Source organism: Podarcis pityusensis (assembly GCF_964106645.2).
Source record: "Podarcis pityusensis genome assembly, chromosome: 12".
Taxonomy (NCBI): domain Eukaryota; kingdom Metazoa; phylum Chordata; class Lepidosauria; order Squamata; family Lacertidae; genus Podarcis; species Podarcis pityusensis.
The window spans coordinates 56,242,718-56,313,944 of NC_138037.1; the positions used below are offsets into that span (position 1 = coordinate 56,242,718).

Below are 71,227 nucleotides of genomic sequence, written 5' to 3' on the forward strand. Positions count from 1 at the left end.
CCTCTCCCCACAATTGTAATGTGGAAAAGAGGCTTAGGGAAAATCCATAAGGATTGTTTCCATTTTCAGTAAACTGCTGAAGAAATTCCATTTTGGAGGCTCCACCCTAATATTAGAGATGGTTCCAAGAGCATAGTGAAAATGGGGAGGAGGAAGAACATTTTCATGTTTCAGAAGCCTTGTGCTAGTTTTTAATATGTAAAGAGAGGGTTTGTTTCAAACGGGATCAAGCATGCAGTTCCCAGCTGCAGTCTGCAAAGTGGTGGTTCTCATTCATACATACTCACCATTAGGGGATTCTGCAGTTATTGTGACAAATGGGTGATTATTTGAGTCTGCACACTGACCCTTAGGATGGAGAGTTTGACATACCAGGCCCGTTATTAGGAAGAAGATTCATCTGATAATCTGCATGTTTCTTCCCCCAGCCCACCCCAGTAAATTTCATATCCACTGAAGTTATGGTCAATTGTGTTTTTAGTATTTTGAAAAGCTAACCAATCATGTTTACCTCAAAAATATTCTGAAATACTAAGCATGCCAAGCCATATGTCTTCAGCTTCTCATCAGATGCTTGTGATCAGTTTTCAAATACATTTCACTTACTCTACTTTGATGGTATCATAACTCCATCATATCTTATTTTTTTAAGCTGGGATGATTCTAGACCTTTAACGTTTTTTATCATCTCAATAGTACACCAATACAGATAAAGGGTTTAGGATTGAGTTTTAAACTCTTTGATCACTATCATGCCTTGCAAGTCATCATACTCCTGCAGTTGTATGTTGCACATGCACTATAAAAGAAAGCTGAAGTGAACATTCCCAAGCCCCTAAATCATGAATGGTCCAGATTTAATCAGTGGGACTGTTGCTACAGTGGGATTAGTTTATGCTTTGCCATCTAACCATCCTATCTATAGAATCCTCTCTACAAGCTGATGTGAGAGCTTGAACACCTGGAAAGCTTTAAAAGGAGCATGTTTCTTCCTTATTTGTGATGCATGTCTCTTTTGCATCTCCCATCAAATCTTAGAAATTTCAAGAAAGTCTAGTTTGAGACACATTGCTCCACTGCTTTTTCTGCTTCTTATCTCCGCAATTCTTCATTCCTGTAGTAGGTCATTATAAAATGTCTAGGATAAGATACAAGACACCCATTTAAACAGTTTGTTAAAATATGTATCCAGTTTTAATTCTATTAATGTTTAATTGTATTTTAAGGATTGATTTTTCTATGGTTTTAGCAGTTCTTGTTTTTATCTATTAGCCGACTTGAGTCTCTTCAGGGGAAAAGGTGGGGTATAAATAAATGTATAACAACGACAATAACAACAATAGTAATAATAATATTAAGGATGGGATGGGATGTATGGGGTGTTAGGGGAGGAGTAGTACCTCTGGTGGGGGATGAGTCATGCTCCTTCTTGGATAGTTTGTCCACTTTTGGTCCCCACCCTGCCTTCAGCTTTCACCTGTGGCTCCTAGAAGTTGTCAGCATGCAACAGCGACCACATCCTGGGAAACGGCTTTGACTGGCTACTAATCCAGGTGAGGGGAGCCGATGGGTCTCCAACCCTCAATGAATTAGAGGCTTCCCCTGCATGCAAAGGCAGGTGGATGAGATCAATAGTGGGTCCAACAGTCAAGAAGGCAGTTCCTCCACATCTTGTAGAGGGAAGAGAGGGGCAGGTGGGGTTTGTCAGCCTAGGAAGGTAGCCCATCTAGGAGAAGCAAAACTCTGATCCTAAACCTCCACTGCCATGTGGGATATCTTTGAGAGAAGAAAGGGCTCAGGAGTAAACCCTACACAAATCTGGAGTGGAGTCCTTAAAACTGTTGGATTGCGCTTGCATGCCTCCTTCCGGCAACTCCTGCAGCCAAGCTGGTGCCAAACATACTGCTCTGCTTACGTTTGGACAACATCAGGTAGACTGAGAGGGGGGTCTTGTCATCTGGGCAGCCCAAGATCTCCATAAACACTGCCCAGCAGTTTGATTTCACCCCTAGAGGCACACTCCATTGTCCCTCAAGACAGACACTTGCCAACAGGGGATGGCCAAAAACAGAGCTAAATATCACCACCTGTGCAAAGCATCCTTTGGACTGAGTGTTGTTCACCACTTGACTTTGTGGCATAACCTCATAACCACATGCAGAAGGAAGTAGTGATGAGGCAGTGCCCCAGACTCACCCTCCTGACACAAACTGTGTCACTGCTGCTTATCTTTGTGGGCAGGGCAGGTCTGTAGCTTCATGATGCATTAAACCAGCCTTTCTCAACCTGTGGATCCCCAGGTGTTGTTGAACTACAACTCCCATCACCCCTAGCTAGCAAGGCCAGAGCTCAGGGATGATGGGAGTTGTAATCCAACAACATCTGGGGACCCACAGGCTGAGAACCGCTGCAAAGGGATCCATATAGTCATAGGGTCAAGGGGCTATGCTGATAGCCCTGTCCCAAAAGTCTCAGAGCTTTCTTGCCCTCCTACAGAAGTTGAGCGTGAACATCTGCAAGAAAGTCGACATGCATAGGTGCTCAGTGCATGGACATCTGTGGAGCAGGGCAAAAAAGTTTCAGAATTTCAGAGCCATGCAGACCCACATTAACCAGTTGTTTCCCTTCACATGGTCAACTCGTGAAAGCGTCTTAATTAGTGTACTACTATGAAAACCTGATCAGAATCAGGGCAATGCTTCCTGTCTGCACTCTGATTTGGCTTTGTGATGCTGTCCCATATAGCCAAATCTGATGAGCTGCCAGACAATGTGACATCCCAATGCCTATATGATTTCTAATTAATTTATGAACATCCCCCACCCCCACCCCTGGCCGGCACTTTTTAAAAGCTGGTGTCAAAGTTGCAGAGTGGCTGGGAAAACCCAGCCAGATGGGTGGGGTATAAATAAATTATTATTATTATTATTATTATTATTATTAATTTATTTTATTATTAACACAGAATGATTGCAAACAATAATATGTGTTTGTGGGAGGGATGTTACTAGTTTGCTTTTGTTTTATTATGTATTTTTTATTCTCAGATTATCTTGCTGCCCTTTGTACATCTGGACATACCAGCAACAGCTCCCAGGCACTTATTTGGACATCTGTGCTGCCAACCCTGACAGAATGTCAACTTGAATTTACCTACACTCTCCTCTTCCTCCTTCCAGCAATCCCTTTTAACTTGAGAGCAGTAGCTTGCTCCCCTTGTACCTTGACTGATAGTCTTTGTTATGTTCATATTGATGATGATGGTGATGATTAGCTGCTGGCACAACACCTTTGCACAGTGAGGCATTCAAAACCTCACTCACCCAGTCGACTGGGCCCCCTTTGGCTGGCTGAATCTGGCCATTTTAAAACTCTTGACTCACCTTGATGGCAAACAGCAATATGGTAGCAGTAAAAGGTAAAGGACCCCGGACGGTTAAGTCCAGTCAAAGACGACTATGGGGTTGTGGCACTCATCTCACTTTCGGGCCAAGGCAGCTGGTGTTTGTCCACAGACAGCTTTCCGGGTCATGCAGCCAGCATGACTAAACCACTTCTGGCATAACGGAACACCGTGCCGGAAACTAGAGCGCACGTAAATGCCGTTTACCTTCCCACTGCATCAGTACCTATTTATCTACTTACACTGGCATGCTTTTGAACTGCTAAGTTGGCAGGAGCTGGGATTGAGCAACAGGAGCTCACTCGGTCACGGGGATTCGAACCACCAACCTTCTGATCAGCAAGCCCAAGAGGCTCAGTAGTTTAGACCACAGGAAGAGGTTGAAGGGCAGAACTGGTAGTACAAATCCCAGTGGGAAGCATAGCAGAGGAGGGAGAGATCTTCTAGATGTGTGAAATCCCCATCAGGAAACACAAGTAGGGAGGCAAATTGCTCAAGAAACACCTGAAGGTTGGCTTTGCAACAGTACATACTTGAACAGAGGAAGTCTGCAAATACATTTACATACTAGAATTATAAATCAAATCCAGCTTTGATGTAATTGGGTGAGATTCCTATTGATGTCTGTCAGTGGTGCACCAATTTATATTGCAGCTTCTTTGGGTCCATAGCCTATTGAGACCTAGAATGTCCACCATTGTGAATGTTTTTGCATGTAAATATTAAAGAGACCGGTTTGACAATAGCAACTATTTTGAGCAGAGGAGCACAACAAGCGTCAGTCTGAGATGCATAATGCTTCCCATATCTAGGGATTCTTTATTCTGAATAGTTCCATACAAGCAGCATTCTTAATCTCTGCAGCACAGTTACTCTATAGATTCTGTATCTAAAGAAACGATGCACAGCTCTTCTCAATAGAGGCACCCTGTCTTCGCTTTTGAAAGAGCCAACCAAACACTGGAATAAGAGAGATTGAGGTCTGTCTTAGCATTTGCTTCTCTGGGATGTGATCTGTTGTGGTATAAGAATTTTTCTTTTTCTTTTTAAAAAAGAGGCATTTGGTTTTCATTTGTTTGAAACTGTTTCTTAGCCTGGCACACTTTATATACAAAAGTTAACTGGTTGTCTTTGGGCAATAGGAGGCTTTTTCAATTATTGCTGAGTTTTAAGGCAGCCTCATAAGCAGAAACATGGCACTGATTTCATTTTGATTTTTTCCATACCCTAAGCTGGCTTTTTAAAGGACAATGTTAACTATCAGTACAAAGGCACAAATTGCACAACCTTTCTTTTATCAGTGTTCCAATATGGAAGGAGAGAAATCTCCATAAACCATCAAGTTCTGTTCTCCACGGACAACCTTTTTAAGCATGTTTCGAGGGTCCACCATTTAAGCTGTCCATCCAGCTATCCATCTTCCTTAGTCCACCCTGTCCATTCAGTGTGAAGTTAGTCTGTCAATCTAATCTCACCTTTCAATTACGAGCAGAGTGCCCAGTTGTGAACTGATGAAAAGAAGGATTTGTATCACCAAAAACATGGACAGAAGAGCACACCAATTTACCTATGGCAATTTATACAAATAGATGCAAATTTAGAAATACGTAATTAAAAGGTAAAGGGACCCCTGACCGTTAGGTCCAGTTGCGAATGACTCTGGGGTTGCGGCGCTCATCTCGCTTTACTGGCCGAGGGAGCCAGCATACAGCTTCCGGGTCATGTGGCCAGCAGGACTAAGCCGCTTCTGGTGAAACCAGAGCAGCACACGGAAATGCCTTTTACCTTCCCGCCGGAGTGGTTTCTATTTATCTACTTGCACTTTGAGGTGCTTTTGAACTGCTAGGTTGGCAGGAGCAGAGACCGAGTAACGGGAGCTCACCCCATCGCGGGGATTCGAACCGCCAACCTTCTGATTGGCAAGTCCTAGGCTCTGTGGTTTAACCCACAGCGCTACCTGCATCCCTTAGAAATAATTACTACAATTTAAATATAAATAAAATGCATCTCATCATAGGGCAGAAGACACCAGGTGACTTGTGTGCCTGCTCTCTCTGTTGATGGGCAACTTCAAGGCTTCTGCTCTCCCTTCGTTTGGTTCCTTATTATTAGGTCAGGCTTCAAGCAGAGAAGACCTTCAAACAGAGGGCCCTCCCCTGACAGCCCTTCAAAATAGAGAACTGTTTTCTGTAAAGTAGGACACATGCCCCACCCCCAAGTGCTAAGCTGCAAGCACCAGGCAATTTGTCTGCCCAATCTCACATTTTAGGAAAGATTCAACAGAAATAGCAATAACAAGTCACCCACCCCTTTTTGTAGCATACCGTTCTCATTTTCAAAAGCTAGCCTTTTAATGTATCTAATCAACCAGATGATTAAATCACTCACAGAAATCGATGTGCAGATAATTATTGTAGGATCATCAGCTGCAGAAGATAAAATATTTTACATTTACAGCCATACCCATATACTTCCATGCCAGAGGTTTATAGTACTGCCCTATACTACAGGAACTAAGATCCTACCATAAAAATGTGAAATATGGGGAAAACAAAATGGTCAATTTACTCCACAATACACATAAGGAAAGCATTTTGAAAAGGTAATTTCCCAGCACCTCAGGAAAAGAGTCCAGTGCCTATTTCCCCAATATATAATGCTATCCATGGTGCCAAGCAATGTTTCCTTGTATAACACATGCCTAGGATATAAGTCATAAACTAGTAAGGCTTGACTGAGTCTTAATATACTGGTCCTCTAGTTCAGCTACCATAATCAAGGTAGGCCTAACATATTGAAACACTGAGAAGGAGCCAGGCTAGCTCAGACATTTGGTAGCCCTCCAAGAGAGAGCGGCTCCTTAGGGGCAGGAGCCATACCCTCCAAGTGCCCCAATTTTCCAGGGATAGTCCCAGAATTATGAAAGCCATCCTGGCTTCTGATTTGATCCTGGAATGTCCCTATTTCCACCGCCATCACTGCCACTGAGCTCAGGGAAGAGGATGAGCCGGCGCTTGTCCTGAGCGATGGCGGCAGCAGCAGATGCAAAGGAGCATCCTGTGGCCTCTCCATGGCTGCTGCTGCCGACCTCCTCCCTTGGGCAGTGACTAAAGGAGAGCAAGGAGGAGGAGGAGAGGCTGGCACTGCCCAGCGCAGCCCTGTGTGACACGTCCGCTCTGGGGGGCAGGCAGAGGGCAGGGCTGCCCTGGATGGGAAGAAACAGGGAGCAGAGCGGAGCTCAGGGAGTCTTGCTTTAAAAAAGTGTTTTGTGCTTCTGCATCTAATCTTGCCCCTTTCTGAAATTTCTTTATTGGTGTGCGTTTTTCTTTTTTTGTAAATGTAGCAAAGAAATTAAAATAAAATCAGGATTAAGGGGTTTTCTCAGGACGGTGGAGGGTGTGCATGCTGTGTCCTGTTGGTGTGCTGGTGGTGGCACTCTGCCTCCTTCTGACAGGAAATGCTTTGGGGGGGACAAAATGGGGTGGACAAGAAGGGTCAGTTGGAGGGAGTGAGAAATGTCCCTGTTTTCATCTGAGGAATGTTGGAGGCTGTGCAGCCTGGAGCAAGTATCTTCTGACGCCATGAATCTATCAACACAGGTGCCACTAAATGTGAGTCTTGGGGCCTTTCCCCACACACCCAGGGTTGCCATCCATCCCTAGAAAAAAGTGAATGGATTTTATTTTATTTTTTAGGAAGAGTGTCCCCTGTCCTGTTTGGACTTCAAATGGGATGCCTTTTTTCACATATTTGAGCTTCTCCTCCTCCTCCTCCAATCTGCACAGGCAGAAAGTAGGTCCGTGTGGAGGAGAGCAGAGAGTGAGAGTTACCACGGGATGTGGGCAGAAGGTGGAGTGGGGCTGGGAGGAGGAGTTTGAGAGGGAGGATTTTTGCACATGCAGGGGGGGAGAGCGAGGGGGGTTTGCAATGAACAAGGCTGGTGTGGTGGAGTCTCAGGTTTTGCATGAGCAGGGAGGGCGGTGGAGGGGTGGAAAGTGAAAGGGGGGGTTGCACGGGCCTGGTCTGGTGTGGGAGAGTTTTTGCATGGGCAGAGGCAGGTGGGTTGGAGACGGAGACTCATAGAGTGGGGGGGGTGTTGCACAGGCCTGGTTTTGTCATTGAATTTTAAACCCCGTGTGCCATTCTCATTTCTGCACCAGGTAATGTTTAGCCCCCCAATCTCCCCCACTGACCTGCCCCGTGTTTTGCCCAACCTGTCCTTTATTTTGCCTGACCAAAGGTGGCAGCCCTAGGCATACCATTGTAGAAAGTGAGAGTCCTGTCATCATGGCACAATTCCACATGGCTGTGGCAGGCCTAAGAATACCATAGCCGGCAGTTATGTGCAGCAGCCCTGAGCAAGGGGAGGCCTATCTATCTATCTATCTATCTATCTCTCTATCTATCTATCTATCTATTTATTTTGCAGCAACCTGCACAGGTTGCACAGTTGCGGATAAGGGGGGTGGGGGAGTGCCTGTACAACATGTGAAAAGGATCTCAGGGTTGTACTTGCACGTGAGTCCGCAGTGTGAAGTGGCTTCTCCCAAGCTCAGGGCTAGATAGAAAGGGCCGACTTTATAGGAGGGTGGCTTTCAGCTGAACATTAGGAGAACGGCCTTGATGGTGAGGGCAACTGAACAATGGAGCCAGTGGCCAGGCCAGGACTTGTGCAGGGATGCTCTCCCTCAGTGGAGCTCTTCAAGCAGAGACAAGGGACCCATCTTCCAGGAATCCTGTAACTCTGAATTTCTGGCCACAAGGAGTGGGTTCAGCTGGATGGCCTCTGGGCTCCCTCCAACTTTATGATTCCATGGGAATCTTGAAAGCATAAGCTGAGTACAGGTGATTACACCATCCCAAGAAGGAAATGAAAGCATTCACTCTCCTTTCTTTAAGATTCTAATTCTTCAGTACTATTTTGTGTCTGTGTGCTTTTGCAGTGCTGCTTGCGAATAGCAGTGAGTGGGAAAGGCCCTGCAGAGCCCAGGCAGACGCACCACTTCTCTTTCATTCTTTGTCCATCCCTTTGCTGTGGGAGCTCAAGCCGTTCACGTCTTCCCTGTGGCTGGAGGGGGCTGCCCTTCTGCCCACCAGCCAGGGCTTTCATCATCACAAAGCTGACTGTACCCACACTGGTGGTAGGAAAAGTCACAGAGGTGCTTTGGAAAAGATACAATAGCCATAAATGTTGTCTGGGCTTTGGCTTCTTGTTTCAAAGTGGCCTGGAACAGAACCCCCCTCGTGCAGATCTCAGCAGCCTGAATTTGCTGTTTTAAACATCACCCAATTTACACAACACAGACTTATGCCTTTGCTGCCCTTTGGCATTTGCAGCTTCCCCGGACATCCATGGGAGAGGAAGGAGCAGGGCAGTTCTTCGGTAAATTACCATGCAGCTTTCAGTCTGCCCAAACTGGCCTGGCTCCATTCATTCCTGGAGGGCAGGTTCCAGACTCGGGGCTCAGGAGCTCATGGCCTCGTGGCCATTGACTTCAGGGGTCCTACAGGGTTCCATCTTGGCCCCCTGCTCTTTAACACCAATATGGAATCTCTTGCATAAAGTCATCTGGAGATTTGACTAAAGTGTCATTTGTATGCCTATAAACTTCGGAGTGAAGAACATGAACGATTATGAATTTCAGACAATGACAAGTATGACTGTCTTGCTTTGAAGGAGGGCTCCCTCTTCAGGATTTTTATTTTTATTTCATTTGCTGGGTTGGGCGGAGTTTTTTAATGTGGGCTTAAGGAGACTTCCAAAACCGTTTTTCTTTCTGCGTTCCAGCACAAAATGTGGTGTTTTGTTCCCACCCCCGTGACAAGATTCATTGCAGGAAATACAATTCAGGCAATCTTACCACTTTTAAGTCTTGTTGAGCTCTCAGTGGAAGAGAGCTAAGCATGTGCTTAACTCTTCCACAGAAATCAATGGGACTTTAAACTGCTTAACTTTGGCTGAATTGATCCCTGGGTTTCTTGAAAGAGCTAGTATGCTTTCAATTCTTGTGAGCTTAGAAACCCAGATTTTTATTTTTTAATAAATACAACCTGCAGTGGCCCTGGTGGCTGGGATTGAGCTGCATTTTCCAATTTATGGTTGTTTTGAATGCTGAGAAAAATTTGTTGAATGAGCACAAACTCTTCCCCGTCCCAAACTGAGGCACGGAAGTGTGGTGGTGGTGAATTTATTTATACCCCATATTCTTTCCTGACAGGGACTCAGAGCAGCTTACAGATAAAAATGAGAACAGCTAAAAAGTGTTATCCTACCTTTGCATTTTCCTAATACTTCCTTACTGCAAAAAGTTTGATTATTTTTTGGAAGGAGGTTTCTTGCATAAGAACACCAAATCCAATTTAATTGCACAATCTGAATTTGCCAGTATTGCTGGCATGCAATTGAAATTCATGCACATGACTTTTGGCTTCTTATTCTCAAAGCTTGACTAAATGGAAAGAAATAATATTTTTTTATTGATTTAATACACTGATAAGGAAAAAACCCAATTCTCACACTCTGTTTCAAGTCTGATTTCCTCAGTGCCTCACAATTAAAATGCACACCAGTGAGTCAAAAGCTGGCTCAGCAACCACCAGCTGCAACCCCATCCCCTGCTGCAGATGGGATGGGTATATGTTTTATTGTTTAAAGTACTGCATAATTGTCAAAATGTGTTGTGTGCATTTAGAAACTCTTGATTTCTGAACAAGCCCACACTTAGGATGCATATGTATTAATTCACATTATTTGTTCTCAGAAGGGGAGTACAGCCAGTTTAGAGAGGGGAACATTTTTGGGCAGCATCACAGCACTCAGCCAATCAGTGCTTTTGCATTTGAACCCTTGGAGAAGCCTTTTTGTCCCAGGGCTGGGGAACCTTTTTGGTTTCATCTTCCCACCCCTGTGGGCCAACTTTGACAGCTGGATGCGATAACCCTCCTGTGGAAGTCCCTGGCCCAGCACTTCCCAGCTGGTTGTCTGGTGCTTGGGAACCAAAGCACATGGGGCTTTAACACCCCTGCACAAAGAACACGGGAAACACTGAGCCTGGGGCTTGCAAAGCACTTTGCACAATGCTTTCCACACGCCCAACAAGCAACTGGCTGTCAGGCATATGTGAAGTGCTGCACAAAGCGCCTTGCAAGCCCTGAGCTCAGCATTTCCCAAACACCAGGCACAGGGCCAGCAAAGCTGATTTCTGTAGGGATCAACTGCCGTCTGCACCATCAAGTTCCCCATAGGAACTCAGTCACACAGCCAATTCCAATTGAGCCCTGTCTCTACCTGCCCTACAGATGACATCAGGTAAGTGGGTACAGTTTGGTGAAAACTGCCCCCATGGGCCAGAGGTTTCACACAAGTAGTGTGTTGGTGCACAGTGCTCAAAAAGTTTCATTACACTATTCCCTTGCTCCTGCCACACTGCAGATGAAACAAGCCACAATCTGGCTTGCTGTTTTATCAGAACCTGGGCTCAAGGTCTGTTCTCCACCACAAGTAACCAAGAACAAACATCCCAGGTTGAGACAGCAGAACACTGGCTCTGGCTTGTTTCATCTGCTGCCTGAGTGGGGAAAGAGCAGCATGGGACTCTTTGAGCAGCAGGCACTAGTCTGCTCCTCATTCACATTAAAACGATAGGTTGTTTTGAACTGTGGTTCGGTGTGTCGTGCAAGCTGGGGCTCTCTTTGCCAATGAACAAAACACCAAGCTTAGAAAAATCTACCCAATGGATGAAGGAAACGGAAATGGAGTCAGAAGCCCCCAGGGAAGGCCGACTGGCTGTGCTGTGCTCCGTCTGCTATGCAGGAATATCTTGAAAAGGAAATTGCCTAATAGCAACTGAACAGTTCTGAAACTACTGGGCAAACCAGACCTACAAAGGAAAATAGCTTTTTACCTTATTCAAACAACATTTCTTTACTGTAGGGGAAGGGGTGGGAAATAACTGCTTGCTCTAAGGAGAGCAGTTAGGAATACTGTAATATACAAATATAATCTAAGATTCTAAAGTGGCCTGCTTTAGGGAGGTGCAGGCAGTTCCGCCCCCTCCCCACAGGGCACTGAGCTGAGGGGGTGCAAAATTGAGAAGATCCATTGGGGGGCACCAATTTTTGGCCTTGCGCAGGGTACCATTTTACAAAAGACTACCAAAGTCTGGCCCTGGTGGTCACTATTGCTTATTTCTAATTAGTGCCACAGCTAATTGCTTATAATTATTGCTTATAACAGTGGCTCAAAGTACCACTGATAGGAGAGGACTAATTCCTGCAGCACAAGAAAGAGTAACATCAATGGGAGACCTGTGCCTTGCCAGGCGCTGCTGGACTACAATCCCATCATCCCTGGCCATTGACCACACTGGCTGCAGCTGATGGGAGCTGGAGTTCTCCATCCCTGCTTTTCCCCTGCAGTTCCGCTTGTGGAGAGGGATCGTATTCACTGGCCCAGGCCCCAGCCTTCATGGACTCGCTGTTTACACAAAAGCGTAAGCTACACTGAGCTAGATGGAGCAATGGCACAAGGCAGCCTCTTATGTTCCAAGTAACTATTTTAGGATTGTTGTTTATGTTGTTTAATAATTAAGGGGAAGATGTAATGACAGAGTTTGTAACTTAGAGATATTCCCTCAGTATTAAGAAGGACTTGCCTTGAGATTCCATGATCAAAAAACTAGATATTGTTGCACAAGTTTGACTTAAAGGCTCCGAAGAATAAAGCTGTTTCAGGCCATTCCTCCTCTTTGTCTGTGGACCCATAACTATTATGCCAGGGGCTGCTGATTGCAAACCAGAGAAACTGTTGTGGTCCCCACACTAAACTGCAAACATGCACCTGCTGCAACCTGTTCTGTTGGCTGCCACAGATTGCTTCTTTCAAGTGTAATTTTGGCCAGAGGAGGGGTGGGGAAAGGCCCCTGTGCAGGCATGTGCATTTGTGGGCACCGTGTTGGTGGCCTCCGGCCCACACACAGTCACAATGAAAACTGTGCGTTGGGGTTGTTGTTATTAAACAAAAACAACCCAACAACTTCAGACTTACTTGCCTGAAAATAAAAGTGATTTTTTAAAATTTGCATTTTACAGTAAATGCAAGTAAAAATTGCCAGTTCTTAAAACAAAATATGGCCAATATTGGGTACTCCTTTACAGCACAATTTATATTAACTTGGCCCAGAATTTAGGTTTTTTACAGATACAGAGCACACACCTATTTTTTCTTCTTATTTATACTGCCCTTCATCCAAAGATCACAAGGCAGTTCACAACATAAAAATACAAAATGAGAACACAAAAGACATAAAGCACAGAAAAACCAATAGCCCCCCCCCTCCCCGCACAAACACATATAAAAGTCCACAGAATGTTATTCAGCCCAAGGCCTGGTTTTTCAGAGACGTTTTCACCTGGCGCCTAAAGATATCTAATGAAGGCGCCAGGCGAACCTCCCTGCAGTCCTACTCACAGCCCTATCTATGCATAGCTCTCTGCAGCCCACAAGATTTTTCCACCATTACAAACTTTGATTAGATTTGAAGCTATCTGGAAATGGATAGCATGGATGGATAAGGAGAGGTTTACAGAATACAGGTTTCACTATAGCTCATCTTTTAAAAATAATAATAGTAATAAGAATAGCTCCACCTAGACCTAGCCAACCAAAATCTGAAACTAGTTTATAAACTATCTGGGGAGTGTAATCCAACTCACCCTGGCTGAGCCACTTACCCCTGCAGCTTATGTTTTGGGCAGACAACTGTCCTTATCTGATAAGAAAGGAATGAGATGCTGTCATCACCTCTCTCACCTTTCCAGAAAAGCTGGGTTGTGCTGCTGCTGCTGCTGAGTGTCTTTGTTGCGCAACTTGCTCAAAGGAGAAACATTCTCTCAGTGAGTAGCCTCCAGTCTCTCTACCAGAAAGCTGAACTGACTCATCTGGGTTTCTTAAGTGAACTATTTGTTCCCCACTTTATAGAACAAATACCTGTATGGTAATCCCTGTAGGCTGATGTCAGATGGAAGTCATAATTCTCTTTCACACAGTGCCCTTTTCTACTCACAATAACAATTTCCCAAAATCATACTGTGCACTAGGAGGAACAGGCTGCTTCTTGACCAGTGGCTGTAACTTTAAGTTCATTTATGAGTAAGCCTCATTGGACACAGTGGGACTTACTTTTGAATAATCATGCATACAGTGCTTTTTTTCTTTAAAAATGTTTAGGGGTACTCTCATTTTGACTCAAGAAAATCACCATTTTATAGTTCAAATCAGGGAAAATAAATACAGTGAATGGAAAAAAGTTCACAAAATGTTTAGGGGTACAGTGGTACCTCAGGTTAAGTATTTAATTCATTCCGGAAGTCCGTTCTTAACCTGAAACTGTTCTTAACCTGAAGCACCACTTTAGCTAATGGGGCCTCCTGCTGCTTCTGTGCCGACGGAGCACGATTTCTGTTCTCAACCTGAAGCAAAGTTCTTAACCCGAGGTAATATTTCTGGGTTAGTGGAGTCTGTAACCTGAAGTGTATGAAACCCGAGGTACCACTGTATGCGTACCCCTGCATACCCCCAGAAAAAGGACTGCATGCATAGATTTGTACTGTAAATGCCTTAATGCTAAATATATATATAGTGGCTTCGTTCCAGTTGAATTTATGCCATTGGCTCCAAGTAAAACAGTAAGCACGCTTATTTGGGCATAAGCTAAGCTTACCAGATTCTTTTTCAGTGAATCTGGGGACACTTTTCAACTTCAATGGATTTTGTATGGGGACAGATTTGTAAATCTGGTGATTGTCCCCGGGAAACGGGGACGTCTGGTAACCTTAGCGTAAGCCCCATTTTGCTCAGTGGGATCTGCTTTGGAAGAAACACGCTTTGGATTGACCTGGAAATGGGTGGTTCAGGGGTGCAGCCCCCTGGCCTGATTTTGCAGACAGCTGTACTGGCATCCCCACCCCCCAGTGTGATGAAGCTGTGTCACAGAAGGGCATTTTTACAACACTAAGAGGAGCCCTACAGGATCAGACAAAAGGCCCATCTAGTCCAGCATTCTGGTCTCTATGGGAAGCTTGCAAGAAGGACCTGTACACAACAGCAACTGGCATTCAGAGAATCAGAAACAGAAGAATCTTTATTTGCACCAGCCACTGGCCATAGCAATAAAATAAAATACAATGTACTGAAGACAGAGGTGAAAATTTAACTATACAAAATACATTCTGGAGGTTTACATCACTAAGGCATTCAGAGGCCTACTGCCTCTAACAGTGGATGTCAAATTTTGCAACGGTGGCTATTAACCTTATCCTACATAAATCTGTCTAGTCCTTTCTTAAGCCCATCCAGGCTATGGCCATCACTATCTCTTGTGGGACACGGAAGCAGAATCAGGAAATGATTCCTCCCTCTGTGGCATCCTCTGACAGACACCCTCAACTAAATGGAATAAAATAAAAAGAGGCAATTGAAACCTTGCCTTTCATTACATTCATCAATATAATTGATGCCATATCTACTCAAGTTTGCATATCTGTTGTATTACGCTATAGCAGTTTTAAAAACAAAGCTTATGAATGAAAATTAGAATAATGGAATCATATAACTGTACAGTTGGAAGGGGCCACAAAGGTCATGTAATTCAACCCCTGCAATGCAGGAATCTTTTGCCCAACATAGGTCTCAAACTTACAACCCTGGGATTAAGAGTCTCATGCTCTACCAACTGAGCTATTGGAAGGAAATGAGAGTTGCCTTTACTGTCCTTCTAATCCAAGAAGTAAGAACCTGCAAGACTCCAGATCCCATCAGACCAGGACAGCATGGCCACTTGGTGGGGATGATGGGCATTGTAGTCCTGTGGTGTCTAGACAAATACAGATTCCCTACCCCTAACCTAAATGAGCTCATCATGCATTCTGTTTACAATAAAAAAATCCTTCCAGTAGCACCTTTAAGACCAACTAAGTTAGTTCTTGGTATGAGCTTTCGTGTGCAAGCACACTTCTTCAGATACAGTGTATCTGAAGAAGTGTGCTTGCACACGAAAGCTCATACCAAGAACTAACTTAGTTGGTCTTAAAGGTGCTACTGGAAGGATTTTTTTATTTTGACTATGGCAGACCAACACGGCTACCTATCTGTATCTGTTTACAATGTGATTCCTGAGTAGGTGGATAGGTAATAATTATTACTAATAGATAATAGATATATGTAACTAATCTAAGAGGGGAGAAGGAAAAAGTTGGCTGGGGGCAGGGGTGACACTGGTGAAATAGCACCTGAAGAACCAGTTTACAAACAAACAAACAAACAAACAAACAAACAAACAAACAAACAAACTATTATATTTGTAGTGCCTAAACATGAAATTTCCACTCCATCAAAGTAACTACTTTTGACCTGAAAATCAAAAGAAGCAAAGATTCAGCACAGCCCTGTCTAATTTCCTTTGGATCACAAACAAAGCATGAAAAGTGTGAAGATGGGATTCACTGAAGACATTTAAAGTATGTTAAAAAGAGAGCTTTGGGATAGCATGCCCATCCCAGCACAGTCATTTCCACTGATTCTTCACCTTCCACCAACTGCCCAGAGGCACTTTCAGTGAGTCAGTGGTCATTTTCCCCAGTATCCAACACACTGAGCCAGAGAGCATTGGGATAATTTGCCTTGAGAAATCAGCACTGCCAGAAGCAAATTCTTATGGGCCTTATCCTCTGTCAGTCTTTTCCATTGCTATACCCACCCCATCCCCCCAACAAACACCTGTAATTTTCCTTTGAGGTCATTGCATAAAGGTTATCTTTCTCTGAGATAGCAAAGTGGAATTTTACCAATGGGAATGGTGATTCCTGATTCTATTCTGAGTCTTGAGTATGTTAAAGGGTTTCATCTTGCAACTTCCGTTGAGGGTGGAGATAGATTTTGGAGTAGGTGGAGGCAAAGGATTTGCTTCAATAAATACAACCGAAAATCACTTCCCATGGGATACTTCAGCTTGTTTCTCAGTTGCTTGCCCATTACCAGGAGCTGATAGCCAACAATGTTGCCCAAAATTGCAATTCTCTCAGCATTAGCTCTTGTTCTGATCATACAAGGTAAGCAAAACACTTTACAAATGCATACTTTAAGGAATATTAGTGTTAGCGTTTTGTTAAATTCTTCTAATGCTAGATGGAAAAGTTAATCGTGCCTTAACATTCTGGGATGATGATTATGTCTGAGTACATTGCCATAGGAGTTTGGTGTATGTCAGTACCCAGGTTCTTGATATCTGGTAACAGCAGACACCTGGCATTTTATAAATGTTGCTGTTTTTAATTTTCCAGAGGCTTCTCTTGCGCCTGTGACCCAGGAACCAACCACAGGACCAAGCGAGGGGGCAACGCTTGAGTCAAGCAAAGAACCAGGTGGTGAAGAAAGCACAGAAGAGCCCACTGATGAAACAAGCTTACGGCCAAGTGCAGGGCCAAGTGAGGAGCCCAGCACACAGCCAGCCGAAGAGCCGAGTGGCGAAGCAAGCGGAGAAGCGAGCGGAGAAGCGAGCGGAGAAGCGAGCGGAGAAGCAAGCGGAGAAGCAAGCGGGGAAGGAAGTGGGGAAGGAAGTGGGGAAGGAAGCGGAGAAGGAGGTTCACATCTTATTCAACTAGGCACAGAGGCAAGCAAAGAGCCAACCAAGGAGCCAAGTACAGAGCCAACTTCAGAGGCCGCCCCAGAGATCAGCGTAGAATCAGGAGATTTTTCACTTATCCTGCCAACTGAAGAAACCCATGGAGATGCAAGCAAAGAGCCAAGCACAGAGCCAAAACCAACTGCAGCGTAAACAGACAAATCAAGTAAGTTATTTCTGCAATTACTGTGACCTTGTTAGCAACAGTTTCCCTTCTTAGAACTGGTTTGTATGTGACACTTTGCACAAGGACTGGCATCCTCCAAGAGAATACCCCACTTCCCAGCTCCAGTCGCCACATGATTTAATGATGGTGTTAACCAGTAGGATAGATTGACTCAGTGCCCTGTTCCCAACAGATACAGTAATTTGTAATAAAGTATAGGAGTGGAGATGAGAAACTCAGTGTGGCAATGTCACTCCAACAAGTCTAACAGAGAGACCATGGGGCCTTCCAGATATTGTTAGGTTGCAGCTCCCATTGTCCCTGCCCATTCAACATGCTGGGGGGGGGGGGGCTAGTGAAAATTGGAACCCAACATCGGGGAGGGGGGGCGGATCACATTGACTACCCCGATAAAAGCCACCTCTTGTACTTAATAGATATCAGGATTCCTGAATGCTGCAGAAGCAGGAAACCCCAGACCATGATGAGTTCCATGCTCATCAGTTCACTGTTAAGTGCCCCCCCTGCAACAATCACAGGGGTTGTCTTTTTACATGCAGCATGTGAGTTAGCAGTACACCTGGCCAACTTATCACTGGCTATTGTGCAGGAAAACAGCATGCACAATCCTTCCCCACCATAACCAAGTTGTGTAAGCTAGGATTAAGGAAATGAGTAGTATAAAGCTGAGACTTCCAGTCCCAGGATTCTACTTTTTTAAGACTGCTTTTGGCACAGACACAGTAGCTTACAGTCCAATGCTAAGCTTGTTTACTTTAGAGGCAAGTAGTCCCTCTTAAGTTAAATGGGACTTGTTCTCTGCTAAATGTGTTTAGGGTCATAATCTTACAGCAGAAGTAGATATATGTCTACTCAGAAGTAAGGCCCACTGAGTTCCATATGTGATTTGCAACTTAAATCTCTCTTTTCTACTGACTTGGTCCATAGGTCATGCTAAAATAGCATCACAGGAGCAACTTTAGCTAGAATTTTGGGTGTGAATTTGGAGGGGGAACTGAAAGCATAGAGGATTCCTCTCTCCTTCCTCCCCCCTCATCTGTCATCTCCCCTCTTCCTTGCAGCAAATTTTATGTGGGTGGGGAGGGTGAGATAACTGCAGTGGCGTAGCGTGGGTTGTCAGCACCCGGGGCAAGGCAAGTAATTTGCGCCCCCTAACCCATGGATTTTCGCAGGGGGCAGAGAGCTGCAAGTGCGAGCACGCCCCCCCCCCGATGTTGCGGCCGGCCCCCCCCCTGCACCCCCCACGCTACGCCACTGGATAACTGGACCACAAAGAAAAGGTGTCATGTCTGTCTTCTGCGTCAGGAGGTTTGGAGAATCATATTCTGTGCTCAGGGCGTGAGACAGCATCCCTAAATGAAACTTTGGTGCAAGAAATAAGCTCCATGCTAAACTTTTAACATAGACGGATGTCATGGAAGAGCCTAGTTTCTTTTAACCAGAACCAAGACAAGCAGAGGATAAGATCATGGGGACGCCACCTTTTCTCCTGTGTGATTAGGTTCAGGGGGAAATTATATGTATGCTAAGAAGTCAGTGCTTCTACCTATATTTTTAATAGGCAAATAATTTGACTAAATACTAACCCCACATATTGCCTGCATCACAGTGAGGAGTATAGAAATCCAGTCTGCTTTTCTGTGAGGCATCTGTAAATTTTTAACTTACTAGAGGCACTTAATGACTTCCTTCTTTCCTTTTGCCTTTACTTACTTACACTTGGGTGTGTGTTCTGCCATCTTTGCGCCAGCAATTATGGCCCAAGTTCTGTATCAGTATTGCCACTGTTTTCTGGCAGAGCTAAAGGCCCAAGAAAGTTTGGTAGCTGATAGCCTTACAGCTGATAAAGGCACAGGAGCCCTGGGGGTGGGGGGTTGGAGACACGCAAGACCAACCCCACTGGGCAATGAGACAATTATTTACTCACCAGAACACAGCTGTTAGCAGTGAAGAACATTCAGATCATGTGTTCCCATCGCCACCACAGGCTCTCTAGACAACATGGAAGTAATGTCAGAGAATAAAAATGCACTTTAAAAACTTAAATATCAAATTCATTTGCTGTTGCCTCTGAAATTTCCTTAGGAATCACATGTACAAACTTTTAGTCTAAGTGATAATAAATTGGGGATTGGTACTCCAGCTTTGTTAATCATGCCTAATTAAATGAATCTAGAATCTCTGTACAACTTCATTGCCACTGTAATGGCCCCCTGTGCAGCCTTGCTTTTCTCTGATCTTTGTCTTGTGTTTTTGTCTTCAGAATAAAAAGAAAATGAACCCAGAAAGAGAACCTGAATTGATGTCTTCCTGATAATGTTGTCTTGATTGAAGTTGCCCTCCAGTAAATGTAGGTTTAATGCCAACAAGCCTTAAACCTAATTGGTTGGGTTTCAGATAAATAAGTATCTGGTGGTTTATCCCACCCAGTCCACTACATTTTGTTTGTTATTTATTAAACTGTGACATGCCAGACAGCTCGCAGTGGACTTGTAGCAGTTATACTGTGTTAATGCTACTATCACTTTCCCTTCCAATCATCTCCCACACCGATGGGCTCTCTCTGTTGTATGTGCCCTCTGCTTTGCAAACTAAAATAAAAATGGAATGACATTATCACCGTTTGTACTGTGCTGTGTTACTGTTGTGATAGGAATTTTATGGTTTTAGATATATGGCAACGTTCATAACCACACGTACATAGATCAGCACAGGAAAGCCAACCTGGAACCATTTTGATTCCTAAACTGAGCAAATGTTTCTCTGCATGGTAAAAATGGGAAAGCCTCCCCATTGTCTCTTCCTTCACAAATCCTGTCTTAATCTGTGTTTGAATAAGGGTGTGAGCCTTATCATTACAAAAGACTGCCAAGGCTCCCCAAGAAATCCAATCAAGTAACCTGCCAGACAGGAAATAAACAAAGCGACAGGAGAAAACAACATGCAAATGTTCTGTTTTAGACCGCCTTATCTGAGGGGTGGTCTTAGGTTACACCCCTTCTGTGATGAATGCATAATGTTTCTGGGGGTGGTCTTGATCTAGAGGATGGGAATTTCAAAAGTCTTTATAAGGCCTTGCACGCCATTGTTCTGGGTTCCTCCTCCTTTCCTGCGTGTGAGGGGAGCACCCTGTTGCAACAGATCAATAAAGATCAAGCTTACTAGCTGCTTTGCTTCTCAATATTCTCTGGTTGGCCTCTGTTATTTTCTCCTACCAATAGGGAACCTATGTAAGGACTCTATATGGGCTCTTGGATACCCCATAAGGGAAAAGGGCATATTTTTATTTACGACACTGTTTCCAAGCCTTTCCCAGTTCGCCATTCCTTACAAGCCAGTCTTTACCCTATAGACTTGTAGCCTCATGTTGCAGGAATTTATGTATAGGTTTGGAGGGGTTGCCCCTCCAGCCGATATCATGCACATGCAGCCCACTACCAAAATCAGCCCAATCACTTTTGTGACTTTCCCCAAAAAAACACTTCATCACAGTTTCTTCCTATCTATTCAAAAGGCCTCTGCTGCACAGTATCAAATGTAACAATTAACTGATAAATGTATCTTTGTACTGGGTCACTGGGAAAACATCAGAAATTCATATAGATATGTGAGCTCAGCTACTCAGCAGCCCTTCTCCTGAGTGATAATCCCTGGCATCCTGATACCTGAGTGCCAGACAGGTAGCCGTTCCAGAAATAACAAACCCAGATGGAGACAAAAGGGTGTGATTAACTTGGCTGGGAAACAGGGAAATGTAAATATCTCTTTTGTTACACTTGATGGGTGTTTGGTGGAGGGCAAGGGGAACCACGGGGCAGGGTCCAGGATGCTCAGAGTACGGCCACCAGACCTCCCCTTTCATGATGTAACCATGATGTATTAGTGATGTAGTTTGGGGGGGGTGTAACATGGGGATTAGCAGCTAATAAAAGTTTGGGTTCTCTTTTGTTCGGGGTTTCCATCTTGTTCCACCTTGTGGCAGGTGGGAGTCCTGTCGCAACAATCTTCAATAAAGACCAAGCCTACTGGCTGCTGTTTTGCTCTGGTATTCCTGGCTGGTGTCCTTGTTTTTTGTCCAAGGGAGCCCTCAGATTTCTCCGTTAACACTCACAAATTCCATTTTAAAAGGGATGCGGATTACAGAGAGACAGAAGACCTCTTCAGGTGGGCACATTCAATATTATCTAAAACGTGGGGGGGGGAGGGTAGTGAGAAAGGATGTGCTAGCTCCAGCCCCTGTGCTCTTCTGCAAGTTGGAGGGCAAATTTGTGAACCCTGAAAAATCCAGAGATCTAAAAACATGCAGGGAGGCTTTTGAGTACAGGGGGCGCTTCTGACAGCCATCTTCCAACTTGTGGAGGACAAGAAGAGCAGCAGGTGGGTCCAGCGCACACCCCCACAGGCCCCTTCACATATTTCACTAAATTCAGATCTACACCTAAAAGGCTAGGGATATTTACATAGAAATACTTGCAACTCTTTACATCAAGAGTCTGATTCTCTCCAGTCCTTTTCTCCCTGATCCCCCAACCAATTTTGGCAGAAAAGGATTAGCCAGTTAAAGCAGACACAGCATTGGGGTGGGTAGAGCCAAGCTCCTTAGTAGGGATGCAAATTGCTCCCTCCCATTGTCATCAGATTGATCATTTTCTTGGCAGGGGAGTCAATAATATACCCCTCAAACAATTCACATTGGGCTGTCTACCTGCACATGCACAAAAGTGTGAAGTTTCCCCTCATTGATGTGTACCCCTCTCTCACACACAACACACTACTAACGGAGCTAGGTAGGACTGTTTATACTGTATTCAGAATATGGTAGTTTTTTGGGTTTTTTTACTTTTCAAAAGCTGATGCAAGGTAGTATCAAGCACAAAGGTTGCTGACTGCTTTGGTCTGAAAGCCACATGCACTCTTGGCCAAACCTCCCTCCCCTCCACATCCACACTCTTGCACATGCACAGGGCACAGCCCCCTTCTCAGCTGAGGTGAGGTTATCACCCCCTCCCTGGTCATCAAGTGATTATTTGATGACCAAGGAGGGAGTGATTTGCATCCCCATCAGGACAAGAGCAGAATAACTTGGGTGTTTGTGGGTTAGCCACCCGGATTTAGCAAGTGAGCGTCTCTCCGCGCCCCCATCATTATAACAGTGTGTTATTCTTCCCGTTCTCAAGAAATCAAATCTGACTACAGCAATGACATCACAACTTCCCTGCCTTAAACTTTCAGCTGCATGTAAAATACTAGAAGTTGGCTATTTATTTTGTATGAGGAAACCAGAACCCACCCCTTCTTAACAGGGCCATAATGTGGCACAAGTTGAAGGTGCAAACATCAGTGTTGCATGTGTGAGAGAGAACCTGTTCTGCCTAACAAGTCACCAAGTTTCAGGAGAAAGGGGCAAAAATTATTCAAACCTTTAGACCCATGTCCCCAGATATGCTTGCATGCACAGCTTTACAAAATGTCTGGGCTTGACGTGTTCATGGTATGGTACCAGTATTATAGACTTGAGGCCTAGTAGTGATCAAAGAGCCTCCAGACTGGCTCCCCTTTGAGAACATGCCATTTATGATTGTGCAGTAAAACTAGCAGAAAGAGGGCTACTTTACTCTTTTCTCAAAGTGAATGGGAAGTCAAGTTTCTATGAAAGAAACATGGAGTGGCTGAGTTTAAGAGCCCTCGACTTGAGTGGATAACAGTTGCACAAAAGAAGTGTCAAAAACTGGTTGCATTGAAAAGAACATTTGCATGTCCTTTGTGTGGTAACAAGCGCTTGGAATAAATCAGATAGCACTTTTCAGCGACAAGAAAAGAGGAGTGAGAATTAGGCATTTTCCCGGAAGACCTGGGATTCTCTTCCGTGTTCTAAACCCATCTTGATTCACTGTGAGCCTGACAATCTTAACAAATTTAAGCTGCTTAAAATTATGGGTTCTTTAGTAGGAATAAGAAGCCTATGCGCAAGAGAGTTTTCCTCTCTCCCATTTGTGAAAATTAAATACTGTTGGTTACCATCCTCCGCCCAGTCTTCAAAACTAGTATACTCAAACAAATGATTACTGTACCAGAGGAAGTTTTGTATGGCATTGATGAGAATGCACAATTTGATGTACTAAAAATGAACCCCAGCTCCACAAACACGCACATTAAACTTCTAGTCCTGATGGGTATCAAAAGCAGTGCTAACATGTAGGCAAAATCTACAGAAATTTTCCAACTGTGCTATCCTATGCATGTTTGTGTGTTCAACGGAGCTTACTCCAAGGTATGTATACAGAAGGGCATCTTGCACACCCATTTATTGTTTTCCATCCCCTTTTGCATCCAGTCTTCATGCTCTTCCATATTTTTCCTGTACTCCACCTGACAAACAAGGGCAAAGTATTGCAACATTTCCAGAGCACTGAGCCCTAGGTAGTGAAAGGAGCTTCATAAATACAGTGGACACTCGGGTTGCAAACGTGATCCGTGTGGGAGGCACGTTCGCAACCCGCAGCATTCGTAACCCGCAGCGCTGCGTCTGCGCACATGTGGGTCGCGATTCAGCGCTTCTGCGCATGAGCAAACGCCAAAACCCAGAAGTAACCCGTTCCAGTACTTCTGGTTTTCGGCGCGTCCGTAACCCAAAAACGTGCAACATGAAGCGTCTGTAACCCGAGGTATGACACTATCATTTTATTCTTACACAATCCGTGTCAAAGAAACAGCACACACTATAGTCAGAATGTTTAAGAACCCACAGTAGACACTGACTTGATGACCATGCTGAGTAAGTATAAACTCATTTCTGCGTCTGAATGGCACACAGAAGGAGACAGAATTCAACTCAACTTTTAACACCAACTTTTTGTATATTTATTTAATTTATGCATATGTAGAGCAGATGGGGGGGTTGAGAGAGCAGGTAGCAAGACACCGTTTAGGGGAAAGGTTCCTGCTTGCTCCTTTTCATAATGTGAACTAAATATCTGACCTAGAGCACTAGGAACAGGGCAGAACATCTATTATTATTATTATTATTATTATTATTATTATTATTATTAGAGCATAGATTTCAACTTCTCTAACACAGCTGGTAAAAGTAACAAGGGAGAGTTCAATAGTATAACTTCGCTACTTAATTATAATGCATCTGTATTTTGTCAGTTGCTGTCATATTATTCATATTGCACTATTCTGATCCCTAATATAAAGTTTTCCCACTCCCACAACCCCAAGCCATTTTAAGGATTTCAGCAGTAAAATCTGAAAAGTGATAAAAAGTCAGCCTTTGAGCACTAAGACTCCATAGACTGGTTCTGTTTGAATGGTAACATTATGATGATACACTGTACTCTGTTAACAACTTAATTATGCCTAATAAAATAAATTACTGTGGAACCATCAAAGAGAAAACCAGAAGGATTCTGCAAAAATACCATTTACAATCTAGCTGCATAGCGCTTTCTAAAAAAAGACCTGTTACTTTCTGTAAGAGACGTTAGCAGGTGCCCAAGGCGTTCACATTTAAATAAATGGGTTTAAGTGTGTTTCACTTTGGTGGGATCGTACCCATGGCGTATTCTGCCACATATTCCACATCATGTCCTGCTCTTCTTCATTCCATACAGTTTTCATCTGAAGACAGATCCTGGAAAACATAGGACCTTATGCCATGGGCAGAAAGCTGGAACATAATCCAGCCAAATGCATGCACTTTGAAGTCCCACATGGAAGCATGACATTTATCAATAGGATAAATGTATGGGACTTAAATGTGCCTCACCCCAAGACAGAATGAAAACTTTACAAGGAACACAGCAGGGCTGCATCCAAAGCAGCAGCCTGGTGTCCATTTGCACATGTCCCCAACCTCTCGTACAATATGCACTGGAAGCAAGGAACTGCACAGCAAAATGATGCCAGCACACACAATAAGTTGCACCTGGCACCATAACTAGGTGCAGGTGGACTTCAACTCAGGCCCAATACTTTCTTGGCAGCCCCAGGTCCCGTATCATGTTTCTCTGTGCCCTGTGGGTAGATTATCTTTGCATGTATGTTTTTAAAGCTTTGCTTTTGAAACTGTAGACATTATAAACAAACAAATGTTGGGTAAGATCTACCCACTAGTACTCTTTATTTTAATGGCCGCAGACTACTCCTGAACCATTAGGGCCCAACTGAATGCTTTGGTAAAGGTGTGGCAGAAGATTCTTTGCTTTCTGTCAGCGCCCTCGGCTGATGAACAAACACACTAAATCGAACGCCCTGGTTAGCTGCTGCCCTCACAAAGCCACTGTTTGCAGTCATGGTGATGGCCTTTAAAGCATCTCCTGTGCCAAAGATGGTCAGAGAACGGCTATTGATTTTGGAGCTGGGCACTAGTCTTAAGGCACGCTCAGAGGGCTGGTCTGGCACCACGTTGATTCTCTCCAGGAGTAACAAGGCTCGACTTTTCTCACCCGCCCCTCCCAAAGTCTCTAAAATGACTTGAAAGTCTTTGACTGCAGATTCACAAGCAAACAGCTCCTTGCCCTTCATGAAATCCTCCAGGAGTGGGAGAACACTCTCTTCCCTCTCCTGCACTGCCTGTTCCATTAATACTTTCTCCTTGAAGATGAAGTAACAGCCTCCGTAGCTCAGGGCAGAGACGTATGTGATCAGAGTAGTAATATCCAAGTTAACCCTCTTGCACACGTCTACTCGGATCTCTGTAGGAAAAGCAACACTAGCTATTAAGTTGTCCCGATCTACTTTGGTCACCTGAAGTCCCTCCCCTCCTTCATCAGATTCACCAGAGCTCAAGGGGAGGTCTTCACTAGCACACTCCATCAATGCATTCACGGCAACAATGTCTCCCCGCACTGATATGCCCATCTGTTGCAGCCTCTGTGCCATTGGGCAGGACACACCGTTGTAGAAAGCAAAGATAATGTGCGGGTTACTGTACTGCACTGGTTGCTGGCCACTTGCTCGCAGGAAATCCTCTGCCTGCTCAATGACGCTTTTGTCACCATACTGGCCCCTGCCCAACCAAATGTTGTGCAGGGCTTCAGCCTTTCGACCTATGGCTTTCACCCAGGTGTGGCCACCATTTGCAACAACGTCCACCACCAAGCTCTGTTTCTCCCCGAATTGGTCCTCATACGTGAAGACATGGACAACACTGACAACCTCCTCCAAGTTTTCAGCTGACTCAATGATGGCCTGCAGGTGAGTGAGATTGGTACTTTGCAGGTGAGACTCTTTGATGGCTACCTTGCCAGCCTCCACCTTGCGCAAGAACTTTAACTCGGCCTTTAGCTTGCTGCAGAGTTTTGATCCGCCTTCTATGCCTCCTTTCCGGAACCTGGAAAGGGCTTCTGCCCTCTTGATGAGCTCCTCTGCAATAGCAATCCTCTCGCACAGCAAGGCGTGTACAGACATGGTAACATTATTCCTGAGAAAAATACGAAGAAGATCACTGTTATTTCAAGCTGTAATATAAAGACATTTATGAAGACGTTTCTCAATCTAGGACAATGATTCCCTTTCAAAAACTGTTTTAAATAAGCAAAGCAAAAAGCAGAAGCTCAAAACGAAACAAAAAAAAAAAAAAACCACTTCCGAACTAAAACATGCTTTTCAATTAATTAAAAAATCATTAAAAAAATAAATCCAGGGAGAAACCTGAGATTATGGAACTATGACAAAGAATGTGAGAGATTTAGGGCTAAGTCACTTGTGAAAACAGGAGAGAAAAAGAGAAAACATGGTGGGATGGATTCTCTTATGGTAGCCACTGTGGCTTCAGCCACACTGAATAATTGCTTCTACCTGGATAGCACAACTTCAACACACTTGGCTGCTTTAAAACTGTGTCCACCCTCATAAATCTAATTTACATAGGTGGTGGGGTGTTGGAGGGGGAGAGAAACGAGGCATTAATGCCACAAATTTCGTCACCCAGTTCCTCTCAATCCAATTGAATCATTCTGTAATAAGTGAACTGAAGCCTAATTTCCTATCGAGTTTTGCCCTTGCTTTTAAAGCTTTTCTTCAAATACACTGTGAACTATATCCTTATTGATCTTGTTTTTAAAAAGAGGCAATCTAGCGGTATTTCACACAATAGTCACTGATTATCCCAAGCCCTTACACAGTAAGCTGCTTCAGACAGCTGCCATAATATCCTTCAATTGGGTGTGTGGGTTTTTTTAGTTACTGCCAGCTGCTGGGTTGATAGTAGGACAGCAATGCAAATACTTTTACATTTTGATCAAGGATAGGCAGCTAGGGATCCAGGGTACACATGGGAATTTCTCTTTGGCTCTGAGCATAGCTCCTGATCCCATCTGCTTCAGTGTCTACAGCAGGAGTTTGGCAAAGCCCTATACGGCCCCATTCCTACACACAAGCCAAGCCAGAGGGAATTTGGGGTGAGAAGATAAGGGCCCAACAGGATACTTCTGGCAAAGCCTCCCTTGCTGCTCATGCTGGTTAGAAGAGCCCTACCCTCCCCCATCTCCCAGCTTGAATGGAAGTTGAGATCTTCCTCATACCTGCTTGCTTACTCAAGATCCTGGAGCCAGAGATGTCAGGAACTGAAATTAAGCCTGATCATTCTACAGTAGCAAACACACTGTCCGCACCAAGTTATGGTCTCTCCCCAAGAAAGAAGGCAGAATCTGCTACAGTTCCCTAGGTCACTCCAGGTTTTTGGGACTACAGCTCCCAACCAGCGCAGTCATGCATGCTGGGGCAGATGGATGTTGCCGTCCAAAATGCCAAACAGAGTGTTTCTTAAACCTGGATCTCCATCCATTCTTGGACTACAACTCTCATCATCCCTGACCCCTGGTCCCGCCAAGCTAGAGATGATGGAAGTTGTAGTTGCAACAATATCTGAGGACCCAAGGTTGAGAAACACTGATCTAGAGCAGGATTCCTCAACCTCGGCCCTCCAGATGTTTTTGAGACTACAATTCCCATCATCCCTGACCACTGGTCCTGCTAGCTAGGGATCATGGGAGTTGTAGGCCAAAAACATCTGGAGGGCCGAGGTTGAGGAGGCCTGATCTAGAGGGTACCAAACTGGGGAAAGATGATCCAGGTGGTATCAGAACTACCATTGCAGGGGACTAGATGACCCTCGGGGTCCCTTCCAACTCTACAATTCTATGATTCTAGTTAACAGTCAAACACAATGGGCTAATCCTGAGTCAGGTATTTTAGGAAGTTTCGGTATATTTTGTAGGTACTTTAAAAATACATCATAATAATTACAGCAACAATAACTAGTCAGGCAAGAATCATTAAACACAAAAGGAGATTTGGGAAACTGTTAGCTAAACAAATAAAGGAATCCATGAATCAACAAGAATGTAAAGTTATAGAAAAAATGGCACATTATTAATTGCTGTAATGATAAAATCAGTAATGATACAGCAACATAGAACTGTTTCCCTTTAATTTTCTTCTTTATTTTCTGTAATTTATAATCAACCACCCTTTCTTTCTTTCTTTCTCTCCCTCCCTCTCCCTTACAATTCTAACTTCTTACAGTGGTACCTCGGGTTAAGAACTTAATTCGTTATGGAGGTCTGTTCTTAACCTGAAACTGTTCTTAACCTGAAGCACCACTTTAGCTAATGGGGCCTCCTGCTGCTGCCGCGCCGCCGGAGCACGATTTCTGTCCTCATCCTGAAGCGAAGTTCTTAACCTAAGGTACTATTTCTGGGTTAGTGGAGTCTGTAACCTGAAGTGTATGTAACCTGAAGCGTCTGTAACCCGAGGTACCACTGTATTTTCAAAAATATGAAAGACTAAAATAAGCACAAGAAAGGCCATGCTGAAACAACTGTGCAATCTGAAAATGTTTATGTGGAAAGCGGAAGCAGTTTCTGAGCTTAAGAAAAGAGTCCAAATGGCATCAATGTCATGTTGCAGAAGAAACCAAATATACGCTTGGGTCATGGTTAGGCAGCATTTGCTGAGCTTTTCCTTCCAAGCCAGATGCAAGACGTATAAAACAGGGATGGGGAACCTGTGACCATCCAGGTTTTTCAGGACAATATTCCCAACATCCGACTGTTGGCTGAGCTGAGTGGGAGCTGGAGTCGAATCGCATCTGGCAGGGAGCAGTTTCCCCATAAAGCAGAGGTGGAAGTTTTTATGCAATATCCTGGAGAACATTGGTTGGAGAAGCTATATGCCCAAGGGGGTGGAGCTAGAAACTCCAGGAGGCTGAACTGAAGCAATCCTGCATACCATGGGGTTGTTCACTCTCTTGAAATAAATAGGGTTTAGCACACAGAACTCCTACTGCCCCTGCTTTCCTAGAAAAGGGAAGAGGGGCCGGATGGGAGAGAATGAGATTTCAACAGGTCAGAGTGCAATTAGCTTAGGAAAGAGAGACAAAGATGAGCTACAAATACAAAAAAGCACCAGGAGGCTTTTCTCCAGACTTTTGAATATTAAAAATACCTCTAGAGCAGCCCCAGGAGAAATTTCCCAGTGTCCTTACAATTCCAGTCCCAAGCCTGGTTGAAAAACCTTACAGCACCCAGAATATGACCACTTTTGTTATGTTTGCAATTATGAAAATATTTTCATGCTGTGAGCTGCCTTGAGCATAGCTTTAGCTATGGAAAGGTAGCATGCAAATGAGGATGGTGATGGACTTTGGTTTGGGAGCAGCAGCAACTTATGGCGGACTTTCACTCGTTTCCTGTGATGCAACAGAAAGCTGCTGTAATTTTAAACTCTTTTAGTACTTTAACTGTCATATGTTTTTAAAGTATAGTTGTGATCTTTTTTTCAAAACCGCTTTGAGCTTTTTAAAAAACAACAACAATCAAATGGTGTATAATTTTAAGAAACAAATGAAATAATAGTAAACAAACAGCAAGCACTTTCCTTGGTCTGTAGGACTTTCTGGTCTTGCAAACATAATGTTCCAAGATCCAAGTGATTTCTTCCCATCTGCAGGCACAACATAATCCTGTATCCCCTCCTCCCACTTTTGAAAGCCCTGGGAGACTAACGTGTCATTTGGAAGCAAGCTCCGATTGTCTTTCAACCCTGACAGGGCTTAGCGTAAACACAGCTAAAAACATAGAAAACTAAGGAGGGGAATCGTTTTTAAAAGACAATTAAACATGGATAGAATTAAACAGATACACACACATTAAAAATCTATTAAACCTGTACAAATAATCACATTTTCTCTTTTACTCCTTTCCTCCCTCCATACTAAAATAGAGCAACGATTTATATCCTTTCAAATGTGTTTGTGGAAGGGGGAAGCATTGGTTTGTTTTCGTTCTTCTTATGTATCTGGTCTTCTCCTTTTGTAATTTTCTGTTGTGGAAAATACGAAATGTTTACCCCCTCGCCCGAGGAGCCGCCCCTCCGCCCCGGACCCGCCGCCCTCCCGCCTCCTGCAAGACTTACCACCAACTCGCCCCGCCGTCCCCGCAGCTGCAGCTCCAGCCCGGCGCCGGCGGCGGCTGCAAGCGACTTCCGCCTCCCTACCATAGAGAGCGGGGGGGAGACGGGCTCCTTCAGAGCCTCACAAGAGGGAGGAAGGAAGCAGGAGCAGAAGCCGGCACTGGGCCCAGCCCTCACTTCCGGTTCCCGTTCGGCGCCTCCATGTGCGGGGCAAGGGGGGCGGGTCAACTTTTTCCTGCATTTATTGGATTACATTTTATTATTTATTTTATATTAATTATAGTATTGCTTTATAATTGCATTTCGTTATTTATAATTTTAAATGTTAGATTATAATATTAAATTTTCAAGTAATTTGTATTAGTATAATAGTGTACATTATAATTAGTGTCACAGAATCATAGAACTGTAGAGTTGTAAGGGTCCACAAGGGTCATCTAGTCTAACCCCCTGCAGTGCAAGAATCTTTTGCGCAATGTGAGACTCGAGCCCATGATCCGGAGATTTAAGAGTTTCATGCTCTTACCAACTGAGCTATCCTATATTAAATTATTATTAAATTGTAATTATTGTATGCTATAGTATATTTTGATTGATTGCATTTAATATATACTACCTTTTTCTCTCCCAAGGAGGATGGTGTGGGGGATGGTGTACATCAGGGGTGCCCAAACGTTTTTCAAAGGGGGCCAGATTTCATGAAGTGAGCATGCGTGAGGGCCGACCAAGGTAGTTGAGCTATTTTTAGGATTTTGCTCCAGGATATATAGTGTCCAGGGAGGCGGATTAGGCCCCTGAAACAGACTTTGGATATGCCTGGTGTACATGGTTCTCCTCCTTTAATCCCCCCACATAACCCTGTGAGGTAGGTTAGGTTGAGAAGCAATGATTGGCCCAAGCCAAGGTCATTGAATTGGAAGGGCTCCCAAGGGTCATCTAGTGCAACCCATTTTGAAATCAATTCAGGACTTCTGCCGCAGAATTTAGGAAGCTCTCATATATGGAGTCAGACCATTAAGTCCAACTAGCTCAGTACTGTCTACACTGACTGGCAGCAGCAGTGGCTCTTCAGGGTTTCAGGCAGGGAGTCTCTCCCAGCCCTACCTGAAGATGCCAGAAGGGATTGCAAGGTAAACACGACCACAGAGCTATGCGGCCCCTCCCTTGGAAAGTTGTTTTTTTCTGTTGAAACTGAATGGTGTTTCTTTTAAACTAACAAATGAGTTCGTGTTTGATGAGGAGGGTGGTTAGGAACAAGTGGTGCAATTGTGTGCAGAGCACATCAGTTTTCCTGGAGCCTTTTAGGCGTTTTGGACAACCACAACTCCTATCACAGCTGATAGGACCAGTTAGTGCATTAGGTTTGATGTATCTATATAGGGTTGCCATACATCTGGATTTTCCTGGACATTTGACTGATTTCTGCCTGGGCACTGCTTCCAACTGCAGTATTCCGTGTATGTCTAAGAAGTTTGGGATGTATGGCAACCCATGTTGACCGTCATTTTTGCCGACTTTCCTGAAAATAGCTCAAAAACGTCTTTTTTGCAATTTTGCTAAAGAAAGTTCAGCAACTTTGGTCAAAACTATTGTGTCTGGATTTTCACTTTTTGAAATATGGCACCCCTATCTATCAAGAAAGTTCTAAGGGGAAGTTCCCAGGGTGGAAATGCAGTGCTATGCTGTTGTGCGTTAATTCTAATCCTGCATTTTAAAATCTAAGCAAGAAATTCAGAAAACAAAGCTACGGCATTCCTTTGTATTGAATTTCTGATTGTTGTGAGACATTTTTCTGTGAGAATAAATCATCTTTGTCAACCTTACATACTTTTTTGGCAGAGGTTATAGCACTGGATTAAAAGGGAACCTTTAACCTTGTGCACTTGTGTATCTCTACAGCTCACAACAGTGTTTTTTGCAGACTACAATCAGCACCTGGAATTCTTACTAGAGAAGAATTTTGACTAAAGTTCAACATACCATCTCAGTTGGTCAGACAAACCTATTTTTGTTCGTGTTTAGATTTTATCATATTTCCAAGCACACCATATCACCACCCTGTGGACAAAGTTTCCAAGCAAATATATCCACTAAATTGTTCTATGCCTCTCCAATCAATGTTTTTCCCTGTGGCTCAAACATTCTATTTACATCGTATCAGATTTTTTATTTTTTTTATTTTTTTAGTTTTTGGAAATTCAGTGGCACATACCATTTACCCAAGGGGTCAGACTGTACCAGTGTGTACTTTACTTGTTATGCCAACACTCAAGTATCAGTCAGAATGCCTGAAAATACCCCACTGAACATAAGAGGGAGAGTAGTGTTGTGTGCATGTCTTGCTTGTGGGTTTCCCAAGCGTTTATGACTGGCCATTGTGGGAACAGAATACTGTAAAGTAAATAGGGCTAGGTTTTTGGTCTGATCCAACAGAACTCTTAAATGCTTATGACTAAGCTAAATTAAAAACAAACACGCACAGAAAAAAGTTTGACTGCATTCAGTGATGTTAACGTTTTTCTCAATTACTCTATGGTGCCTCTTCACATTACAGTCAATGAATGATCAATGTGCATGGATGAGGGAGCAACGTCTTACTCGTTTATCACACTGCATACTCTTTTCTCAAACAAGCCATACATGTGGTTATCCACAGCAATCCTTCAGGTTAAATTAGGATGACTGACCCAAAGTCACCTATGGAGCTTTACAGCTGAATTGTAAACTCAAGTGGAAGGTTCCTTGGTCCAAATGGGGCAGTCCCCCAGGGGTGAAGGACAAATCACAATGTGAGACCAGTTACCTTAACACCCCCCTCAGACCACCTCTGCCACCCTTCCTCCTCCTGCCCTCACCCAGCTTACTTTTTGTTGTTGCTGTTATCCTGCCACTTTACCACCAGCTTCTCCATCTGTAAAAACTTTGAACATGAGCTTTCATATATCTTGAAAACTCACTTTGTCCTTCAATGAGTTCGTCCAATAAAGGTTGCATTTCCTATATATTTCTTGCCCTATGGGATCACTGTGACAGTGGGGGCAAACACTGCACCTTCTCACTTACACCAGGGAGGGAGGTAGTGAATCTGCCACATGAGTGGAAGACAGATCTCTAACACACGTGGTACCAAGACTGCTTTCTGTTCTGACTTGTAGCAGCTTGCTAACTAAAGTCTTTCAGTATTACATGCTGAATGCATATCATCGGATTTGATTCACAGCCCCTTTGATTTAACTGCTCCCATAGAGGCCTGCATAATATCTCACTCAAGACATACATTTAGAAAGCTTTTAACAGAAGCTCTGCAAGTTCAGCTGAGGGTAGTTCCAAAGGATTTATGAATATTTTAAAACTGTGTGCTTCTGAATAAAATTTGTGCTGGTGGTGAAACCAGAAGGAACTCAGTATAATTAAATGCCTTATTAAGTTTTACCTAGAAATCACACCACTCCTGGTATGTTTATTTTTTCATATTGCGTATTCTTGTACAGTGTTTAATATTTTAAAGAACAATAATTCCACATTTTCAATATTAGGACAGTAGTATTTGGATCCATAATATTTCTTTTTTAAAAAATCTAGCAGATAAAGTAGAAATGAGAGTGCAGAAGCCAAATATTTAAATGGCTGGAAAAAAAGATCCTTGTATGTATCGAGGCAAGTCTTCCTTAACGAATACTAGGCAATTGCAGCCAGGTAATCCTTGACCTCAGTTGGAGTGAGTCTTCTAAATCCTGCCTCATTACAGATGCCAACCTCTATGTTATCTTCTGTCATTTGTCCTTCAAAGCTTTCCTAGAGAGAGGGAAAGACAGGTTCCTTCATGAAAATGCAGGTCACAAACTAGAGTTTTAACAAATACACTGCAGATGTTTCTTACCTTCAGTGTCAATATAGCAGTATGAATAGCATCTTCAAGCTCCAAGTCTTCGTTGTACCTATGAAAGAACAGAAGTTTGCTAATAAATATATTTTACAGTTGCTGCAACAGAAAACATTCACAGAACTGAAAATTAGTTTCACATGGCCAAGGGCTGCATTTTGCAAATAACTTCCTATGCAGCATTGCAAATACCATTAAACACAGGAATCTCAAATCATTTGGGGATATGGCAGGACAGTAGAGTGTACTCAAAAAACACGCATTCGGCACACACAAACTATTTAGACACACTTAAAGGGTATTTGGATACCAACCAATAGATTTAGATAAAATATTGCAATTTACAGTAGAAGTTACACCAGTTTATTAGACACACAAGGTATCAGTACCTTCCAGAAGTAAAACCCTCAGAAGCCTTAGTCACCTTTGGTCTTATTAGATGATAAACATTGAAGACCATGAGGAAATGTCATCAAATAGTACCCACACAACTGGTTTATTGGTTTATTTAAGTGTAGAAACTGTATTGCATTCTCTCTTCTCCAACTTAGCATGAGTCTTGCAAGTCCGAATATTAACAGAACGTTGTATTTCAGCTAGTACAGTGGTTCCCAACCTTTTTTTTGGCCATGCCCCACCTAAGCATCTCCAAAATCCTGATGCCCCCCACCCGTGACATATAATTCTTATTATTAAGAAAGTGAAAAGGCCATTAATTGTTAATAACCCATTCTCGAATTGTCCCCCTTAAAAAAATCAAATCAAATTGCCCCCCTGGGAGACCAGTGCTCCTCTGGACGTTAGCAGCACTGAAGTGACCGCCCCGGGGCATAAGCCTGGGCAGTGTGTATGGAGGACCTGAGCTGCCAGACGACAAGACCTTCTCCCTCTCGGCCTCGCTGATGTGGTCCAAAGAAAAACAGCAATACATTTGGCATCAGCTTAGCTGCAGGAGTTGCCAGAAGGCAGCGTACAAGGCAACATCCAACTGTCTTTTCTCCCCCTGAAGATATTCCGCAAGGCAGCATGGAGGTTTAGGATCAGTTTTCCTACTCCTAGATGGGCTATCTTCCCAGGCTGACGAGCCCCATCTGCCCCAAAGTAAGGGAGCTTTTTATGTATTTCTATGTACACAAATTCTATGTTAATTAGCGTGCATCCAAGTGGATGTTCTGAGGCCTCAAAGAGCTGGCTCTGATCCCCATGAATTACAGGATGTTTCAGTTACAGCAGAATCTTGCTGACAAGCCATGAGTCATGCAAATTATAAATGAGGCTCTGAAGGAAACTGTGGAATCCACAGGATATGGCCACTACCAATGCTTTCACCACTGCTGAAGATGATGTGATTACTGATCCTGGGATGGAAGAGAGTCGAGAGCCAAGGATGGCCAACTCTCCCTTACGGATGGGACTCAAAACCTCCATGCTCCAAGCTGTACTCTAGGGAAAGGTTAATTGGTAACTTCTCATCAAGCTGTTAAATGGGATCACCATACCTACACAAGCTTCTCCTAACGAAAGCAAATTGTCATTTTTGTCTCATTTTCACAGGTGTTTCTAGCATTCTTAGTCGTTTTTAAACTATAGCACTTCAACACCTAGGAAAGAGCCAGTCTAGACACAGAAAACAACACATCATTACAGTACATATAAACTTCTACCACCTTCATATTTTATTACTGATTTGCAGTTATGTAATCATAACATTACCTCTTTTCAAGGAATGTCTTTCCATTTACATAGTTTTTCCCCATTGCAGTTGCTTTCCACGCAAAATAAGCACCCTGGAAAAGTGAGAAAGACAGGGAGTAAATTTATGAGAACACATTATCTTCTAGTCACTGATCAATACAGTAAAAAATTAGCCTCATTTAGGGATCTCTGCTTGGAGAGATGCAGAGCAATCATATACATGTCTACTCAGAAGTTAGCCCCACTGAGTTCAGTGGGACTTAACCCTAGGTGGGACGGTATAGCAGGGGTAGCAAAGATGGAGCCTTCAGGATTTGCTGGACTACAATTCCCATCATCCCTGACCATTGGCCATGGTGGCTGGGGCTGCCAGCAATTGCTGTATAACAACATCTGGAGGGCACTATACCTGGGGTTTAGAATAGCAGACCAATTCAATGTCATACCACTAGACTCTAAAAAATAAAAATAAGTTGAGAACTATTATCTAAAGCCTCCAGTGAGCTTTTGCCTGATACATCTGTACTGCCAGGTTCACTTTCAAAATTCCCCCGCTTTAATTCCCCAATCACTCTTTAAACCCTTGATTTAAAAATAAATTTAAGGAAAAATTACCTACTACCGCTACTAGCTATTGTAACAAAACGGAAACCTCAAATTCAGAAGCAGCCAGTTTCTGAATATTAATTGCTGAGGTGGGAAAACTACTGAATCATCTCTTCCTTATGGGCCTCCATGTTGGAAATAGGATTCTGGACAGGAGAGATGTTTTGCCTAATCCACCAAGGCTCTCTTTATGCTCTTACAACTGTAAAACTGATCACCCAAGATGTCCTGAGAGTCTGTAACCTTATTCTAGTCCAGATGCTTATCATTCCCCACCCACTTATCTGGATTAATTAAAAAAACATACACAGAAAGAATATGGCAATATTCCAGATCTTTGAGTAAACATCCATGCTTTCTATTTAAGGCTTTTAAGAAGCTCCATTATGAATACTTACAGATGGATCAGACTGGAATAAGTATGGTCGTCCCTCATTCCACCCACATATTAGCAATGATACACCAAACGGGCGTACACCCCTACGAAGCAAAACATTTGAAAAGGATTAATGATAACAGAAGGTTATCTTGGGAACAAATAAGATCAGCATTAAGGATGCTGACTGACGGACTCATCTATGAACACACATACAAGCATACTCCTCTTCTATATATTCTAAAGGAGTTACATCATGCCTCGTACAAATGGTTTGTACACTTTGTTCCTGAGTCTTTATGGCTGCCAACTGTTTTCTTGGTTCTGTTTCTATGCCTTAACCAGCAACCTTCCATACAGAAATTAAGCAGCTCAATATTTTGCTGGCTATGAGACAGATGGGAAGAGATCGTCATCTTTATTTTGAACCCCACTTTCCCCTATGAAAAAGGGAGTCCAAAGCAGCTAACATCATACAGAAACAAACACAAGACTTCAAAAAACAATATAAAAAATACATTAAAGCTATAAACTTTTTATTCAATACTGAAGAAAACAGTTAAATACAAAACTCATAGATATTTCAGTAGAGAAAATACAAGGAAGGAAAGACCACCCCATTGCTTAATTTTAGCGAGTCAAACAACTGTTCCAATGTACAAGAACAGGTCCAGGAAATTACTGGCAACTCTACTTTTCCTACTTAGAAAACTGTAAAAAAATATACAAAAACGACTTTAGCACAGAAAAGCATTTAAGGCATAACAGTAACTGTATTTCCTGCTCTTCATTCTCCTTTGCATAAATAGCTTCCAGGCTTATAGGTAATCAGTTTGAGAGTGTGGTATTGCTGTTCAGCACACTTAAAAGTATCAGACCAAATGCTCTTCAAAAGTGAATGCAGTGATACCTCGGGTTAAAGTAGCTTCAGGTTGAGCGTTTTTAGGTTGCGTTCCGCAGCGACCTGGAAGTAACGGAATGGATTACTTCCGGGTTTCGCCACTCGCGCATGCAGGCGCTCAAAATGACATCACGCGCATGCGCAGAAGCAGCGAATCGTGACCTACACACACGCAGGTTGTGTTCTGCTCAGGATGCAAACGGGGCTCCGGAACAGATCCCATTCGCATCCAGAGGTACCACTGTAGAAGAACAGTTAATGAGGCTGGCCATGGCATGCAGACAAGGCTGAACTCTTGTCTGTATGTACCCAGTCTGATTTGCAGCTCCTCAGATGGAGAGGCAAAAATCTCACTGATATATGGTAAAAGTGTGAGGGGGCTGCATTAGAGTACAGTCTATTCTGCACACAGTACAGCTCTTAGTAAATTTCAGTTGTTTTAGAATAAACAAGGGGCAGGGGGAAGGCATACCCAGATTGTGTGTATTCTTGCATTACAGAAGCAATTCTCTGCACTAGCTGAGCTGTTGGAATAGGTTCATGGTAAACCAAGTAGTACTGCTGGGCCAGTTTGCGTGCTCTGTGGACAAGTACTCTGAGAAAAAGAAGAAAAGAAATAGTGAGTGAGCGAAGAAATCAGAACATCCATTATAACTTAAAAGTCCAAAGCAACTTGGGAAAGATTAAACTGAAGGAATATTTACTATCAGCTAATGAAAAAATTTGATACTGCACTGGAATATATCAACTCAAAAAAGGTTGCCTATTATTGTGAGGTTACTAATGTGCTACAGCGGCCAGACCATTTCTGTCCAAGAAAGGGAGTGGTTAGCATACCAGCCAAAGTTGGTAACAGATGCACCACACTAGAGGACACCTGGGCCTCTAGTATAGAAGATGATTCAATGAACACCCTTAAAATATGGACCTGTTTCTTTAGGTGGAGCACAACTCCATTCAGAACAATCTCTCAAAATCTGGATCCAGGAACCTTTCACCCATAGCCTGTCTTATCATGATTCAATGTCAGTTTGTTTGCCCTCATCCAGTCAATCAGCTCCCATCATCCCTGACCACTGGCTATAGTAGCTGGAGCTTATGGGAGTTGGGAGACAAAAAACATCTGGAAGGCCCAATGTTCCCTATCCCTGCAATAACTTATGAGCAATGTCTCTCAGCTCTGTAATATTGTGGGATGTGGTAGCTCAAGATTCTCCAAATATGATTAAAAACCAAACGCTGGCCCATTAATTTGTATCATGAGCAAAGCTGGCTGTCAGACACTCCTAACAGTGCTAGCCCCACCCTCAAAGAGCCACACATTAGACAGACACATCTGCAACAAAAAAAAACTTATGCAAGTAGACTTGCAGCAGGGGTTGCCAACACGGTTCCAATGGGTGCAATAACTTAGGACATGGGTGCCATAACTTAGGTGGGGCCCCTAGACTTTGCACTTTCATTAAAAAAAGAAAAGAAAAGCCTCTAGCCCTACTAAAGAGAATTTTATCAAGCAAAATGTACAGTTACCCTCCCAAGTGATTTCTGTGAAATTAGCCAGCCTGGCTGCTCCTGCCTGTTGCTTTTTTCAGTCAAACAGTGAAGTGACTGATAAGTCTGGATGACAGGCAACAGGAATTTCTTGGGTCCTAAGGAGGTCCTGCTTTATCCTACCCTTTCACACACTTTTCCTCCTCCTTATTTTCTAGTCTTTGAAATCTCTGTAGCTCACTTTTCCTTTTTTCCTAGTAACCAGGATGCATCTTTTCTGTGATGGGTTTTCTGCGATCAGGTACTGCCTAGAAATTATTTTCTGTAAACAGTACTATATAATAAGTGTGGGTGGATATTAAAAATCCACCCCCAACCTGAAAAGGCAAATGTAAAACTTTGCAAACAGGCATATGGGTGACTCCTGCTGTGCAGGAACCAAAGACTAGGCACTTATTAAGAGTTCATGGTATAGTTAATCTGCAGTGCAATGGTATACGTGTCTATGCATAAGTATGTCTCTTTGTCTTTAATGGGTCTTACTTCTAGGTAAGTGAGTACAGAATGGCAAACTAGGCTTTAGTTTAGCATTGGCACTGGGGAAAACAAAGGGTTGTGTCTTTAACAGCTGTATGGTAGTTTAAGCTTTTCCTAATATGGAAATACAATTATGGGAAAAACTTCACCATGGGTGTACTCTCCAATTTTGTGTTGTGTCACGCCTCCCATAGCAGCCACTTTGTGGCTGGCACCCACAGAACTCTCTCAAAATTCAAAATATGCCATGGCCCAAAAAGGTTGGTGACTCCTGCCTTGCATACATGTCAGGGTGAAGCCTTGTGCAACCTTGGGGACAGGACCAGAGCTGCACCCCATTCTACATGTGTCTCCACTTCTCATGATGCACACATGAAGAGGGTCAAGATATGTATCATCCATCCAGAGAATGTTGAAATGGCACCACAGACCCAATGCTGTGCTGCCTATAGCGGGGCAAGAGTCAAAGACCAATAGCAAGAGTCTATTACAGTGTTTCCCTCCTTGCCTTCAAGATACCTGTAATCAGGACCCATGCCACTATACACCAAGCCTATGTGTTTGGTTATGGATTCCACTTTGTGTACACTTCGTTCATCATACAGAATGGATTTCTGCTTTTTTTCTGTTGCCAGTACCACGCCATTTGAAGCTGCACAAAGAAAACAAATATTTTAGTCAATGTAGTTAAAATATCTTCCTTCCATTTTCCTCGTAATCTTTCAAATCCACAATGCTTAAAGCAGGCAACTAGAATAATTCATCTACTTGTATATCCTTTACTAATCGTATCACATAAATCCAATGCATTATTTGGCACTATTACTAAGGATGCCTACCCACCAGATGATTTGGTTCAAACCCCAAATTGGCACTGCATAATAAAACAGGCCAATTCGACTCAGATGAATTTGGAGGCAGCTCGATTCAACTCAGGGGTCTCTGTGATGGACACCTTTCAAGTTTGATTAAAAAAACAAAACAAATAACATCAAACATCAAAACATACTAATATTTGGGTAGGACTGGATGAAATCTTAAGAAACATTGCCCCTTCTAAAGGAATGAATCCTGCCAAATTTCAGAAGGATATATGCAGTTTTGTTCCTGCAGCTGTTAAGTGATTCCCACTATATCTCCCCCAGCCAAAGTTCCTTTAAAGTTAATTTTTGGGTAGAAATAATCAGATGATATTTTCTTTATGAATAAAATAATTCCCTCCAATTACAAACTAAAGTTGTTGGATGTGAAAGAGCCCCCCCCTCCTCAAAAAAAACCCCTCTGACCATTTCCTCAAGTTAGTGATACAAGTTTCTGGTTTGCAAAGCTGCTCTCATTTCCTCCCTTCCACCCATACCAAGGCATCACAAATCACTTCAGGGTTCATTGTACAGCACAAGGCTGCATGGGTTGAAGCAGATCTCACTTTGCTTTGGGAGAAACTCAAAATCCTTCCAAGACAGCCAAATCCAATAAACACCCCTAATGGTTATGTGTTACCTCAATATCACTAGACATGCCTACTTAAAAAGAAAAAGTTTAAAAAAATGGAAAAGAAGCTTTTCAAACTTTCCACCTTCAAAGACCTCATTCCACTTTATCTGCTGAGGAATCTTAGCAGCTCTGCCTCACAACAAATGTGGAGGATTGTGTGAAGTGCACCCTGGCTAGGCCTGTCTGGCCTCATAGTGGCCCAATGCAAACTGACTGCACCTTACAACACACCATAGAATATGCCCAGAACTCTCCTATGGGGTGCACTGCTGAGGAAAATTAGTAGTGGCAGAGAAGCTATATCATAAGGAAGCTTGCCTATTGTTACTGATTTTTATTAGGAAACCTGCAATGAAAATATGTAAGGAACCCAAGGTTTCCCAAAACGCAATCTGAAAATTATAGTTATACTTTCTGTTTTGAAAATATATTTAGATTCTACTTTTTGAAGATGTTTCATAGCCCCACTCAGAATCCCTATATCTAGCTTGGTTAAACATTGACAAGAGAGCTTTTCCTCCCAAGGGCCCCAAGTGGCACGCACTGGGTTTGAATTCAATTCTTAAACTCAAAAACTGGCCAGGAAGAGGTTTGTTTTGTTTCAAAACCAAACCACGCATTATCTGTATTTTAACATCAGGATGCTGAATTGCTACAAAGCTAGGGTGGTAATGGGAATCAAGACTTACATGTGCATTATTAGATGGCCAAAAGGGGAAAATGAATATTTCCACAATCATCCCCTCCTCCCTGGCCCACAACAACTTACTCTGTAGTTCTTACTCTGGAAGGGTTATGGTTGGAACCCCACTGGGACTAAAATGTAATTTTAAAGCTCTGGGGGTACTAGGATGGGTTCATGTCCCCACCATCGCCATCCCTTTATTTAATATTTTATATAGTCACACTTCGGGTTACAAACGCTGCGGGTTGTGCATTTTCAGGTTGCAGACAGCGCCAAACGGGTTACTTCCAGGTTTTGGTGCTTGCGCATGCGCAAAATGATGTCACGTGCATGCGCAAAAGCTGCACTTCAGGCTGCTAATGCTGCGGGTTGCGAACGTGCCTCCCACACAGATCACGTTTGCAACCCAAGGTATGACTGTCGTTTGTTAAATTTGTATCATACCTCTCCACTAAATGGTGCTCAAGGCAGCTAGCAATAATACAATACATGCTGCTAGACTATAACTCCCACCAGTCCTAGCCAGCATGGTCAATGATTATGGAAGTTGCAATCCAACAGCATCTGGAGGGTCACAGGTTCCCTAACCTCTGAGCTCAATGGAGCTTATTTCTGAGTAGACATGTATAGGTTTGCACTGTTGGTATGACCAAAATAGGGTCAAGCCAGGTTACTGCTTTCACGCTGATTCTTTTCAGATCAATTTCTGGCAATCATACTACACCACAATCCTAATAAAGTCTACTCAGAATTAGGTGGTGTTGAACTCTATGAGGCTTACTCTCAAGCAAATAAGGCTAGGACTTCAGCCTCAATACCCATAATCTATGTCTGCTTTCTCGTTTTTTCTTTGCTTTTAGGTCACAAAATGCCAAAGTAGGTACACACAGACATACAAACTAGCAACATTTTTGTGGGCTTATTAATCGTGCAAGCATTTGAATACCTTTAATTCCAACTGATGGGGCTCCTGCGGCAACAGCTGCCAAAGCATATTCAATCTGAACAAGCTTTCCAGAAGGGCTAAAAGAAAGCAAACAATTCATGAGACACCTTGGTAAGAAAACATTTTCAAATCTGAAAATGCCAAGCAACTTATGGCCTTTCATTGGGCCTTTTTTCACCAATATGATATTGGGCACATTTTAATATAGTAATAATAAAAACAAACAGATAGGAGTCAGCCCCTGTCAATTTAGTGGGACTTACTTTAGTATAAGAGTGTTTAGAATTGTACTACACTTTTCATGTAATCATGCACTCATGTCAAGGTCTGGCAACAAGCTCAAAGTAATCTCATAATAAAAACTGAAAAGGGGAAAAGAAAGCCCACCAAAATAGTTTTACTTTCGTTTTTGGTGTAACATTTGTTTCATGTTCATAATCCTCAACACACTGAATGCAATGTCATTTATTTCCAAGTAAACATGCATCTGTAAGGCTGCAATCCTATGGAAACTAATTTGGGATTAAGTCCAAATCCCATTCAATTGAATAGGTCTTACTTCCAAGGCGACACTATGATATGATTTATTATTTTCATAAAATCTCAACGCATATACGTTAGTCGTGTGTTCAGAGATATTTGTTTCACTTTCTATAGGGTTATAAGGGAAATGAGGCCTGCTTTGGGCTCTTGCCTTAAGCAAGCCATGCGGAGGGAGAGTCAATCCGTGGCTTAAAACCCTGCATACTGGATCCAAAGGCTCATCTCTACATGGTTTAGCAGTGTTAGAAATCCCGATATATAAACTAGGTGCCAAATGCCTCCTTAAACCAGGGTTACAGTCACCAAAATGGAAGGTCTAGTTGGCATTCGGGGGGCAGACGGCTCGAAAATTTTATTTATCAATAAAGGCTTTTGTTTCCTGAAATTCATTCTGACTGTGCAGATAACATATAACTGACAGAATTCTACAAGGTGTGGCATTAATGTGTGAAAACAGTCCAGATCCAATGATCCCCAGGTATGCGCCTCCGGAGACCTCGGGTGCCATCCTGACATCTTCACTCGGTCCCAAGCGCCAACAGGCAGGTGCAAAGTGCTCAGGACCGGGCTGGCTGCTGGAAAACCCGCATTCCCTCAAGCATGTCTGATGGCGAGGCGGGATCCGCGCGAGAAACTTGCGGCAGTTTCCACACGCGCCACTTTCTTCTCCGAGCGAGAGGCGAGAAGCGCCAGCGGTGACTCCGCAGAAACCTCGGCTCTCCCTCCGTCTCAACGGCAACGAGACGGAGCCCCTCCAGAGGCCCCAGAATCCCCCCCCCTCATTAAAGGACAGCGCCCCGGGCCTCCTGCGCCCGCCCCGCCGCCCCTGAGGGGACACCGCGCCTTACCTGAAAGTGGTGAGGGAGAAGCTGTAGCCGCGTTCCGCCATTTTGACCAGCGCGATTGAACCCCCTCGCCCCGCCCTCCCTTCCTAACCGTCTCCGCCCACTTTCTGAGGCTGCGCACGCGCGCTGCGTATTGTTTTACAGCGCATGCGCAAAAAGAGAAAACATGTAGAGCGCCGACCACAGATCCATGAACAGATTGAACTTCCGGGAACTCTCGAAAGCCGCGAAACTCTATGGCAGCCTTTCTCAACCTTGGGTCGTTCGTACCCGCCATCAAACGTTGTTGGACTACAACTCCCGTCATCCCTTGCTAACAGAATTGGTTCCCTCTGCTATGCATGCCGGGAACCGGTGCCTCACCCTCCGGAGCTAGAGGAGGGCGTGCTGGGACATGTAGTCCAGCTCTCTCGCCAAGTGGCTTGGCGGAAACGCCGCCAAAGAGAAGGACGACTCGGTTTCCCAGCGCCCTCAGCGCGGCTGATCCTGACAGGCGCGTTTTCGCGCCGCGAAGGCGGAGGGCCGGTCAAGATGGCGGCTGCCGCGCTGCTGCTGGTCTTCCCGTCTCCTTTGCCTCGGATCCAAGGCTTCCTCCGAAGCTGCTGGTCCCAGCTGGGCTGCCGCAGCCCGCCCGGGGGTAGGTCCTGGCTCCGTCTCCTCGAGGTGTCGCGGGGCCTCCTCCGGGGCGGCTCTCCAGGGGCTTTGCCTCCCAAACTTGGCTTTCCAGCTGTTTCTGCACAGCTCCCGTCAGCTGGAAACGCAGGTGCCCTTTTAGGACAAGCGCCGCTGGAGACGCCGCTTTACGTGGGGCGGGAAGGATTTGCGCTGTTTTGTTCTTGCTTTCATTTTTATGCTGGTGGGAACTGCCCCGAATGTTTGTTCGTTTGTTTTTTGCAGAGGGGGCTGGATTCTGAAAACTATTTATTTATAAGATTTGTTACCCACCCATCACCCGTGTTATTTACTGTATTGGCCAGAATATAAGCCGCACCTTTAAAATTGGAGGGGGGAAAGGAAAAATACTCGCATATAAGCTGCTCCATTCCTTGCTGCTGCTGGCTGCATACTGGCCGGGGAGTGGGGAGCTGCGCTGCGTTGCTGGCGGCCTTTCCCCTTCCTCGCTCTCTCCACGTGCCAGGGGGGCACCGCTTTGCCCGCTCCTGGCTGCATACCGGAAGGTCGCAAAGATAAGCCACACGTTAACTTTTCATAGTCGGAATTTAGGGGGGGGGTAAAGAGGCTTATATTCAGGCCAATATGGTATTCTACTTACATATTTTGTAAAAATTATGTGCCGTTTGAATATATATATATGTGTATATATATATATATATATATATATATATATATATATATACCACAAAGTATATATATACACACACACACACACACACACCCCAAAAAGTGGTTTACAAAAAGATAAAACAGCAAAATCGAGGAAAAATTCACAAACCTACTTTGAAGCATGATGGTTATGGAAACAGAATATGCAATTACTAACATAACTTGAACCACTACAGTTGTTACTGTCAGTTATCTATTGTTACTAGTTAAATTTGTTATTCGCTTTATCTTGCTCATGGCAGACCAGAGCAACTGGAGAGAGGCGGTCCTGGAATTATTGCAGTACAGTTGTACCTTGTTTTGCGGCTGGGATCTGTTCCGGAGCCCTGGCCGCTAGCCAAAGCGCCAAAGGGCAAAGCGCCGCATCTGCGTGTGCGGAACAATTTGTGCTTCTGCGCATGTGTGAAGTGCGATTTAGCACTTCTGCGCATGCTCGAGCGACAAACCTGGAAGTAAGAGTCTCATTGAGCAAAACCACTTCATGAAATATTGTATCTAATTAATAAAGGTAAGCAAATTACCATAACTAAATTATTTGTAACTAAGTTATTTGTATTTGTCTTTAAGCTCCTGCTTTAGCAATTCAGGGTCCAGCTTTTTTGCCTGAACCTATAGAAGAGAATGCTGAAAGTAAGGAGACTCCAAGCTTTCTAGACAGCATATTTTGGATGGCAGCCCCAAAATCAAGGCGGACCATTGAAGTAAATCGCTGCAGGCGAAGGAATCCTAGGAACCTTATAAAAATAAAGGTAACTCATCACATTTCTGTTGTCTTTCTTTATTTTTGTAGATTTTCTTTTCTTCAATGCTCTCAAGATGCTTGTAATTTCTTATTTATTCACATTGGTATTGTAAATTTACCACAGGAAATTTTTCATTTAAAATCTGTCTGCAGCTCCTGTGCTGAATCTTTAAAATGTGATAGTATTGCATTTTGAAAACTTAAACCTTTATGTATACTACTTGACATGAGGAATTTCTCAGGTTGCTGGAAAACAATGTATTATATCACAATGGTAATGAGATAGTCATTGCCCTACATGGCTCTTAGCATTTGTGAAATCTCTCTTTTTAAATTGTTCATTGCCCAACGTTTTGTTTTCTTTCTTGTCTTTAGCGAAACATTGACGTCTGTCCTCAGTGTGGCAACCTGAAACTGAAGCATATTCTTTGTGGCTATTGTTATGCAAAGGTTAAACGGGAGACAGTTGCCATAAGGAAAGAAATATGGGCACAGGAGGGAGGACCACATAAGGCTCCACCGGTAGAGACTGTTGTACTGTATGAGGGAGAGAAAGCTAGAGATGAAGATGAAGGCAAGCGGATCATAGAACGAACAAGGAAGCGCCCATCTTGGTTCACACAGGACTGATTATGTAGCACAGTGGAATCTTTGGTCGCAAAATCCTTGATCTCGCAGAGTAAAAATAGCTGAAAAAAATGCTACTGATAACACTTATCCCTAGAAAGGGTAAATTTAAATTGTATTTTTTAATTTGCCATTGTAGTACAGCATCACTGCTGTACTTTAAATGTTAGCTGGATGGCTAATTTAGCTAATGTAAACTTAGCTGATCTTGTCATTGTATTAAAGTTGGTTAAGCAAAGTCAATCATTTGCAGGAGCAGATTCTTACGGCATCTATTTGGTCATATTACACTGTACTGTGCATTGGGGGGAAACCATGGATTTAAACTGTATTTGTAAATGAAATAAAGCATATTCAGCATTATAATAAATACTGTGTGTGGTTCCATTTGAAATTCTGTGAAATTTTGAGCTATGAGGAGGTGAGGATTGTGAGAATGTAAGAAGTCAAGTAGAGCAATGAAGTGAGTTGACATGGATCTCTTGCTGAGTTGGAGCCCAATGGCTGAGAGGTGGTTTTGTTCTTTCATTGCTACTGACTACATCTAAATAGTGACAGCTCTTTAACATCTGTTTCCATTTAGAAGCTTGTAAAATAGCTAGTTGTGTTTGTGAGGTCCTTTGAGAATCTTTAATGAAAAGGACAACTACGTTAATAGTCTGAACCATAACTTGGGAATGCATGAAGCACTTCTTAAACCAACATCATTTCATTGATTCACCCACTAGTGACACAAATTTAATCTCATTGATTAGATGACATTGAAGTACTGTACCATGTTGTATCTGCATTGTGGGCTTGGAGTTTAACTTTTTCCCATCTATTCTTTGAGAATCCTATTACTGAGCTCATCAACTTTCATCTCTTATAAGGGCCAATATTTTCCCATGATACAGACTTTAGAAAAAATCCTTGTTTGTAATGCATGTAAAACTTACTGTTTTCTACCAAGTGACACTTGCACCTACCATGTACAGTTGTTTATCTTCTTATCCATCAGTTCAAATAACAAAGTTACTCTGGCAGGGGGAAAATAAGAACTCTGTCCCAAGTAAACACCCATTTTGTGCTCTAAATAAAAAGAAAGAAATCAACATAGATGTGTTTGGTTTTATGACTACAGTGGTACCTCGGGTTAAGAACTTAATTCGTTCTGGAGGTCTGTTCTTAACCTGAACCTCTTCTTAACCTGAAGCACCACTTTAGCTAATGGGGCCTCCTGCTGCCACTTGCCGCTGCATGATTTCTGTTCTCATCCTGAAGCAAAGTTCTTAACCCAAGGTACTATTTCTGGGTTAGCGGAGTCTGTAACCTGAAGCGTCTGTAACCTGAAGCGTATGTAACCCGAGGTACCACTGTACATGGTTGATATTTTGCAGAATTTTGAGTTACTTAACAGGAACTGGGTATAGAAGGAATAGGAAGAGATGAGACATTATGAAGGAAGACTAGAAGGTGTTGGAATAGCGGTGGAGTTTCAAGGCTTCACGGCAGCCTTAGCTCCTTTGATACTTCCTATTTTTCTAATGTTTTCTACATCCATCATGACTAGGAACCTGTAAATAAAGAGCTGAAATTTAAAGGAGTTGAGATCCTTAGAGCCAAATTCTCAACAGAAAAGAGCACACAATCACATGGAATTGAAGCCCTAGACAAAATCTGGCATGCGTGGAACACTGGCCATACCATACCTTCCAAGTGGAAGGGGGGAGGAATAATAATAATATGCTGCCCATCTGACTGGGTTGCCCCAGCCAATCTGGGCTGCTCCCAACAAAAAATGTACAACATCACACACTAAAAACTTGCCTGAACAAGGCTGCCTCCCAGAATTATGAAAGCCATTGCGGGTTCTGATTTGATCCCGGAATGTCCTTATTTCCTCTGCCAGTGATGCTGCCACCGAGCTCAAGAAGGAAGATGAGCCAGCACTTGTCCTGAGCAGCAGTGGCAGCGAGGGAGCATCCTGTTGCCTCTCCATGGCCGCTGCTGCCGGCCTCCTCCCTTGGGCAGATTGTGGCAGCTGCGGGAGGGGGGGAGGCTGTTGCCGCTGAGGCCCAGCCTTGCATGATGTGCTGGCTGTGAGGTGCAGGCAGAGAGCAGGGCTACCCTGGGTGGGAAGAAAGGCGGAACGCAAGGAGTAGAGTCTTTGATTTAATAATATTAATAAACCTGTGTGTGTGTCTGTCTCCAATCTTGCCCCTTTCTAAAATTTATTTATTGGTGCTTTTCTTTTTGTAAATCTACCAAAGAATTAAAAAAAATCAGAATTAAGGGCAAAGGCGCGTCAGTGGCATGTGTGTTGTGTCCCATTGGTGAAGTCGTGGTGGCGCTTGCCCTTCTGGTAGGAAATGCTTGAGGGGGGGAGAGAAATGGGGGGGTCGTGGAGGTTCAGTTGGGAGGAGTGAGAAAATGTCCCTTTTTCCATCTGAGGAACGTTGGAGGGTATGGCATACTTGTATGAGCAACAGCCAGTCCGTGTTTACTCCTTTCTTGACGTTCCTTGTAATCTTTTCATTTCCATTCAGTTACTGGCCTTTGGAAAACTACAGAACACTATTCTGAGTAGCTGTATTGGGACTGTAGATTTGAGATGTAACAGTATAATAACCAAATGCTTGATCCATATAAGGGCCAGATTAGTTTCTGTGTGCAGAGAGAGATGAGATGGATAGATCGCTAATACGTCAGAGATATGAGTGAACAGTAGGTAATACTGAATATTTATGTACAACATTTTATTAGTATTTGATGCTTCTCATATATTTCACTGATCCTTACGAAAACCCTGTTAATTGTCAGTTCATGTCCTATGTTCTACTGAGAGAGGTGGTGGCTTGGGTAAAATCAGCTAGTGACATGGCCAAGAGGAAGATTAAACCAGGGGTTTATGGCTCATGTCTTTAGTCTACTGTTCTACGGGGGCTCTATAAAACTTAATGGTCTGTCTTGATATTCTACATTATCTTTTTGTGAGTTTTAGTTCTGAAGGAGTAAGTGAGTTAATTTGTAAGACAAAACAATGGATTATGCTCGTCAGTCAGACAGACTACAGCCTTCTCTATGGCACAATCCTCTATGACCCATCGTGTGTTAACTGAAATGAATTACACCTTTCAAAGCAATAGGTGGCAGTGAATCTCTAGTTATTTCAGACTACAATACCAACATAGTCCATGGTGATGCTGGTGACAAATCTGCAAGTGTAATTAACAGCATTGGGAATAATTAAGAGAAAATGTGATTGTTGACCCCAAGGTTTAGTTACTATAATACACAGATTTATCAGAAGTCCATTCTGATAAATGTGGGCATGTGATAACTTCAACTGGAGATACGTTTTCAATTCCTTTGCAACTGGATGACATAGTTGAGTGATGGTATATGAGGGATAGCCAGTTGGTGTCTTACAAACTGGATTAAGTCCCTAAGGCAATTCTGTCTGTGGCCCTGGTGACCATCATAATTTTTAATTCATGGTATGGTAAAATATTTACGCAACTGTAGGAGAGGAGAAAGCATTGTTTTCAAAAGTTAGACATGCAACATTTATATCCTTCACTTTCATTTTTTAACAGCATTTAATCCTCATGCATGTATATCTATACATGCCTGGGCATACACACTCCATAACTGGGGGATCCTAACTGGTGACAGCTTCACAGGTGGTTAAGCTTTACAATAAAGGAGTTTTGCTATGTGGCAAAATACATTTCCTGTGTATTTTGCCACATAGGAAGTGTATTGGTAATTTCCTGCTATAGAGGTAAACCTAGGGATGCTTTTCCAATTGCTTTTTCAAGATGCTGGCAAATGCTCAGAAATCCATAAAAATAGTGGGGGAACACGCAAGTATCCCTCTGAGAAAAGACCAAGAGGATTGGCTCTGAAGGTCATGCAGCTTTTCCAAAGATAGCTATAGCTGTTACTGTTCCACTTTTAGCATTTCTCCAGAAGTTCAGGTGCAGGTGCAACTCCCGATCGTACGTTTGCCTCCCTAAGCAGCAGGAGAACGGCTCTTGCTGTTAGCAATACCAAAGGGGATTCCAGGGCATCCTTTGTCCAGACTGCAGTTCAGAAGTGCTGGAATATTAATGCTCTTAAAGCTCAGAGGCTGTTTTATTTATTGTTTACAGGTGGGCGGTACTATCCCTAAAATGCAAATTTGTTTTTACAAAATCGTAATAAGGAATTTTAAAATACAATTGATCATGGATACTATAAACCAATTAACCCTTTTTTCTAAAAAAAAGGAAAAACAAAAAAGCTAGTGGGGCAATAGAATGGAAGTGTATTACGTTATTAAGTAATGAACGGGAGTATTTTATCTTGATTTTAATAATGCAGGAAAACAGTGACCACTTAATAAAGCTACTTGAACAAATGCACAGTTTGTTGCATGAAACATAAAGGAATCAGAAAAGAGAGCAAGGAAATCAGAAGGAAAAGCTGCACCCAAGTGTCCCATTATATTTGACACTGCTTTACTGGGAGCAACCAGGAATGGATTCCTACATTTCCACTGAAGAAAGCACAGACCATTGCAAAAAGGCTTGATGTAGGGTAGAAGATTATATTTTAATTGGATGAGCTCTAATTATTGCAACTCCAAACTCCAGTTTATTTTTTCCTAAAAATGTATTTACACAAAGAATTGCTTACTGTGCCACAAAAATGTGATAGGTTTAAACAGCATTGCCTTGCTAAGAAATACTCTTAATCTAGGTAAAATTAGTCATGGCTAATTTCCTCTGAGTAAGCCATAGTAAACAGAGGCCTCATCCACACTCCTGCTTGCCCTGCCACTTCCCCCTGGGAAAACCCACAGCTTAGCACTGAAGCAGAACAAAGGGCAATCAGGTTTTCCATGACCGCCATTTGCTCTGATTTAGCACTAAAGAGAGGGTTTCCCAGGGGAAAGCAGTGGGGCAAAGGCAATAATGCTCAGACCTGTGCCTAGAAAGCACAGGACAAGTCGAAAACCGCCTGGACCCACGTTTTCCAAGTGTAGGACAAGCAGAAATGTGGGTGAGCCCAGAGAGAACCTGCTTTTGAATAAACACACATGGGATTGGAACTTAATGTACATTGTATGAATGTTTACTAAAAAGCAAGTCCCTTCGAGGCTTATAGTCTGGTAAATGGTTATAGGACCACAGCTTAGGTTTCCAGTGGACCTTAGTTGTGACTATCCTTAGCTGAACTGGAGTCACTTTCATCAGCTGCTATTCGTTTCTGAAAAACCACACAGGCCCCACAGGCTCCATCTTTAAAAGAACAGCCCATAGTGTGAGCTATAAGAATAAGGGGAAATGGCAACATATGAAATAACCACCCAGGTAATCTTTAAATATAGGCTGATATTTGAACTTTTTCTATTTGTATAGGAATACAGTGGTACCTCGTGGGATGCGGGTGGCGCTGTGGGTTAAACCACAGAGCCTAGGACTTGCTGATCAGAAGGTTGGTGGTTTGAATCCCCGCGACGGGGTGAGCTCCCGTTTCTCGGTCCCTGCTCCTGCCAACCTAGCAGTTCGAAAGCACGTCAAAGTGCAAGTAGATAAATAGGTACAACTCCGGCGGGAAGGTAAATGGCGTTTCCGTGCGCTGCTCTGGTTCGCCAGGAGTGGCTTAGTCATGCTGGCCACATGACCCGGAAGCTGTACGCTGGCTCCCTTGGCCAGTAAAGCGAGATGAGCGCTGCAACCCCAGAGTCAGCCACGACTGGACCTAATGGTCAGGGGTCCCTTTATTTTACTTTACAGTGGTACCTCAGTTTTTTAACGTCTCCGTAGTTGAATGTTTCAGAACTCAAACACCGAAAACCCAGAAGTAAATGCTTCGGTTTTCTAACGCGCCACAGAAGTCAAACAGGAAATCCAGCTTCTCTTTGAGTTTTCTGTATTGAGGCTTCCGTTTTGAGGCTTCTACTTTCAGTTTTCGGTTTTCAAATGTTTCAGAACCTGAATGGATTACATTTGAAAACTGAGGTACCACTGTACAGATGGAATGGTGTGATGCTGTATCCCCCCCCCCCAATTATTTCAGTGGTTTGGCAGATGTAATCCAAAAGGGTATTCAGCATACAGTGTCAATTTCTTGACTGGACTGAATGAAAGATTAAAATAGTAGCTCTTAAGGGTCATTACGTATTTCAATGTTTTCAATAAAAAGTATAATATGTACTGACCATCAACTCACAGTGCAATATCTACTGAAAAAGAAGTATCACTAGTAAAGTATTGCAGCCTAAAATACTTGCAAAAACTTGTTTGAAGGTTAACTGAGGAATCACAAGTTATAGAAGCCTTGGTTTCATATGACAAGGCTATTCTTGTTTGTTCTTCAGCACGACTGGGAAGGAAAAGCATTTCAAGTCATTACTTTTTAAAAGTGTGCTGCAAATATATTTTCCAGAGACAATATAACTTATTTCTATGTGACTTGTGGCTCTACAGGGTATCTCAATTAAATCTTACTCCTGTAGTTGTGCTACTGTATTCCATGGTCCTGGCAAGGGAAGAAGATTAGATGAATTGGGCTACTCTCACGCTTCATGAAATGCACAGAAAGGAATGAGATAATACAAAGAGAAGGGGTAATAGAAAAGTGAGCCTGAAGAATGCATTGTCAGTTACCCTAGAAAAACAAAATTAGCAGAAGTCATCAAGAGGGGAAAGTATGCAGAGTCACAGAAGGAAAACTTTGTAATGAATGGAGTTCTCTCCTGACTTGGAAGTCTCTTTTTCTGTTGGTTAGAGCAGCAGCTGGGAATCTCCAATGTGTAGGACTAATGAGGCCAACACGAGACCATTTTCCCCGAGCGTCATATGACATGGCTCCATGCCTAAAGTGGGGTTTGTAAGCAGTTGATGTTGGCAAGGGCAAAAGCCTGGTTGGCAACCTCAGGATCCAGCCTCCCAGCTGGAAAAGTCCCCTACAAATTCACCACAACTTCATAATAAACACTTTCCTGCTATAAACAATTTCACTGCCCTCTAGTTAATGAGCTCCAGTGGCAGAAGTGATGACTGTGGATAATGCTAGCAATACCCAGTCATACCAGGGCCAGCCTACCCATGAGGCAAGGTGAGGCAACTGCCTCAGGTGGCAGAATCCACAGAGGTAGCAGATCCCAAGGTATATTCCCCTCTCTGTTCCTGATATATATCTCTACTCGCCCCTTTCTCCCTGGTATGGAGGGAGGTACCATTTTGTTGTTCACCTCAGGTGCCCAAATGTCCTGAAACAAGCAAATAAGACATGGCTGGTGTTTTATAAGGGATAAACTACTAGAAAAAGCAAAATTCTGTAGTGGGCTACCCCTATGAAAGTATAAGGGAAAAACATGTTCTGTAGAGAAAGAAAATATTATGTAGAGAGAAAAATATCAGGTGAGGTGTTTTTAAGCAATAATGCACCTTTAGGGAATCACATTTCAGCCAGCATAGAGTTGTGCATTTTTAAAGAGCGGATTCATTTTTGTCCTGTTTCAATGGACATTTTAATTGGATTAGTAAAACTTATTTTTACCTGACTCAGACCTTAGGGATGGGTAAGATAGACACTGAAACAAGTAGGCCCTGATTTATTCAGAGAGATGCAGCCAACTAAACCATACTCAGAGAAGAATCATGGAAATCCATGGTCTACTCCAAGTATGATTAAGTCAGATACAACCCAGAGGCAGCAGCTGGGTATTAGGTGGATCCAGAGCAGGCTTCCTCAAACTCAACCCTCCAGATGTTTTTGGCCTACAACTCCCATGATCCCTCGCTAGCAGGACCAGTGGCCAGGGATGATGGGAACTGTAGTCTCAAAACATCTGGAGGACCAAGTTTGAGGAAGCCTGATCCAGAGCTCGAACAGCTAGATCCACAGCTATTACTACTGATTGAGGACATGAACTCCGCTTTCAGGCAATCAGGATATATAACTTTCTCACCGTGCTGACCTGACAAATGCTGGGGTTCTTGCTCCTGTCAAATATGCTGTATCACTGTTCATCAGAATCAATTGGCAACTGATTTCAGCAGGGTGATGTCCGCTGCCAGTAATTTAATTCAGCTCACTTTATTGATGACTTAATGGCTTTGATTATAATGACATTGTCTTCCAGATAGCAGATGTCAGAGCTTTCTAATCATTTCCCCAACTATCACACAGAACCAGCCATTGTCTTCCACATGTGGTAGGGGTATTGAATTTACAAAAATTCTGCACATAACTTAAAAAGTGTACTTGCACAATGAACATGGCTTAACTGCACGGTTTTAAACGTATGCAGAAGATTCTAGGGAGAAATTAAGGATAACCAATAAAGCCAAATCCAAATATAAACTAGCTTGTTTGGAAAAAAGTGAAGACAAAGAAGCTTGCAAATAAAACCAACAGTTAACCTGACTAGACTAATCAGGTCACCTGAGCAGAGTCTTGGGTTTTAGTGTGCATGCAAAGGTACAATTGAGAAGTCCTGATGGACAGCACTTTTTTGGCGATGCATCAGCCTAGATGCCACTGAAGTGTGAAGTAGCTGTTAAAGGGAGAGGAGTCCTCTCAAAACTCTCTAGCCAAAATCTGTTCTCACTGATCTAAGTGGTTGTGTGTGAGTAGGTGGGTTATTATTCAGAAGAGATTTAAAAGCATTCTGACTTGCTCAGGGCTTTTGTTAATCATTTCAAAGCAGAGACCTGGCACCAGAGACATTTTTTCCAGAGGAAAGCCCTTCGAGCAACTAACTGCACCTCAAACGATTTATGTTTTAAATAGACAAGATGAGCAAAGGTAGTTGAAGGAGAGCAAATGAACATGCACCATGGAACATGTAGCACTGGTGCAGAGTCTCCTTGTGACCAGGCCAGGTCAGGAGATAAGCGGCTTGCCACATCAAAGTGTTTTAGGAAGCCCTAATATTTGAAGGCCCTGACAGGTGGACATTCTGAAGAAATGAATTTTCCATTTGTGAAAAGAAAATGGATGCTTTATTACTTATTATGAAACAGATTGGGGGTAGGAATTGCCATCCTGTCTTTTGTCCCAGGCAGCAGATGGTCTTGGGACAGCCTTGGTTGTTGTCCAGCAACATCTGGGTGGCCACAGGTCCCCCAGCCCTGAAGCAGAAGATACACAGCAGGTTCTATATGAATTATAGCATGTGTGACCTTAGCCATTATCCTTCTACATGCTGGGTACCAATGCTATCAGGCATCAGTCCCAGCAAATGCCAGGCTTACACATTTCATGTGGTGCTGAGTACAACTGCCACCATGATCCTGGTTCCCCTTTTTCATCCCCTTTGGGTAATTCCCACCAGGCTAAACAACTAAACAAGTCCTGAGTTCAGAAGTGATTAAATTGAGGCATATCATAGCCAGCATAGACAATCGTCACATTGTTCAGAATTCTAGTTTATAGTTGTCATTTTAACACCACCGCTCCCCGACAGTTGTATTGAGCTTTCCACAGCTACAAGGCAGACAGAATTTTAAGTTTTATTTTGTATGGAAATAAAGTGATGAGGGATAGCATTGCCTGTTGAATTGCTGCCTGCTGCGTCATTCTTAAAGCTCCAGAGCATCTGTCAGAAAAATAATCTGCAGCCCTAGCATCCAACACACGTACTGAAAAAACAGACAAAAGCAGGGAAACTCCCTTCCTCAGCGCTTACACCAAATTAATCACAGTTGGCCTATGTGTCAAATAATCATCTTGCTAGCTTCCCCTGAAGCCCTGGGCAATATTTGAACTTTGTGATTTAATGATTGTAGCAATCCTTGGCAGTTAGTTGGCCTTCAAAACAGTTTGTCAAAGGTCTACCTAAGAAAGCTGAGGGTACTGAACAAAAGCATTCAAGAAGATTTTAGAGGGCAAAGTTCAATGGGGCTTACTCTAAAGTAAGTGCACATGGGATTGCAGCCATAGGCTTACTGGCTCCTCTTGAATTAAACCATATTAAAACCAGGTATTCTATTGGTTTGTAGATCAGTTTTATACTTACACGTGGTTGTTTTTTTTAAGGGTGTGTTCACTGTGGCTTCCCACATAAGTATAAGAGAATGCTGGTACTAAATTTTTGCTGTTATTGACCGGCTACAAAAGATGGGGACTTGGTACTGAAATGAAGCTGTAATGCATTACTTATTGTGCTGTGACTAATATGACTTTATGTCTTATTTTAGCTACAGAGAAAGCCCTTGAGCAATGGGGAATTACCAGAAAAATAGCAGTATGGGAATAGGAAACGGAAAAGAAAAGGAGCGAGAAAATGCTTCACACTGGATTTCTATAAGCACAGTGTTGATCCATTTTAGATGTGTGGTGCTGTGCAGCTTTTGTAAACGGAAATACAAATTATGAATTAGCCTATACAGCTTGCCACATTAACCATGCGACTGGACACAATTTAGAGGAGATGGTATGTATATGCTTTCAGTTTAAATTTACCAGCTTATCATTATGTCTGAACCATAGGAGCCACCTTTTAGGAGCTGCCGAAGTCCCTTTGGCTCCCCTAAGGTTGATGGGCATTGCCATTCATATGGTTTGCGTGTGCCACACCTTGTGATTGATTATGCAAGGTAGGGCTTTCCTGCCCCTCCCATAAAAATATTTTATTCAATTTGGCACACCTGGTCTGAACTGTGAACAGTGAATAGTTTAAATTACCGTATTTTTAGCTCTGTAGGACGCACTTCCCCCCCAAAAAAATTTAAGGGGAAATGTGTGCGCGTCCTATGGAGCGAATGCAGGCTCCTTGGCTTCAGCGATAGCAACACGAAGCCTCCGAAGCGCAGAGGGAGCGCTCCCAGTCCCACCAGGAGATGCTGGGGACTGAACCTGATGCCTTTGGCATGCTAAGCAGTTGTTCTACCACTGAGCTATGGCCCTAGCTCACAATATTGCTGTCAGGATAAAATGGAGAAGGTGGAGGCTGAAGTGTGTATGTTCTGTGGAGGAAAGGAGGGATAGAAGTATAAGAAGGAATAAAGTATGTAAACTAGCCTATAAGTGAATAAACTACAGTATATTTTTAACTTACTCTCCTAATAATTTGTATATAAATTATAAAAGTGGTATATAAATTTTGTTAAATAAAAAAAGAGGAAATGTTCAGACTTTCAAACAGTATGTTATGCCTGAGCCTTCATTGCTGAAACTCCCAACAGCATTTTCATGCTCACAAACTGCTGATGAAGGCTTAAGGAACCATTGTGACATAACCCATTCAAGCAGAGTGAAGGGGCAACAGGCTGTCAACAGTGGCAGTAGTTGGGAGCTCCCAGCTATTGAAAAGCCACATAGAGTCTTTTCATACTGCCTGAGGAATTAATTCCTTATTTAACGTTCCTAATTGCTGGATCGATTTAACAGGACTGGAGCTAACATTTGCTTGGATTTGGCCCCATTGATAGGGAACTGGCTGCTGCGTCCTCCGCTTTGAAGTCACCCTGGTCTTTGAGCCTCCAGCACCTTCTTCAGCATGTCCAACCCATCTAAGAGGCGTATGATACTGGTGTTCCATTGGGTTAGGAAGAAGTCTCTGACAGAGAAGCCGTGCTCTACCATCTCGGCCAGACCTTCTGCCTCTGCACCGGCTTGCAACACTCCTCACATTTCACCCTACTTCACGAGGAGCAAGACACAACCCACTCCGCTCAGGAGGTCCAGCAGGCGCAAGGTGCTGCGATTGCCGAATCTCACCGACCCCAAGGTTTTAAGATCTGTCATTGGCAGCGTTGGCCGTAAGAGAGCCTGCAGGCGCAAGCAAAAGAAGACTCCAGCGGGAACAGGAAAAGGGGGAATGGCTAGGCTAGAGGCAAGAAGGCTCCAAATTTGTGGGGTGGGATTGCTTTGGAAGATGTCTTCTCACAATCTCTACCCTTGAACTACGTATCAAAGGTTCAAGCAAGCTCATCCACGTAGCACTAAATTATGCTTTAATGCAGTGGTTCTCAAAGGGTGTAGTGCACCAGCCTGGTGTGGCTGGAGAGAAGTGATGGGAGAATGATGGGAAGATTCAAGGACAATCAAAGAAGCACCAAACATTTCATTGTAGTATAGTATAGTATCAAAGTATTTTTTTTAAATTTTGCCTACTATGTATAGAAATCTTTTTCAAAATGAGAGCAAGAGCATCAAGTGATACCGAGGACAGTCCGAATTGTGTTTTCTAATGTTTTTCTTATCAATTCAAAAATTCAGTGTGGCTCAAGAAAATTTTATTCTGCAACTGTGGCCCAGAGATAAAGGCTTGAGAACCACTGCTTTAGTGTTATGTTTGAACTAGGCCTCGGCTTTTAATTTTTGTTTGAATTATAGCCTGGGAAGTTGTGAAAATGTGCAACCTATTTCCCCAATAGCTATTGACCAAATAATCTGCTTCTAGCATGTCCTGTTTCAAAGCATTCTGTACATTTTGCAATATTGTAGCAAATAACATTTGTCACCTGCATTGACCTGCATCTTCTAATATGGTATTTGCCATCTGTTCATTTTGCAACCTGACATTTTCTGTATAAGCCCATGTAGACGAATTGTTTCATCTGAAAATCAATTGTAGCTTAAAATACAGAGACACACAGACACATGGTGCTATCTAATAACTTGAAAGAGTCTTACCCTTACCTTAACTTCAAATATAAAAGCAGACACCACTATCTTAAAACTTTCAAATAATGAGACCGCTTTCTCCAAACTACTAAGTAAAGGATATTGAATTTTCAACAGATTCTTTTTCTCTCATTCCTACAGGCCAAACCCCAGCTGTCAAATCCCCTTCTTCTGCACAACTCTGAAAGGCAGACAGTGCCCCATAATGATACTCATTTCCTGATCACCCTATTTTTTAGCCAAAGCATGGCCCCTCGCTAGCCTTCTAAAAACAGGAGCTAACAAGACCACCAACCAAGGTAACAGGGCCAGGCCCTTTCTGCCTTCCTCCTGCAGTTTGGGCAGCGCCTGATATCTGGCCATCCTTAATAACATTTCTGTGCCTGAAAATGTGTGCAACCTGTAGAGTAGAACAGACCTGAATTCTTTCTACTATTGGTGAAAAATTAAATTTCACAGAACAAATGGGGCAAGGGGTTGGAGGATAGGATGTAACTGGGTCTGGCATCCGTTAGGAAATAACTGGGGAATACCAATTAATCATGAAGTCCCACGTGTGTGAGAAACTACAAAAGGAAAGTGGCTGACTGCCTGAATTCCAAAAATACAGGTCTTGGTTCACTACCTAGTCAAAGGAGCCCCTGGCAGAGTTTAAAACTGCAATGTATGCAGCATTTGAAAAGCATGGAAAATATAGGTTGTTGGATATCCCCATATTAAGCGCTCACAATGTGCTCCCCTGCCTCTACCCCTCTCACAGTGAATAGACTACAATGTAAATTACTTACAGTAATCAGAGGTCTCATTCATGCACCATTTAATGCTACAGCAAAAGTAATACAGGTTAAAACTTCTTCAGTGCAAAATACAAAAATTATATTCAAACATGGAGCCTGGATCTCAGGAGCATCAGTCTCAAGCCTCTGGTCAGGTACATGGTTCAAAGAGGAGAGGGGGGAGAAGGGGAGGAACAGGAAACAAGCTTTCCTCCCACCCTGAAGGTGAGATGGCGTGACCTAGCCAAGCCTTCTCTAGCAATTTAAAGCTCTGTGGTCCTTAACCCCTTCATGTACTAACTAGCATAGACATCCATTGTTAGGCTTGACTGCAAAATCTCCCACAGCATCAACAGGTAACATCCTCAGTCAGCTGCTGAGGGGCCCTTTTCTGGCACTCTAATGATACCATGTGGCTCCAGTGCATTGTGGGTAGTCAGAGTCAACCCTTCCATTAGTCATAGTGAGCCCTTTGTCTCAGAGGGTGGATAGGGAGAGGTGATAGTTCTGGATGCTATTTCACTCCCTGCCGTCAAGCCCATCTGTCCTCACCCCTCCCCACCCCCCCTGTGGAGTAACCAACAGGGCAGCTGCCTAACACTCTTCAGTAACACTGGGTTGTCCTTCTGAGGAAGATTCTGGGTTAGGTGAAGTGGCCTGAGAGAATGTCTGTGCCCACTGCTGCCACTTTGTTGCACTTTCAAGCTTAATGATCTGCTGTTGTCAAACTTTAGACAGCTTTTGCCATTGCTGGCAAACTTTAGATAGCATCTGCCGATAACAACATGCAGAAGCCAACCATGCAATTAAATCCAGCTCCAGTCTATTCAGGTGCAGTGCAGGTACATGACACAATGGAGGTCACTGTGCAAAAGTTAATAGAGTCAAGTTAGAGGTGACAAGCACCTGATGCTGGCTACTTCTCAGTTCAACTTCTTGCTCATGTATTTATTCACACATACTTAATGAACCCCAATAAAGCAAAGTGCTTCTTCACTGCAAAGCAGGATCAAGCCCTGAAGCATAGCTTGTGGCATGTTGTGAGCTACAGATGCTCTTCAAAGCCCTTTGCAAACTTCACAGAAATGAAGGCAGATTATGCCAAGAGGATGATTTGCGTTTCTCAGCCTATGACTGGATTCCTGTAATATGTTTTTCAGGTTTTAGAAATCGTCAGCAGCTTCGTTTAGCTCACCACCTTGCACCACCCCCATAGAGAACTAGTGATAAAAGGACACCGGAGGCAGTCCAGGTCTCCCACTAAGGGGCCTGCTTGTCTCTAATTGGGTTCAGAACAACTCATGAACTACCAAGAACCTTTCATGAAAAAATGACTTTGGGAGTTGGAAATGAAGGAGTCAGGGGAGAAATAAGGAAAGGAGGTTTGCATTTTGTCACCAGCCTTTATTGTTCTATTTTCACTCATGAGAATGAGTAATAAGAAATTGATTACTGTAGCTCTTGTTACATAATTTATTGAGCTGAAGGGTGTTTGCATGTAGGGTACTCACCACTGCAACATTTGGTGACGTCCACTACTTTAGACACACACAATATTAGATGATTCTTAGATTGTTAACGTTGAGGGCAGGGACCTCTAATTTTTATTTGTCTATAAGAAATTCTGATCATTAGACAAATTCCTGGAGCTCAAGCCTATTAATGATTATTAACAGAACAACTAAATTAAACATCAAACAGCAACCTATTGCCTTTCTCTCAGAGGAGGGGGACTTTAATTACCGTATTATGCTCTTCTGCAGGCCACATGCTTCTGCCTGGCTAAAATGTACCCCTGAACTGTGGCATTGCCTCATTTGCTTGGATGGAGAATGAAGAGAGATATGGCACAGTGTATGTGTGCATAGAAATGTGCGTGGCTGGATGCTCTGGCTATTTTTGCCTCTGGCCTCACACACCGCTGGCATATGGCTCCTGGAATATTGCCTATGAGGAGATATGGCCCTCAAGCTGGAAAAGGTTCTCCAGCCTTTGCTTTGGAGCTTTCTGGAGGTGTCTGACTGCTATTGAAAACCGGATGTTTAGATGGACCTTCACCTGAAGCAGCTTACAGCTTGTTTGTGGAGGGCAGATTTTAACCAATACTCATTCTACATGCAGTGCATAGCCAGACAATGGGATTTGCTCCCTCAGGAGGCAGGGATGGCCACCAACTTGGATTGCTTTAAAAGAGGATTAGACGAATGCATGGAGGAGAGGCTTGTTCATGGCTACCAGTCATGATGGCTCCTTCCACATTTGAAGGCACCCCTGCTTCTGAATACAGTTGCTGGAAGCCACAGGAGGGGAGAATGCGCTTGTGCTCATGTTCTGCTCGCTGGTTTCCCACAGGCATCTGGTTGGCCACTCTGAGAACAGGATGCTGGACTAGATGGGCCAATGGCAGGCTATTCTTATGCCCTTAGACTACAGCCTAAAACCTTACTCTTGTGAGATAGTAGCACTTTTCTTATACTTATCCAGAGCTGATTGTCTTCTTCCAAAATTCAGTAGGGGTATTGGCATTGGCAGCATTCCTTGCATAAGTGTTTAAATGAAAATGTATGAAGGCAGTAGGGGAAATTGTACTTGCAGCTATAAATTCAGTGCAAAAATACTTGCATATTTTTGGCATGCATTCTGAGCCTTCAACAGACACTGCCCATGGACTTTCAAACTTTTCTTGGTATGCGCTGGAGATTAAAAAAGAAATATACTAAGGAAAAAATAGAAGCTGGCACCCTCAGATACGTAGAAGAATTCAACACCAGATTCTACAAACTACCAGCACTGGCGGAGGAAGGGGGGTGCAGTGGGTGTGGCCTGCCCCGGCAGTGGCGGAGCTTCATGCAGGTGGGGGCAGGGCTGGTGCGTGTCCTGGGGGCGTGACACACCATCTGCAGGGGCATGGCGTGTGTCCTGGGGGGCGGAGCACACTGCCTGCAGGGGCATGGTGCCCAGCGCTGGGGGGGGGGCAGCTCACCATGGGCAGCGCCCTCACGGGTGGCTAACCCCGCCCCCGGGTCCACAGCATGTGTGCTGTTCCGGGTGCCAGAGCAGCTAGCTCCGCCTCTGACTACCAGTAGAATTCAGCATATCAGTGGTGTTCAGTCAGTGGACTAGGGGGACTAGGCTGGTCCCCTAAATATTCCCCTTCCTAAAGTCTGGGAAGCTTCCGCCCAGCTTAGGGAGGGAAGTGTGATGGTCATACATGTAACTCCCCCCCCCCCATTGCCTTTGCAATGGGAGTAACTGTTCCCCTCCAAAAAATTCAATGAATGCTACTGCAGCACATCATCTCAAGAAGCTGGGTTAACTGAAAGCGGGTCTAAAAAAAAGGGATTTATCAATCTGGTTGAATGAATGACGCGACAAGGGTAGAGTGAGATTTCTTATTGGGGATGGTGAGAAGGAATCTATGAAGTTATTCAGAATGAAACAATTTACTCTGATCATATTAATATTGTAGTCTCTGAAGCAATTCTATTCCGGAGAGGAAAAAATATTCAATCATTGAATAAATTATGTGATGCTAATGTAGTTCAGGACACAGCTCCTTAATAGTAGCTGGCAGGGCTGTGGCTTCTGAAGCTGTTTTTTAATGTATTTACTACTGAATAAGTAATAGATTCTCCAACAAAAATCCACAACTCTTCTCAATTCAGACATTATATTTCATGAAGAGGTCTTAATTTATTGAAATTATCTGCTACTATCTCTTTCTCTCCCTTCCCCTCTCCCTACCTCTCTCATATTAATTAGTATACTGTCTGTATGCGGGGAAGTGTTTCATCAAAGCCCCTGTGGAAATTAGAAAGATAATATCATTGAAATAATATGAGCTGCTGTTGTGAAATGCTGGAGGTTGTCAGCATTTTGAAAGGGAATTTTTTAGGTCAAATCTGTCCTCCCACCTGACCAACTGTACCTTAACTATATACTCTATTGATCCAATCCTGTATTATCATGGATGAGAAAAAAATCCATTTCCATGATATTGTTTACCCCCAAATTTAACAATTTTAAAAAGAGAAAGAAATATACAAAATGCAAGCTTGCTGCCCCGTCCCTTCCAGGACAGATCAATCTAGTTAAGTTTCCACAGTCGAATCTGTGATTTTGGTAGTTTCCATTCTTCAGGGTTATCAGAAAAGAATTATATAAAAGGATGCCATATTTCAACAAAATTGTCTACATCATTTGTATTATTCAATGTATGTAATCTCTTTGTTAATTTTCCTGATACAGCAATAGACCATACATTCCGTTTTCCAACAAAAGATACAAAGATGTTCCAATGCTTTCCAATTCTGTGCCACTAGCAGGCGTGCTGCTATTAAATGAAAAGTAGTTAGTTATTTGTGTGTGTTTGTGTGTTTCAAATTCATTTACACAAGGCCAGCCCAAGACATTTTGGAACCTGAGATAAATACAAAATGGTGTGTGTGTGTGTGTCCCCCCCGCCCCCCGCCCAACCCAGGAAGAGGTGTGTGTGTGTAAATATCTACATGGGGAACTGGAGGGGAATCAAATCAAATCAACCTTATCCAACTGTTGACATAGGAATCAAGGGGTGTGTCAAATCAACCAGTGAACAAAGTCATTTGTTGGACATCTCTTCTGCCCTCTGTTTGTGAGCATCCCTGGCAGAAATGAGTTTCATATACACATGTGTGACGGACAGCAGAGCCCGACCAGAGTCTGGTGATGCAGTGCCTCAGAATTCCACTAGTGGGCTGGAGCCTCTCTCTGATTGGCTACCAAGGCAGGCAGTCAGAGGGGGGTGGAGACAGCACTTTGGGCGGGAAAATAAAAGGAGCCGTTACTGACCAAGAGGTCCCATAAGGAGATAGTTTCAGCAGGGAGCTTGAGAGAGGAGAGTTAGAGAATTGGTTCTGATCTGTGGGTGAAACGTCCACTCTGAGGAAAACATCTACAGCTAGAGAAAGGAGTCTCTGAGCTTTGATAGAAAGACAATGTGTAGTGTCTAGGGGAAGTGTTCAGACAGGAGTGAACTGGAGGGCTGAGTTTGAGCAGGAGGAGTAGAAGCTGTGAGGATGAAGTCTCCTTGGGTCTCTTTCCAGTCAGGAGCGGGGAGATCTTCTAGAAAGAGAAGACTCCCAAACTAGGCAAAAGGGGTGCGTGGGGGAAAGGTTGGGAAACTGACAGAGGAAGTACTGCCTTAAAAACCAAAGTATTAAGCTGTAACACTGCAGCAACTTGAACAATTTCAACAATAACTTGAAATAAGCTAAGCATTTACCATCCAGTCTAGAAACCTGCAATATCTAACTGAAGAGTAATAGCTGAAATTAAGCAACAGAAGTTTTAAAGCTGTACGTTTACTACCTTGCTTAGAAGCCTGTAACATCCACTAGATTTAGCATAATTATAAAGAAGTTAACTGTTTCCTGAAAGAATCATCTCCTGACACATCTTTTGCTTTACCAACTTTTTTCTGTAAAATAAATCTTTCTTATTTGTTCAACTTATGCCTGTGTCTCCAAGAATCAAAGTTTTACCTCGCACAAAAACCCTAAGCGAACCTGAGGTTATAGAGTTATAGAGAGGTGGGGTCAGCCGCAATTGGTGGCAGTAGGGGGATCCACCGCAACATGCGGAACTAGTTCTGCCCAGGACTGGTGGGCCTCAGTAATTTTCAAGTGGGCCCAGAGGGTAGAACATTTCAGGGAGAAATTAATTTATAGGTTGCATGGGGCTGACAATTTAAAATTTGAACTTCTTATTTGGAAAGCTAGTGTGTGTTAACTCCTCTTGCTACTCTTCCCCCCCCCCCCCCCGCATGCATTCAGAAGATGAAAATAAAGCTTCCTCGATCCCATTCATACACACGGTCTATTGCTAACATAAGGAATGACAGAAACAGTTCCATTAAAAGTAAGATTTGGGTCTCTCTGCTTCCATCCACATTGTACTTAATGCTTGCTTATAATGGTGCAGCAATTCTCTTCTCATTTCTAGTAAGGGTGTGTGTGTGTACGTGCACCCCCGACCATCTCAAAATTCACTTTCATTGATACAAAACAAGAGCAAAGGAAGCGCAATGACACCAGGCATGTTAAGTGCTGTCATCATGTGTCACACTCTCCGAGGAGCACAGATGGGGCCATCAGCTGCGGCAGGTGCTGCGAAGACAGATCACAACTCAGGCACAGAATTATTGTGAATCATCTGTATGGGCCTATTGTCTGGGGGCCTCTAACTCAGTCACATGCGGCACGAGAGGGTGATGGCGCCAACAGGAGCTAATTGAATCGCTGCTTTTCATTAGGAAATGACAACGTTAGCTTTCCATTTCTGCCTCCCATGATGAGGACGACGACGTGGTGCTCACATATATAGCTCAAGCTGGCTTCATCTACAGTCAGACTTTGCTTGCGTACAAAGGCGTTAGGAGGAAAGAGTGTCAGGAATAGATCGATTGTTCTCCTCTCTATTATATTTGCTAACCTCCCCCTAAGAGAGGATCACTGCACATTTATATTGAAAGTGAGCCAGGCCTTGAGAGTAGCTGCTGTTATTTTGCCGGCTGTCATCCAAACACTGTTTGGGTGTGTGATAATTAAATGTGGTTCCGACAAAATGTTGCAGATCTATTGTGTGTGGCAAAAACGCATGCAAAAAATGGACAGAAGAGTTCAAATGATAACGTGTGGCCAACTGTTACACAGGAAATGAATCTTATAAAGAAGGTCATACCTGATGGATTTAATAGGCCTGAATTTATGGTTAAGGAGTTGTGCCTGTGAAAATACTCAAAAACTTCAGTGTAAAGAAATGAACTGTGGAGAGCAAAATACCAGATGCAAGGAGGTTTCAGCAGCCTTTATCTGCATGCTCTTTTGCTGTTAGGATGGCCAGCTCAGTGGCGTAGCGTGGGTTGTCAGCACCCGGGGCAAGGCAAGTAATTTGCGCCCCCTAACCCGTGGATTTTAGCACTCGGGCAGAGAGCTGCGAGCGCACCCCCCCAGATGTTGCGCCCGGTGCGGCCGGCCCCCCCTGCACTGGGCCAGCTGCCCTACTTTACAGAGGACTGTCTCTTGTTTGAGGACAGACCTCTCTATTTGAAGGGTTGCTATTTGAAAGTAAGTTTCAAAGGCAAGGAGCAAGAGCAGAGACCAGTTAATATCTGGAGAGTGGAAGGAGGAGGATCACAGATCATTTGGTGGCAATTTTATCTATTATGGTGAGACATATGGTATTTCTAATTTATATTATAATAATTGTTTCTAAATTTGCATCTATACATATAGATTAGCATATAAAATATTATGCAAAGATGTTGTTGTTGTTGTTTAGTCATGTCCGACTTCACATTATTGAGTGATGCATTTCTTCTTTTTGCATAAGTGGCCACCCTATTCACTGTTGAAATAAGATCACCCCCCTGTTGCTAGTTCCAGGTTTAACACTCTGTTCTGTTGTTGCTTTTGTATCTAAACTTGACTTGGAGACTCTGTAATCAGAGCCTTTGCCACATAGTTTCTTATTATATAATTAATTATACAACAATTTAAGAAGTATTCTGATGTTGAGGACTGTTTGATGGTAACCCTATTATATCATCAATCTAGGTGGCTAGGAAAATGAATTGTATTTAATTTTAAAGATTTCTATTCTGCCTTGCAAAAAAGCTTCCAAGACAGCTTGGAAAGATTCTAGATAGCCTCTGATGACTGGCAAACTCCACCTGAAAACATCATATTTGCAAGACATCTTTAAAAAGCTGGTGTTAACCTAACCTAATCTGAAAAGGATATTGGTTATATAGCTCTGAGGCATAAGGTTTTTGTTCTCTCTTAGTGGCAATGATTATTATAGTTGTGGATTGCTTGTGTATCAGTAATGGGGAGGTTAAGAATCCATCACTGAAAAAATACATTTTGAAAAGCTGGGCGACTTCTTGTTACAATCAGTCCCTCATTATTCACAGCATCAGGGCTCCCTGGTTCACAGCTCAATCCCTTAGCCTTTATAGAACACCAGCTTTCAAGAATGAGGAACTTTGAAATTTATGTTACATTTGCACCCACATTTCTTCAGCTAACTTAAAGTGAGATACATAAAGTTTTCCAGGTGGACCCCTATTTTGAAACTAGACGCTGGCTTATCTTCATCAACATTGCTGCAATTGTGCATCATGTGCCTTCAGACCACAGCCGTGCCCCAGTGTGGAAGGATAAGTGGGAACCGCCTAGCTAGAGCACCTTGGTTTAAAAAGCTTGCCTCTGCCGTGAACTCACTGCCATGACTTGAGACAATTTTAGCCCCCTCCCCTATCTGCAGTTTGACTATAATAATAAATAATAATTTGTTTGTTTGTTTATTAAATGTATATACCACTCTCCATTCAAACATCACAGGACAGTTTACAGTATAAAAACGCAAAAGCTATAACATAACAACAAGCAATAATGCCCCCGCCCACAGATACATTTAAAAGGCCATAGATTGATGGAATCTACACACATATTAAAAATGCTGTGAAAATGCCTTTTTTTTAAAAAAAAACATTTTGAAAAATACATTGAACTTGGAATAGCTCACTGTCACCATCTAGTGTCACATTTGTGTATTGCATTTCACAACACATTTAAAACATTTTATTTGCAGCTGTATAGCTGAGTCCATTGTTTAATCAAGTCTAAGGGCTGGCTATAGATAAACATTTTCACCTGGTGCCTAAAGAGATGGAATGAAGGTGCCAGGCGAGTCTTTCTGGGAAGAGCATTGCACAAACAGGGAGCCACTGCTGAAAACGCTGCAGTGAGGCTCCTCACGGGGTCTCTACCATGGGAGCATATTCATCCAGTGCTTTTCAAACTGCACTGGCTCCTGGTGGAGTACAGGGTCAGATTTAAGGTGTTGCTTTTGACCTTTAAAGCCCTTCACGGCCTAGGACCCTCGTACCTACGGGACCGCCTCTCCCGGTCTGCCCCACGGAGAGCCTCAAGGTCCATAAATAGCAACACCCTAGTGGTCCCGGGCCCTAAGGAAGTCAGATTAGCCTCAACCAGAGCCAGGGCCTTCTCGACACTGGCTCCAGCCTGGTGGAACGCTCTGCCTCATGAGACCAGGGCCCTGCAGGATCTGATTTCTTTCCGCAGGGCCTGTAAGACAGAGTTGTTCCGCCTGGCCTTTGGCTTGGAGCCAATTTGATTCCCTCCCTCCCTCTCTTTCTTTTTTCTTTTCCTTCTCCTCCTGCGAGGAGGCTACATTTTAATATTTTAATGTTTCAATATTTTAATGTTGTATTTTAATTTTGTTTTTAAGTTGTAATCATTCAACTTGTTTTTATTATTGCTTGTAAGCCGCTCTGAGCCCGGCCTTGGCTGGGGAGGGCGGGGTATAAATAAAAATTATTATTATTATTATTATTATTATTATTATTATTATAAGGCCCGTTTGTGTTGCCGTTCTCCAGACTTCTCACAGAAGAGCCACACAAAGAAGGGCATCAGATGATGATTGCAGGGTCTGGGTCAGTTCATATGGGGAGAGGTGGTCTTTGAGGTATTGCAGTCCTGAGCCATTTAAAGGCTTTATAGGCCAAAGCAGCACTTTGAATTGGGCCCAGAAAGTGATTGGCAGCCAGGGCAGTCAGGCTAGAATCAGCATTGTATGTTCAAACTGTCTTGTCCTCGTGAGCAACCTAGCCTCCGAATTCTGCTCCAGCTGAAGTTTTTGGACCATCTTCAGAGGCAGCCCCACATATTGCAGTAATCTAATCTAGAGGTTACTAGAACATAGACAACAGAAGTTAGGACATCATTTAAGTAATTTACAGTGGTAAATTACAGATGACCAACAAATACAGAAGATCAACGTTACGTTCTTTTTTAAAGTACACTTTCAATACTTTACCGTGTGTTTGTGTGTGTGTGTTACACCTTTCCTGAAAAGCGGGATCACTGTATCACAGAAACCCACCATTTGTTTGCCAGCCTAAATGCCTGATGAGGAGTCAGCTAATAAGCTCTGCCTATCTGCAAGTCTTGAGAAAGGCAACCAGGCATCCAGACCTGTCCTCAGGGAATCAGCCAGTCAAGCCAGCGTGTAGGCCACCCCTGCGGGATCTGCCATTCATTCTCAGGAGATGCTATTAAAATTCCACTAATAATGAGGCAGCTTGTTAACATTCCTGTTGCTCACAATTTTTACTCATTTGCATGTTGGATAAAAATAAATGTTAACAGAGAGATTCCCTGCAACATTTATTTTGTATTATTAATATTCTTTACATAGTTGTATTTCGAAAAGGCTTAATTGAGATGTCAGTCAAGTGACATGTTGATCAAATGACATCATTTGAACTGTTAACAAGAAGCAAAGTGATAAAAGCACAGAAATCTTATAGAAATCTTTTATATATGGGGCGTAAGGCTGCAAGTAGCCACTTAACTGGCAGAGTTAGTTGA

At 43.2% G+C, this 71,227-nt stretch overlaps 3 protein-coding genes and 2 long non-coding RNA genes across 6 annotated transcripts; 3 read left to right on the forward strand and 2 right to left on the reverse strand.

The window, feature by feature from the left end:
• The first annotated feature begins 16,382 nt into the window (after positions 1 to 16,382).
• On the forward strand, positions 16,383 to 19,885 carry LOC308460053. Its single transcript, XR_013978428.1, has 3 exons — positions 16,383 to 16,510; positions 16,742 to 17,248; positions 19,533 to 19,885. It is a non-coding gene; the product is annotated as an uncharacterized lncRNA (long non-coding RNA).
• Positions 19,886 to 25,363: 5,478 nt separating this feature from the next.
• On the reverse strand, positions 25,364 to 30,737 carry LOC308459975 (UPF0415 protein C7orf25). Of its 2 annotated transcripts, none has more exons than XM_080975946.1 (2): positions 30,692 to 30,737; positions 25,364 to 26,696 (listed from the first exon to the last, which is right to left on the reverse strand). In XM_080975946.1, exon 2 carries the CDS (start codon positions 26,681 to 26,683, stop codon positions 25,427 to 25,429), a length of 1,257 nt encoding a protein of 418 aa, XP_080832072.1. In that variant the 5' UTR covers positions 26,684 to 26,696; positions 30,692 to 30,737; the 3' UTR covers positions 25,364 to 25,426. The 2 variants fall into 2 exon arrangements, with proteins under 2 accessions (XP_080832072.1, XP_080832073.1); XM_080975947.1 differs by lacking the exon at positions 30,692 to 30,737 and adding an exon at positions 29,507 to 29,900.
• A 3,378-nt stretch (positions 30,738 to 34,115) lies between these two features.
• Positions 34,116 to 44,818, reverse strand: PSMA2 (proteasome 20S subunit alpha 2). Its single transcript, XM_080976031.1, has 8 exons — positions 44,694 to 44,818; positions 43,303 to 43,379; positions 40,697 to 40,829; positions 38,622 to 38,744; positions 37,271 to 37,352; positions 36,285 to 36,358; positions 34,569 to 34,626; positions 34,116 to 34,483 (listed from the first exon to the last, which is right to left on the reverse strand). Exons 1-8 carry the CDS (start codon positions 44,732 to 44,734, stop codon positions 34,367 to 34,369), a joined length of 705 nt encoding a protein of 234 aa, XP_080832157.1. The 5' UTR covers positions 44,735 to 44,818; the 3' UTR covers positions 34,116 to 34,366.
• Positions 44,819 to 44,822: 4 nt separating this feature from the next.
• MRPL32 (mitochondrial ribosomal protein L32) lies at positions 44,823 to 47,773 on the forward strand. The gene is made up of 3 exons (XM_080975999.1): positions 44,823 to 45,327; positions 46,602 to 46,783; positions 47,152 to 47,773. Exons 1-3 carry the CDS (start codon positions 44,838 to 44,840, stop codon positions 47,404 to 47,406), a joined length of 927 nt encoding a protein of 308 aa, XP_080832125.1. The 5' UTR covers positions 44,823 to 44,837; the 3' UTR covers positions 47,407 to 47,773.
• Positions 47,774 to 53,665: 5,892 nt separating this feature from the next.
• Positions 53,666 to 59,665, forward strand: LOC308459760. Its single transcript, XR_013978313.1, has 2 exons — positions 53,666 to 57,817; positions 58,815 to 59,665. It is a non-coding gene; the product is annotated as an uncharacterized lncRNA (long non-coding RNA).
• Positions 59,666 to 71,227: the final 11,562 nt, after the last annotated feature.

What these genes read in the sequence shown, in the direction of transcription:
- LOC308459975 (XM_080975946.1), bottom strand. Translation starts at nt 26,683, where the DNA reads ATGTCTGTACACGCCTTGCTGTGCGAGAGGATTGCTATTGCAGAGGAG.
- PSMA2 (XM_080976031.1), bottom strand. Translation starts at nt 44,734, where the DNA reads ATGGCGGAACGCGGCTACAGCTTCTCCCTCACCACTTTCAG. An exon ending in CCCATCAGTTGGAATTAAAG is followed by an intron (nt 40,830 to 43,302) that starts GTATTCAAATGC and finishes TTCTTTGTGCAG; the next exon opens with CTTCAAATGGCGTGGTACTG. An exon ending in CTGCTATATTGACACTGAAG is followed by an intron (nt 34,484 to 34,568) that starts GTAAGAAACATC and finishes CCCTCTCTCTAG; the next exon opens with GAAAGCTTTGAAGGACAAAT.
- MRPL32 (XM_080975999.1), top strand. Translation starts at nt 44,838, where the DNA reads ATGCGCAAAAAGAGAAAACATGTAGAGCGCCGACCACAGATCCATGAA. An exon ending in CTGCCGCAGCCCGCCCGGGG is followed by an intron (nt 45,328 to 46,601) that starts GTAGGTCCTGGC and finishes TTTGTCTTTAAG; the next exon opens with CTCCTGCTTTAGCAATTCAG. An exon ending in GGAACCTTATAAAAATAAAG is followed by an intron (nt 46,784 to 47,151) that starts GTAACTCATCAC and finishes TCTTGTCTTTAG; the next exon opens with CGAAACATTGACGTCTGTCC.